This window comes from Lactuca sativa, chromosome 8, assembly GCF_002870075.4.
Source record: "Lactuca sativa cultivar Salinas chromosome 8, Lsat_Salinas_v11, whole genome shotgun sequence".
NCBI lineage: Eukaryota > Viridiplantae > Streptophyta > Magnoliopsida > Asterales > Asteraceae > Lactuca > Lactuca sativa.
Genome location: NC_056630.2, coordinates 194,862,680 through 194,934,768, shown reverse-complemented (window position 1 = coordinate 194,934,768; position 72,089 = coordinate 194,862,680). Strand labels below are relative to the sequence as shown.

The 72,089-nt window shown below is 38.1% G+C and overlaps 5 protein-coding genes across 6 annotated transcripts in view; 4 read left to right on the top strand and 1 right to left on the bottom strand.

Annotated features, from left to right (window-relative positions):
• The first annotated feature begins 13,592 nt into the window (after window positions 1-13,592).
• LOC111900183 (polygalacturonase QRT3) lies at window positions 13,593-15,912 on the top strand. Its single transcript, XM_023896058.3, has 3 exons — window positions 13,593-13,898; window positions 14,148-14,384; window positions 14,749-15,912. Exons 1-3 carry the CDS (start codon window positions 13,686-13,688, stop codon window positions 15,769-15,771), a joined length of 1,473 nt encoding a protein of 490 aa, XP_023751826.1. The 5' UTR covers window positions 13,593-13,685; the 3' UTR covers window positions 15,772-15,912.
• Window positions 15,913-36,404: 20,492 nt separating this feature from the next.
• On the bottom strand, window positions 36,405-41,594 carry LOC111900175 (copper-transporting ATPase RAN1). Its single transcript, XM_023896054.2, has 9 exons — window positions 41,096-41,594; window positions 39,902-40,504; window positions 39,394-39,823; window positions 38,419-38,744; window positions 38,243-38,301; window positions 37,806-38,148; window positions 37,523-37,723; window positions 37,175-37,432; window positions 36,405-37,075 (listed from the first exon to the last, which is right to left on the bottom strand). The coding sequence occupies exons 1-9, from the start codon at window positions 41,435-41,437 to the stop codon at window positions 36,599-36,601; spliced, it is 3,039 nt and encodes a 1,012-aa protein (XP_023751822.1). The 5' UTR covers window positions 41,438-41,594; the 3' UTR covers window positions 36,405-36,598.
• Window positions 41,595-60,759: 19,165 nt separating this feature from the next.
• On the top strand, window positions 60,760-62,524 carry LOC111900174 (thioredoxin O2, mitochondrial). 2 transcript variants are annotated; one of them, XM_023896053.3, is made up of 6 exons: window positions 60,760-61,046; window positions 61,469-61,534; window positions 61,643-61,693; window positions 61,821-61,900; window positions 61,996-62,040; window positions 62,227-62,524. In XM_023896053.3, exons 1-6 carry the CDS (start codon window positions 60,812-60,814, stop codon window positions 62,323-62,325), a joined length of 576 nt encoding a protein of 191 aa, XP_023751821.1. In that variant the 5' UTR covers window positions 60,760-60,811; the 3' UTR covers window positions 62,326-62,524. The 2 variants fall into 2 exon arrangements, with proteins under 2 accessions (XP_023751821.1, XP_023751820.1); XM_023896052.3 differs by having other exon boundaries at window positions 61,466-61,534.
• A 2,343-nt stretch (window positions 62,525-64,867) lies between these two features.
• LOC111900139 (uncharacterized) lies at window positions 64,868-67,152 on the top strand. Its single transcript, XM_023896010.2, has 3 exons — window positions 64,868-65,956; window positions 66,039-66,138; window positions 66,374-67,152. Exons 1-3 carry the CDS (start codon window positions 64,868-64,870, stop codon window positions 67,150-67,152), a joined length of 1,968 nt encoding a protein of 655 aa, XP_023751778.2.
• Window positions 67,153-70,556: 3,404 nt separating this feature from the next.
• LOC111900173 (phenylalanine--tRNA ligase, chloroplastic/mitochondrial) overlaps window positions 70,557-72,089 on the top strand; it is a 3,928-nt gene continuing 2,395 nt past the window's right edge. The window contains exons 1-3 of the mRNA XM_023896051.3: window positions 70,557-70,873; window positions 71,333-71,523; window positions 71,804-72,010. Of these exons, the coding sequence (XP_023751819.1) occupies window positions 70,678-70,873; window positions 71,333-71,523; window positions 71,804-72,010 (594 nt within the window). The 5' untranslated portion in view covers window positions 70,557-70,677. The remainder of the gene's footprint in view (window positions 70,874-71,332; window positions 71,524-71,803; window positions 72,011-72,089) is intronic.

The window sequence follows — 72,089 nt, the reverse complement described above, 5'->3', positions numbered from 1 at the left end:
TTGTGTCCCCTATTTAAACATCTTAATCCCCGTTGGTCCTTCTTTTGACCATCCTCCATTCCTCTAATCCCCCTTAGAAGACTTGATTGTACACATTCGTCTACAGTTTATGATTCCGAATATTTTAGGACACTCTGATATTTCGATGATGATTTGTATTTGACACTTATGATTTTATTGGAATGGTTTTTATGAAAAATGGATTTATGTGAATTTTAAAATAAAAAATTTGGGTTGAAAATTTGGATATTACACGGCTAGATCAAATTTTTTTAGGGTGTTAATCCTGAAGAAAAGCGTATGTCTTGGGTTAATTGGAAACTTATTTTAGCCAATAAAGTTAATGGTGGTCTCGGAATGGATAGTTTAATGCTTTTAATGAAGCTTTTTTGTTAAAATGGAGATGGAGATTTGTTTCTAATCCTAATGCTTTATGGGATAGTATTATAAATTCGATTCAAGGTCAACATGCAGGTTTTAATGCTAATTATCATTTGGCTACAAAGGAGTTTGGTCGTCTATAGTGGTTTCCATCATAAAATTCACTACTAGAAAAACAGCCTTTTACGACGCTCATTGCGCGTCATAAAACGCTCAGACGACGCGCAAATGCGCGTCAAGGAAGGCCCTGTCATAACGAGAGACGACGCGCTTTTGCGCGTTGTCTAGAGACGACGCGCATTTATGACACGCAATGCGTATCATTAAAGCCGCTGTCAAGAAAGGTCATGTCATAAATGAAGATGACACACATTTTTGCGTATCGTAATTTTTATTTTTATTTAAAAAAATTTATTTATAGATTTGCTTATTTAAAAATTAAATTTGCATTTCATGTCAAATAATAGAAAAATGAAATACCATATACAAAAAATACAATCCATTTCACAAAAGTTAATGTCATACAAATAATCATTTCAATACTAGACAAATATAATACATCAAATGTGTTGTTATTTTACACAAACACATACACATGATCTATACAACTATTTTCATATAAGGTAATAATAGACTATAACTATTGAAAATCTATACAACTAGTGTTGTTATTTTACACAAACACAGACACATAATATTAAAAACGTTAGAAAAACAGCAGGAAATAAAGTAAGTTAGAGAGGAAACGAGTTCTTGAGGTATTTCACCAAATCTTGAAAAGACTTGGTTGATAAGGTGATCTTCCTGAAGTTGGATAGCATACCAGAGAAGACATAAATCTGATAGCAAATTAGCACGCACCCATCTTAGTAACAAAGTTAAAGGGAATATAGGTTGCCATTCGGACAACCTGTCATTGTGAATAATAAATAAATAAAATAATTAATAACTTTAAATAGAAAAGATAAAATTTACCTGTCCAATTCCAGTACTTCCATCTTCAAGATACAAAGTTATATTGTACCTAAATTTGAGATTAAAACAAAAAAGATTTCTATTGATTACGATAATCTAAGAAACCAAAGAGGTTATTTCTTTTTTTTACCGAATCATCTTAATGAGCTAAACACTTGATCCAGATAGCTATATACATGGCTCTTTCTTTTTGACTAAATTTGAAATGAATGACTTACATGGTTAAGCCAAAAAAATATGGCTTAATGTATTAAGACACTAATCCCTTACCTACTTGTCATTCTTTGTTTTTCCTCCCAACTCATTTCACGTTAAAATTGATGATTTTTGTTAAATAAATGAAAATTTTGAAATTTGTTTTTTGGAATGTAATGGTAAAATGGTAAATGTTTATTCAATGTAGAAAACAAGCAATATTTATGTATACACCATTTTATTCAGGCATACATCATTACTCACTCAGTCACTTTACATACAAGACTTAATGGGGGAAAAAGAAAAAGAAACAACCCCTGTGTAGATAAATACGACATACCTTCTTGCCAACTCTTAGTGTTATCTGATGGAGGCCATAGAATTTGGTGATCAAGGTGTTATCGTGCGCATACACATGTTTGTAATAGCTAGGAAGCATCTTGAGTAAAACCTACAGAAAATCACATTGTCATATAAACAGTATTTACTTTTTGTTCAGAAATAAAATTCTAAATATTAATCAATTACATTTAGCCATATTGAAAGTTGGTAGTTATTTCTTGCATTTAGCCATATTGGAAAAATGAGCAATTAAAGGCCTAAGTGAGGTAGCATATCTGGCAAATTTCTATCTGCTTCATCAACTCCTGATTCTTATTCTGAAGATCATCAACCATTGAAGCCTTTCCCAAGGCAACCTGCACAGTTCTCTCAGCGTCAAGTAGAGCAGCCTCTTATGATTTAGTCAATCGATATAATGCTTTATTGTCATCTTGCAACTTAGCAATCTGAAACCCAAAAAAGGGTAACACTATAAATGTTTACATTTTTATGCAGTGCAATGCAATGCAGACTGTACTTGTATTTTTGCTTTAAGGATGCATTCGAACTACTGATGACAAAAGACTAAAGAGAAGAGTCGTGAGCAGCAAACCTCTTGTTGAGCAAGCTTTAGCTCAGCTTCTAGTGATTGAATAACAGGTTAATCAATTTAATTAACCGAGTAATTAAGAAATTTTTAAACAATTCCCATCTCAATATTATGATGATTCTATATCAACACATAGTTGTATATATGCTGGTTATTTATGAAGTTTATTAAATTCACATGGAAAAGTTTGAAGGTGCATATGTATTGTTATTTAAACACTTAAAGTTTTTATTATGTAGAATATATCATTGTTGAGGTTTAAATTGTTTTGATGAGACTTAATTTATATAAGTTAGTAATAATTTTTCCTTTTTTCCAACTACCCTCATAAACTGTACCATCGGACCATGTGTATTTACCCTTACCATGAGGAATCATTCCCTTGACATTACCATAGTACATATCTCCTTTTAGAAGGATCTCCAAACTCATGGTGATCTTTTATCAGTTTCTTATGAGCTCCTTGTATTAATAACACCTGTTACAATGAAATTCATGCTTATAGGGCATCTTAAATCAAAACAATTTATCAAACCCAAGTAGGAGTTGTCTTACAATACTGAAAAGAATATTGGAAACAAGCAACCAGACCCCTTAATTGTAAAACCATCCTTGTTTTTTATTCATGTACTTACATCTTATACCATCTGTTAATCTTTGATTGTTCCTGTTTTGCACATACAATGAAGACAACAGCGGTTGCTAGTAATCCCAGGTCTTTTGGTTTTCTCACTGTCCAGATTACTCTTTAACAACACATATAACAGGGTTTAATTTTGCATTTATGGAAACGGGATGGAAGGGGCACACACAATAAATGATATCTTCAATATCCAGACTTGATTTGTACGGTAAAAAATGTTTTCAAATATGATAGATAGTTAAGAAATAACGTACGTGATAGTGAGCAAACCGTCGGGCGGTGGCCGGCTTGGAAGTAGGGAAGTAGTGTAGCAGCAGATGAACAGATAGGCAAACGAGCAAAACCAGGGACCGCCGTTTTAGGTTTCGTGGTGTTTAAGAACATTTTGAGAATCGATAGTAGTGATTTATCTCCATTCTCCAGCACAACTCACACAAATTGAGAAGGCGTTAGATTTTTACCATTAACGATGAATCGAAGAAGGAGTACCAAAAGTTACATACCACGAATCAAAGAGAACGAAACATGAATCGAAGAGACCGAAACCAGAGGATGAGGAAGATCCCAACAACTGATTCTGAGATATTCTGAGCCAAAATGAAGATCCAAGAAACTGATTTCTGCTTCGATCGATTAAGAATCAATGAGTACTTCGTCTTCCACTGATAGAGTATTTAAGGGTTTTATGGTGATTCAGTTGAATAGACGGCTGTGAATGTAAAGGAGAAGGAAGTCGGAAGAAAATTAATCTATCGTGGGTTTAGAAACTTAAGTGAGGGTGATGTTGGTTGAGTCACTGATGATGTTTGAGGGAGGCGGCATAAAGAATCATTCTTAGGGCATTAAGGGAAAAGAGGGAAACAAAATGCGGGGCAAAAAGGAAGGCGGGAAGAAAAAGGAAGGCGGCCATTTATAATTTTTAGAATTTTCATCTCCCGCTCGTTGCTACTAAAGGAGGCACGCATTCACCTTAAAAAATTATAAAACGACACCTAATTCTAGGTCACGCGAAAATGCGTCACCTAAATCCTTTAAATTTTATTAGAGATGACGTTTTTTCAACGATACCCACTTTTACGTATCTTAAATCAGTGTGTGTCATAAATTGCGTGTCCTTAAAGCCCTGTTTTCTAGTAGTGATTACACTCTAAACATATTATTCCTCTTTCCACCTTAGCGAAATCTATTGGAGATGGGAGAAATACCATGTTTTAGAAGGACGTGTGGGTTAAAAGTGTTCCTCTCATTGAGTTATTTGCTAGATTGACTGCTTTGGATGTCGATTCTAATCGTGTTGTTGCTAATAGGCGTCGGGGTAATAATTGGCATTGGTGTTGGAGATATGATATGAGAGGAGGCGCTCAAAGTGCCCAGTTTCGGCCATGGTTGAGCTACTTGCTAATATTCAATTTTAAGACTCTAAAGATTCTTGGGTGTGGAATTTGACTAATAATGTTAATGTTGATTTTTTGGTGAAAGATACGTGTGAGGTAATTGATGGCATGGTGTTACCTCATGGCATGGTTGAAACTAGATGGAATAGATTGGTGTCGATCAAAGTGAATACTTTTAGGTGGATAGTTATTCTTAATAGCCTTCCTACTAAAGATAACTTAATCTCTAGAGGTATTGATGCTCCTAGCTCTCTTTGTTCTATTTGCATGGATCAAGTGGAGAATGCTAATCATCTTTTTCTTGAGTGTATGCTTGCAAAAGCTTTGATTCAGAAACTCGGTCGATGGTGTGATATTGACTTGTCTAAGTTAAATTCAGGGGATGAGATGTCTTTACTCTTGGAGGCTATGCATTTAAGTATGAATAGGAAGGATATCTTGGAAGCTATTATCTACACGAACTGGTGGTCTATATGGAACTTCAAAAATAAGTGTGTTTGACCAATCGAGACCTAGACAAGATAGGTTATTCAGAGATATTGTTGTTTTTTCCTTTAATTTGTGGTGCATTGGAAGCATAAATTTTCTATTTTGTGGAATTTATGGCTTTAAACCCCATTTTGCACTTTATGATATAATAGTTTCGTTTCGCCTTTAGCCTCTTGCTAGGGTTTTTTTGGCTTTTTATAAAAATTCAGTCGTTCAAATAAAAAATTTAAGCAGGAGATAATATTTCCTCTTAACATTCTCTCAAATTTGAAATGATTTTGAGAGATAAAATAGATTTTGAAATAAGAATTAATATTACTTTATTTTCTTTTCATTTCAATTTGATAACATATAAAATGTTTATTTTCTTTCAGATTTTCAAACACAAGAACCTTCTTTTCATTTTCTTCTTTTTTTTCTTTTTTTTTCTTTCTCATTTTTTTCTTCTCTAAAACTCGGAAACTAAGTGTAAAGGGTCGGCCTCATGTTTTCGGTGGGAATGCGGTTCCCTCAAAGCCGGACTAGGGCATGTGTGGGGAGTACGACCCCAACAGGATCATGCCGTTAGGGGTCCAATTTTTTTTGCATACATTATATTAAAGATACATCCGAGACTAATCAGACTATGATGGATAGTGAGGAATTAGTAAAAGATAGTAATAGATCATTGATAAATTTTTGTTTCGATGATTTTTATAATAATTATCGACTTATTGTATTATTAATGACTTTTGCTTATATAAAAATATATTTAGATGATCATTTTTACTTTTCACGCATGACGTTTAAAATCAATGAATAGGCCCTAAGTTTCCGATAGCCACTCCTGGCTTTCCTGGTTCGATACCTTCCACTGTAACTTAACTTGATTGATTTTTAAATAAATTCTTTAAAATTTTATCTAGGTGTAATAGAAGATATATTACCTATTTTTATCTTCGTTGACAAATTTTACTAACTTTCTAATGACTAATTAACCCTTAAAAAAACAAAAATAAGCAACTGTATAATATCTAATATTGATAGATGGTGGTTCCGTGTTCGAAGGGGGAGTAAGGAACAAATGAAGGGAACTGCAGTCCCTGGCCGTTTCGCTTGATGTTTCCTTTATTTTAAACGATTTATTTTCCAAAGTCGTCGCAAAGTATACGTAACTCTTTGTATTAATTTTATATATACAAATTAATGGTGACAGATTCGAAGAACTTAACCTTTGTCTTGCACCGTCTTATAAACATTATTACAGCAAAAATTTTAAAATCCAAATTATATAAGAGGAGTTATTTAAAGAAAAAAAACTATCGTTTTGAACGAAATAAATAGTTTACATTAAAATAATAAATGTTTGTTAGACGTTCCAAACTAAAAAAGCCTTGATAATGTTTACTTAGTCAAATTATAAGTTTCATGATATGAGTTTAATGGTTGAAAAGTAGAATTTCGATTGAAAGTGTAAGCAGGCCCGGCCCTGATATTTCGGAGACCTCGTGCAAAAACTAAAGTGAGGCCCCATAAAAAATTTCTTGTAAATATTATTAACTACATTTGTTACCACTGATTCAAAATATAAAGTTGCTGAACATCCACAAACAACTTCATCAAACTTGTGAGTGTGTTGAAATGTGAACCCCATCTTGTATCTTCCACTCGAACACGTGTAATCTATTGATTTAACCCTCTTCCGATATCAAGTTCACCAATACAAAAGCCTTTTTACACCATTTCTCTTGCTTGACCTATAGTAAGTCTTTTCTTTTACACTAGGCACAAATAACATTAACCACCAACGAATTTTGCTTAAAAAATTCACTAACACCATCATGCTTCTTTGCTATAGCCACAATGTAAAGCTCTCTATTTTCCGAGTTAATCGACTCGTCATGACCACAAAATGGTAAAGCGGTTTTCAATAAAAGTCTAACAACAATAATAGAAACACGTAATCGGGTTTTATATTTATGGTCCCCCGCTTCGGTTTGCCTCCTCAAGACTACATCAATAGTTTGTTTTTCTCTCAATAAAAATTCACACCTTTCTTTTGCTTTGTTGTGAAAACTAACAACACCACCCACATGAGTTTGAAGTGCATCTTTTTTATTCCAAGTATCAAAACCTTAGGAAACAAATGCATATCTCCCTCCTCTTTGATTCATGAGATCTCCACACACATAACAATACAGACAATATGCTCTATTCTTTTTTTCACACTATATTTCAACCAATCAAAATCATCAAACCATGAAGGAACGAATCTTCTTAATATATCATCTGTTTTCTTCTTTGGAAACATATTTACCCTTATTTGACAAGGTCCTTGAAGTAAATACGCTCTTCTTACATCATCCCCTTACATTTGATTTGTAACATGTAATCTTTGGCCTATTCGTCGGTTCCTTTGGAAGATCATTCAAATCAACATATGATTGGGTTCATTATAGCATGGTACTTGTGGAGTTTCATTAGAACCTGAACGGATTGGTGTTTGTGGAGTTGCATTGGAATTAGAAACTAAAGGGATTTAGTGATTAGAGATTAATCGGTGTTTGGGAACATCCTCCACCAATTTCATTAGGATTAGGTTTCGGTCTTTTGGTAAAAAAAAAAACCACCAAGGGTAACCTACAATTCAATATCAAGCTAAATAACTACTAATTTCACGAAATAATACAATAATTTCAATAAAAACATAGAAATTACACCAAATCAAACAATAACTTCTATAAAAACATAGCAATTAGACCAAATCGAGATAAAAACATAGCAATTTCGAAAAACCTAAACAAATTGGTAAATTTTCAAAGTATCAATAATACTTACTTGCTTCATTCTTAGGCTAGGGCTTCGATTTTTGCTTGGAATCAAATTGAGGAATGCAATTGAGATTCGATTTTTGCTACTCAAACCAACAGAAGATGAGAAGGATTGAAGGATTCAACGATGGAAGCATCAAGAAGTTGTGTAACGCCCGCAGGTTCGAGCTAGTCAATTTAGAGACGATAAGCGTCAAAAATGACTTTTTATAGATCATTATTTAGAATAAATAATTTTAATTAAGTTTTAGTATATGTCACAATGTTTCCCTACATATAAAGAGCGTAGAAAGCCGAGTTATAACGAAGAAGTTATGACATGTCGAAGTTTCGCGACAAAACCGGCACGACACTGGGAATCATAAAAAATGAGCTTATGATAAATTACTTTTTAGCCTTAGGGGTCTAAATGAAAGCTGTAGAGTATGTCTCCACCTACATGTGGATATAAAGAACGTCAAAAATGGAGCTTGTATGCAAAAGTTATGACCTTCCGAAGATGCAGTTGTCTAAGAGCATGACACGTGTCAAAAACCCTAGTTTGACTAGACTCACGACGTGAGCATGATTTCTCATGATGTGAGGAGTCAAAATGCCACTTTTAAGGCTAGAATGCAGATGGAAAGTCTATGTTTAAGGCTCACGACGTGAGGAGTCAAACGGACACTATTCAAGCCTATAACACAGATGGCAAAGCTACAAAGTGATACAACAATGGCTCACGCCATGAGCAATGAATTCTCATGACGTGAGAGACTAAAAATCAGGCTATAAATATCAAGTTCGACCTCAGCCATTCCCACACCTTCTACTTTCATTCTCTCTCGTTTATTGAGGTCGTTACCGCGTCCCAAGCACGACGATCACGAACCGTTGATTGTTTCTAGTTAGATTCTATCAAGCACGATACTAAAGTGAGTGCATATTTATTTTCATCTTACACATATATATAAAGTATTTAATATAAATTACGTGCTCTGTGTGCATATTATCTATGTTCTTGATATCTATGTTGAATGAATAAAAATATACATGTTTTATTTGTCTTAAATTGTGTATGTATTTTATACCTATAATTATGATGGGTAAAAGATGGGTAGATTAAAGATGAGATAAATGATGAGCGATGATATATGAGTGGTAAAATATGGTGAGAAGCGATGAGCCAAGCGATGACCCAAGCGATTAGCAGAGTATGGATGACAACCACAGACTATTCTAGACAGTCTAGTGGAACACTAGCAGGATTGCAACCTGTAGGTGTTCTAAACGATATGTCCGCCCAGTGTACTCTAAAAACCCATTAACATGTATTGCGAGTGGACTCTTGAAAATAATACTGTCAATAAATGAGATAAATCCTGGTAACTATGGATTTAGCGCCTGTTGGATGAACCCTAACAACTATGGATTTAGTGTTTGTTGTATAAACCCTGATGACGAAGGACTTCGTGCCTATTCCTTATGAAGAATCCTTAGGAATGAGTGATAGATGATTCTTAAGGTAGATCCTTAAGAAATAAACAAGATAATGGGGATGTGTAATTGAGTTAATTGTTTGATGATAAAACATAATAACTTTATTATTGTGGGTTGAAAACCTTATGTACTCACCAGGTTTTCCAACCTGACGCACTCAGTTTATTTGTATCACAGGTGTCGATATGAAGCTACATTACACTGAGAGATTAAAAGATATGTAGATCACTAGTGTAAATGAAAGCAAGGTCTGTTTAGTCTTATGTTTTTGTATTGACAATGACATCCCAAAGTTTTAATATCAATCAAATACATTTCTTCGGAAATGTTTTGATAATATATTTATCATGTTTTCTGGAAACAAATTCCGCAATATATTTCTTTAAAAATATACTTTGATTTTCAAATAAAGCATAAACAAATCAGTCTTTTCTGGCCATGAAAATGTGGATGCCACAAGCTGGTAGCAGTGAAGTCGACATGATGCGATGAGCGAACACAGGAGGTCCTCGTGACCTCGTTTTTTTTTTTCTTTTTTGTTCCCCCCCCCCTCCCCCCAGGCTAAAATTAATAGGATTAAAATTGAAAGCATTAAGCTACTAATTATTTTGGCTTGGTTGATCCAATAGAGTGACTTTTTTTTGTGGTTGTCGGTTTTTTTTACGTAATGACACAATAGGTAAAAAAATCGAAAGAATATCTACTACGTGTGGGAAAGCAGGTGTTGTCGGTGCCATACATATGGACTCGTTTTTGCTCGTGAGTGTAACCGAGCTTAGAAAAACAAGCTTGGGCTTGTTTAATAAATAAGTTAAATATTAAGTTCAAGCTCTCCTAAGCTCGTTTAAACTTGATCTCTTATCGAGATTTTAACGATTCAATCTCGAATAGCTCTCAAATAGCTTGATTCATTTGCATCTCTATCCATAACTCATTCATATACGCTCACCATTCACAATACTACTCCACATTTTAGCCATCTAAATTGTTTAAAATAAATGCTAAAGAAACAATTGAATATGAGAACGAAGGAAGCCAAACAACAAATTTACTAAATAACACATCCAACCTTAAGAGCATTTCATCTTTAAAATCCCAAATCAAATATGATATGAACTTGAGAAATTCAAAATCAAAAATAATTTTATAAAACTCGTATTAGAAAGGGAGATGAATTCGAGAAACTAAAACCCACACACAAATCCTTATCAAAAATGGAAATCCACAAGATTTAAACCACATGTTGAAGAGGTCGGGTTTCAAATATTTTTCTTTGCAATAATGGTTTTTTATTTGGGATAACTTGAGTTGTTTCATCGTTCAAACCATAAGTTCCTTTGGGATAACTTGGTCTAAAGTGGTGGTGGTGGTGCTTTTTCGATTGTAAGTAACGGTGTCGCCGATAGGAAAATGAGGTTGCAGAAATTTAGAGATAACTTAGGTTGTTCCATTGTTTGATCATCATGCATGGGCCACATCGATGGCAGGATATCATGTGGGAGCGATGTAATAATTAGGGGTGATGCTAGATAGATAGTTGCGGAGGTATGGTAGGATGGATGGGAGAAAGGGTCTTCACTAAACAAGATGATGTCCATAAGTGGGAGTTGTCGGGTCACCGAAGGAAGAAGGCGAACAAGTTTGATGGATACATTGATCAAGAAGATAGACCAAATATATAATGTTTGGGGCTAGGGATTTATTAGGTTAATATTTTTTTGGAATATTGATTAATTGATATAAGCAATATACATAAGTAATAAAATTATAAAATTTAAGTGAAACAATTGTTCCAACACATTTATCAAACTAAAATTTACAGTTGTTAGTTTTTGGGACCAAATACACAATGAAACCCTTAAATAAAGACTATCTTTACAGGTTGAAATTTTTTCGAATGTCACTAAAAAAGAATTACAAACCATCGGGGTCATTTTTACAGTTTTATCAAGAATAAATTTATTATACAAATTGAAAATATATAATATTGTTATGAGAAATCAAATATACTTTTTATTTTTTATTTATACTAATATTTTTATTCATTAAATCAAAACAAGTGACAAAAAGAAAAGAAAGATTATTAAAAAAAATTAATGAATTCAAGATATTATTATTTTATATGAATAGAAAAATAGAACGAAACAAAAGATATGTTTAATTTCTGTTATATTATATATAAAGATACATTAAATTTTTTTCAAGGTTCTAAAAAATTCGATATATTTTCGTCATTGCGTGTCATGGCTTTAAAACTTGTATGTGATGTTACTCATTAAAAAAATATCGTTTTAAATCATATATGTATATAAAAATGAATAATAGTAAAAAATATATACAAAATTATTAATTTTATATAAAAATGTCACCTTAAATTACGTCTTAAAAACAACGCAATTCGTCATGACTCGTAAAAGTTTGAGGTTGATATTACGACCAAACTACCCTAACGTTATTTAGAAGCTTTAATTTCTATAAATAACGAAGTAATCACCAACCTCATGAACCAACCAAACCCATTTTGGAAATCCTGAAATTGAAAATTGTATTAATTTTCTGTTTGCAAGAAAGAGCAACTTTGACACAATCCCAAATACGTTAGTAATATCAAGTAGGAAGTTGGTCACTGACCAAAACCTTTAGCACTTTATAGAAAACACATCTTTCAATAGGATCAAACAACCCCAACCTCCTCGATAAATTAAAAACATATCATAAATACTCTAAATTAAATCATTCTATTTTGTGTATCTATTTTTTAATTTGGCAAACATATTTGCTAAACTAATAAATAGATAAATAAATTGATATGTCTTTGTATATATTTAGGGGTGTTGTTTATCAGTTTTATACGATTTTAAATTTTTAATGTTTGAATAAAAAAATCAAAATATCTATTGATTTAAAATAAAAATCAATTTACTATCTTATTACTTTTTGAAAAATTCTTATTTAAATTAAATACATTTACCCATTTACCTTTATATTAACTAAAAGTAAAACATATACTCGTAAGATGAGCTTGGCCTTTTTTTCTTCTTTGTAGACCCCAAATTACCATCTCCTTTGCATAGGGCATGCTTTGGATGTGACATTTTAGTTTTTAGTGTTCGATAAAATCCGTCTAAAAAGATAAATACGTTTGTTGTTATAAGTTTTATGTGTTTAGTTTAAACGAAACATTTCAAATCTAAAAGTTATCTACTGTTTAACAAAACGTTGCCCCGTTAATAATTATCAACTGCCCGTTAGTTTTACCAAACGCGTATATTCATGAAAGGGCATTGATTGTGGCATGCAGGTTTTAAGTTTTAAATTTTTTTAATAAATTATATTTTTTATTATCTTATTTTGTTATATTTATTCCAGTTCTTATTTAATAAATTACAGATTTTTACATTATGAAGTTAAGAACCATATGGATTTTAATAAGGCTTTACAAAGAAAAAAATAAATTACATTTAATCGGTACAAGTTTAAGGGCTATAAAAATATTTTTAAATGTTATTTATATAGAAAATTTATCAAAAATATTATTATAAATCCCAAAAAAAATGTAGTTAAAAATAAAGAAATATATAAATAAATAATATATAACGATGTCTATTTCGTTCATTTTTATATTTATAAACAAATTTTGTCATGCATTAAAAATAACTTACCAGTTATTGCATTTCGATATTGCATAAAGTAACTGAAATATTTTTGATTAATTCAGTTTTAATATCGGAAAAGCTAATAAATATTTGTAAAAGAAAACATATATATATATATATATATATATATATATATATATATATATATATATATATATATATATATATATATATATATATATATATATATATATATATATATATATATATATATATATATATATGTTTTTTTAAATAATCAAACCCCAGACACCCTCTTAGTACACTCTTTACATATCTACGCATTCATAAGTGCAAATATGTTTAATTTTTCTATAATAATTATGATGCATGAATTTATATAATATTTCACGATTCTATAAGTAAACACTTTTTTACATGCTTACAAGTATAAATATATTTATGTCTCATTAAGCCATGAAAAAAACCCAACAAAATGTATACTTCCGTAGTATAGTTGAAAATTATGTACAAAATTCTTATTAAATTATAGACAGATAAAAAAAACTAGAGAGAGTATAGAATAAGACCTTAATTTCGTCACAAAATATGTTTGAATGTCGTTTTGTATGAATCCATTTTGTATAAATTTGAAAAGCAAAACACCATTTTTCTTCAAAATCTTGGTTAGCCCTTCCACTTCCCATGTCCTCTCTCTATATTTATATTAATATACATGTACATATATAACTAAGATCTTAGAGAGAGAGAAAACAAGAAACAACAACTACAATGGGTGTGTTTTCGTGTGATACCACGATGTTAGTACTAGGATTCTCTACTTTCATCATGGTTAACCATGTCTATATGGGACATTCGTTTCCACTGGATCGCAACTTTCAATCACGAAAATTGCAAGAATTTAAGTCGTATTTCTTCCAACGAGAACATCATGTTTCTCTTGCTTCTTCGTCTTCATCTCCTTCTCCCTCTCCATCTTCGCCTGTAAGTATATATATTCAAACGGATTGTTCTTTTTTAACTATATAGTTTGAAGAGAATGAAAATAACTGATAACTAAATACTAGAGTTTGCAAGTAGGATCGACACATGTTTAGTAATATTCAAAATTCAGCTGGTTGGGTTGAGTAGAAGTCTAGAATATTTATGCTTATGAATACATTTTGGTATTTAATCTGTAATCCGTCGCTAAAAGATAAACATAAAATAATGTTAAAAGCTACTCTCACACAGGCAACAACCGGGTCAGGAGTCTTTCCGGTGATTGCATATGGTGCGGATCCGACTGGGAAAACCGACAGCACAGACGCAATCCTTAGAGCTATTTCCGACGCCGTTTCCGGCGATGGTGTTGGGTTTTTAATGAATGGAATAAACAACGTCGGTGGAGTTCAAATAAGTCTAGAAGGTGGGATTTACAAGATCAGCCGGCCGATCAAATTCCCGGTCGCCGGCCGAGGGAACATTCTGGTATAATTTTTAACTTCAAATCTATTTAAACATTTTTATATATATCTACGTAACAAAAGATATATATAATTTACATAACACGTACCTAATCGCATCTATAAAACCTTCTTAGTTTTTTGTCGGGTGATTGGTATGTAAATGAGGTATGTAGTTGATGTTTGGCATACCCACTACCTAAGAAAAATGTAAAAGATTATAAATATTATTTTTAAGTTTTACTCTTACTAGATAAAAGATTAGGTATAATTCGTTCAAATTCAGACTAAAACCTCTTATTCAATCCTTCATGACTCCACATTTATAAGCCTCTCTCATTAGAAGTGTTTTAAATTATTATTGATTAATCATGATCTATTTTAAACAGATACATGGTGGGACCCTAAAAGCATCTGATAATTTCACAACCGATGATTACATGATCGATTTATCATCTCCATCATCATCATCATCAAATTCTCAATACAATTACGAATTCATAACACTTCGAGATTTGATGTTAGATTGTAATTTCAAAGGAAACGGTATCCGAACAATCAACAACCTTCGAACAAGTATCGATAATTGTTACATCGCCCATTTTACCACAACCGGTATCCTAGTACAAGGTGGACACGAAACCTACATTCGAAACTGTTTCCTAGGTCAACATATTACAGCTGGCGGCGACCCTGGTGAACGTAACTTCACTGGAACCGGAATTGACCTACGAGGAAACGACAACGCCGTCACAGATGTTGTCATTTTTTCAGCCGCAGTCGGAATCAGTATTTCCGGACAAGCCAACATGATAACGGGGGTACATTGTTACAATAAGGCCAACGGTTTTGGTGGGACCGGAATATATTTAAAGGTCCCTGGAATCACACAAACTAGAATCGTGAATTCCTACTTTGATTACACTGGAATTGTAGCCGAAGATCCAGTACAACTTCATGTTTCCGATTGTTTCTTTTTGGGTGACGCGTTTATTGTTTTGAAATCGGTTCGTGGAGTTGTGGATGGAATAAACATTGTAAACAATATGTTTTCGGGATCTGATAAAGGGATTGATATCGTTCAGTTAGATCAAACGAATCGAGAGTTTACAGAAATTGGTCATGTAGTTGTTGACAAGAATAATGTGAAGGGGATGAGCTTAAAGGCAACTATCGCGAATGGTGTAACAAGGGTCAATGGAACCTCGTGGAGTATTGATTTTAACAAGATTCTTGTTTTTCCTAGACGTATAAAATTTGTTCAACATACGTTAATGACTGATGCGGGTGACTCGTTTCCAAATACTGTTTTACGAAATATATCGGAAAATCAGGTCTTGATTCAATCAGATGCGACAGTTGAAGGAAGTGCATCGGTGACCGTTGATCAAGGTCTATGGATGTCAGGCTAATTTATATGTATTTAGCTGAATTCTTTTTCAATTTGTTCTATATGATATTGAGTTCAAGATCTGACTTGAAAATGTAACTTTCTGTATGGGATTAATATAAAAGTATACGGATTAATATAGTTATTTGCTTATGTGTTTTCAGTTGTGATTGCAAAAATGAAAATACTTTTACAAAAATTGTCATTTCTGTTGGTCGCACATATTTTTTGGCCCAAGACGATAACGTCGTGAATTATGGAAGTAAAATAGTAAATAGATATGTTTTGGGTCTAAATTTGGGCTGTGAAATGTAAAAGTGGGCCAAGTATATGACGTAAGTCCATATACATATATATATATATATATATATATATATATATATATATATATATATATATATATATATATATATATATATATACTAGCCGTAGACCCGCGCAAAGCGGCGGCGAAAAATAGTTTCTCGTTCGGCAATAAGTTCTATACGGAAACATGTTAGATTTCAAGTAACACAAAACATATGCATATTGTTATCGATCGGTTTTACGGCAACAAATAAATGTAACCCTCGCAATACAAAAGAAAATAAATATTTTGTTGTGTAGTGTACATTTATAGTCCTTCATTTTAGAAATCATGACACATCCATACGAAGTGACTTGCTTATACCTTTATTGGTATTGATAAAGTTAATAAAAGGGAGAATCAAAGTTAATCTTAACAACCCGGTTCGCGACTGGACTCGACGAGTCCAGACATGGACTCGGCGAGTCAACGCTGTTCAGCAGAAACCCTAACCGTTCGGTTTTGGATCGTATATAACGCCTCTTAGGCCGTCATTGTCCGTCTTTTGGTCGATTGAGAAGAACCCTAATCGTTGTGGACGTCTAGAGCAGGAGAGAAAGCTATTGGAACTTTGAGGAACTTGTTAGGCAAGAAGAAGAAGAATTTGGCCAAAGGAATATCAAGGAGGATCGAGTCCTGAGGTTTGGGGGACACAGAGAGTGCGTTTTCAGGTAATACTCGAACCATTTCTGTTATTTTGATGTGTATACGAATCTAGGGTTTATGAAACCCACTTAGTGATTAGATGGGTTATTATGTTATTACCCAGACGTTTATACCCCAGTAATAAGATGTTTAGAAGTCCAGAAAGTCCCATGATTGTGTATCTCGGGACCATACGTAATTTAGGAAGCAGTTGCTCGTCTGCATGGCATGGACTCGCCGAGTTGTTCTTCAGACTCGGCGAGTAGCTTGAAGATTAACTGGGACTCGTCGAGTTGTTCTTCAGACTCGGCGAGTTGAGTCGGGGTGGCCCCGCGATTCTTCCAGGAGGAACTCGTCGAGTAAAAAGGGGATACTCGACGTGTAGAAAGGGTGTCTTAAGGAATCGGTGAGTTAAGGGCGAGTGGACTCAGAGTCGTTGAACTCGGCGAGTCTTGGGGTGACTCGGCGAGTTAGGTCGCGGGTTGAGTGAAGTTCTGAGTAGGGGGACTCGGCGAGTCATAGGGTTGACTCGGCGAGTAGGGTCAGTCAGGGGTTGACTTTGACCTTGTCTTTGACCAAGGAATTACCAGTGGTTCCAGGGGTATTTTGGTAATTGTTGTTATTGTTTGAGTTTAGTGCATTGGTGACTATCCAGAGGTGGAGATCGTATCAGTGATCGGAGCAGCTTGAGCTATCTGTTCAGTCGGCAGTTTCGAGGTGAGTTATCCTCACTATATCGCTAGGGTTTATGGCACCAAGGCCGACCCTTTTATCGGATGGAAATCCGGGTAGTTGTTATTACATGTTATGGGCCGGAAGGCGTTGCTATGTGGACCGGAAGGTCATGGCCTGGAAAGGCATATGTATGCATTTAGTATGTTGACTGATTCATGGGGTAATGTTATGCTAGTGACCGGCTAGACCGGTATCTTGTTAGAGTAACGCTATGATATGTGATCTGTTGATCGATTGTTGTCTATGAACTGCTATATGATTATTTGTTATGTTATATATGCATTTTATTCTTATGGGCCGGAAGGCAATATGTTATGGGCCGGAAGGCGATATGTTATGGGCCGGAAGGCGATATGTTATGGGCCGGAAGGCGTATATGTGGTTGGTATTCTGGGGGTATCTCACTAAGCTTTCGAGCTTACAGTTGTGGTTTTATGTTTCAGGTTCTCAAGAGTCTGTGGCAAGGCAATGGTGTGATCGTACCGTTCCTCGCGTTGGTGTTTTATGATATGAACCTGGGAAATTACTCTGTTAAATAATGTATTGAAAACCTTTTTGTAACAATGTTAATAAGATGAGTGATTTTGAAAAGTTTTAATTGTTTTGAAATTTCGGACGTTACAAGTTGGTATCAGAGCCTTGGTTTGAGTGAATTGGGGAAACATTTGTGTGACCCCAGTCTCAAATCGAGGAGGATTTTAAAAAGAGAAATTAAAATGGTTTTCAAATTTGGTAAAAGGAGGACGCGGAGGTACGATCAGCCGGAGCCAGTAAGTAACCCCAAGATACCATACATGATATTTGTTTATTTGAGCTTGATAGAACAGCATGCTAGAGTTAGGCTAGGGATCTTCCGGAATTCATGATAATGTTGCCTAATATGTGATGCATGTAGCCTAGGGTCCCCTATGGGATGTTCTCAGTGTTCCTCTAGTGGTGAGGGTTGATAGTTGTTATGCATGTTCTCTAGGGTATTGTGGTAGTACTTCATACAAATATGGGTAGGTGTGGAAGGTAGTATGGGCCCGTACTACTGAAAGCACAGGACCCATACGCGTATCAGGGAAACCATGATCTCTAGGGTAGGGTTGCGAGAGTTGGATCCCAGGATTGTAAGAAGTGTCTGGGATTTGGTATGGTGTTTTCGGTATGGAGATTTCGAGGCATGATGATAGTGGATCCGGATCAGGATCGGGAGCTGGAGAGCGAGTTCCGGGTGAATCGGTGCCATCGGAGGTTATCGATCGGACGAGCACGAGCGAGCGGGATGCGAGGATTCGCGAGATCCTGCGTGATGAGGTTGCTGCATTGTTACGGGCTGAGTCGCCAGAATTGTTTGGGTCGATTAGGACCGCCATGATTGAGTATTTCGATGAGCGATATGCGGCTCTCGCAGAGACGGTTGCCGCGGCGGCTACGGCGGCTGTAGCAGCGGCAAGGGGAGGAGCTAGTCGGGATTTCCAGTATCGGGACTTCTACTGTACGGAGCCTCCCACATTCGATAGGGTTCAGGACCCGATTGTTGCTATGAGATGGTTATCAGACGTGGCGGGGTATTTCTCCACGAGTTTATGCCCTGCTGATCAGAGGGTGAGGTGTGCTCTGAACCTATTGAGGCTCGGGGCGAAGGATTGGTGGAGATTGACCACGGGGTCATATTTCGACGCACTGAGGACTGCGGTTTCAGAGGATCGGTTCAGAGAGATGTTCAGTACTCGCTATGTTCCGCGAGATGAAAAGGAGAGATTTTCTCGGGAGTTCCTTGAGCTGAAGCAGGATTCGGAGTCAGTGACTAAGATCACCAGGATGTTTATTGAGAGGGCGATGTTTTGCCCTGAGTTCGCTTCGGAGCAGGCTCAGATGTCCTGATATCTGAGTATGCTCAAGAGGGATATCAGACAGTTCGTGTCTGCGCAGAGGTGTGAGACCTTGTTGGAGTTGCAGGAGGCCGCCATGTGGCATGAGTTAGAGGTTGAGTTGCAGTTGCGTAAGCTGAGGCAGGCCCCGATGCAGTCGCAGTCGGCGCCGAAACGGTCCAGGACCGTAGATGTTAGAATGGGGGATCGGAGCGGCCACACTTGTGGGAAGTGTGGGAGGGGTTACACCAGAGTTTGTTGGTCCGGTGGTGCATGCCGCAGGTGCGGAAAGGAGGGGCACGGTGCACGAGATTGTCGGCAGTCAGTTCCAATTCGGGATTTGAGGATTTGTTATCGGTGTCGGCAGGTTGGACATTTTGTAACGACCCCAAAAAAAATTCTTTTTTTTTGTTTGATATTACTTTAGAAAATATTAATAAATAAAAACATTGTCTAAATAAAAGAAACATTGTTTGTTCACACCATAACACATTGCAACCATGTTCTCAAAAACCAAACCGTACTTCCCATCAAATATCAGAGTACAATCCCAGTAAATCTCATAAATGCGGAAACCGAAGAGTGTGTGTATGACGTGCCGCTACCGCGCCGGCTCCTTCCCCTTCGATGCAGAGGTACCTGAAAACAAAACTGTAAACGTAAGCACAAAGCTTAGTGAGATCCCCCAACGTACCGCATACCATACAATCACATAACATATATATATACTGCCAGGCTATTCTGGGGTGCCTGACTACCCGGTACGGCCATTCTGGGGTGCCGACCTACCCGTGTCAAGCCATTCTGGGGTGCTGACCTACCCATACGGCCATTCTGGGGTGCCGTCTTACCCGTGTCAAGCCATTCTGGGGTGCTGACTACCCATCGGTCCTAACAACCGATCCTCGGGGACTATTTCACCCCTACTACTACGATCACATATAACAGAACAGGCCAGCATGCATACATATCGTCACATACTGTCAGACGCATCTGGGGTGCCTGACTACCCTTCGGTCCGAACAACCAAACTCTACTACTATCACATACAGCATATCATGCTAGCATATATCATGTCAGGTACTAGCGAACTTAGATGATATCACAAAGACAATCATCTATCATACAACTCCTACTGGTGGGTCGGCATTGTGGCCTTAGACCCACCGCTACTGGAAGGTAACTCACCTCAAAGTAGCTGCTGAACTGATCGGGAACTAACTGACTGCTGCTGCTCCGGGAGTCCTCCGGCTGCAATTTCCACGACATACTCAATCAAACACTGCTAACTGTCCTTTAGGTAAAATGACCATTTTACCCCTGGATTAACTCTAAGCCAAGGCTGGAGTCAACTTTCAGTTGACCCGACTCGCCGAGTGGATCACCACTCGCCGAGTCCTTAGCAAACCAATGTCCTGGGTCCCTGGTTCTACTCGTCGAGTCGGGCTATGACTCGACGAGTCCGTCTTCTAACTGCCATTCAACACCTTCATCCTACTCGCCGAGTTGTATGAACAACTCGTCGAGTTCATCTTCATCCGAAGAACACTTTATGCTAAGGCTCGCCGAGTTGTATGAACAACTCGCCGAGTCTGTTCTTGAACTATGAAGATTGCCTTGGACTCGCCGAGTCAGGGCATTGACTCGCCGAGTCCTAACATGGGTGAGTTCAGCTCCCAACTCACCGAGTCACCCCCTGTGACTCAAGGCTCAACTCGACACATGAAGAAGGGACCAATTCGGTGACTCGCGACCAGACTCGCCGAGTCACCTATGCGACTCGCCGAGTCGTCGCCATGCACTCCTTAAATATACCGATTTGCTCGGTTCCAGACCATGCCATTCATAGATCTGGACTTCTAGGACACGAATCACACGTAAAGTTTCCAACTTTACGTGTGGATATTCACCAATATGGATTATAAGGCTCAAAATGTCTCAAAATGGTAGATCTAGGGCTAACAAGCCTTATGGGACCAAAAAGCTAACAGATTTGAGCTCCTGGAGCTCAATCTTACATAGATCCAAAGGCCAAACGCCTTATTACAACATATAATGAACATGCAAACTTGGGAAATTGACCAAGAAGGACCCAAATGAAGTTTTAAGCATAGAATCAAGGGGAAAACAGGTTATACCTCAAGGAAATGTTGAAATGACACAAGGATGGCTGATCTCCTTCTCCTCTTCTTGATCTACTCCTCTTACACTTCAAAAACCATCAAGAACACACCAAGAACACCTCAAACTCTCAAGAAAACAAGGGAAAACGATGTAGGGGGAGTTCTGGGGGTGAATGGGGACGAGTTGGGGCGGAATGAGAGTTTAAATAGGGTGCAAACCCTTGAAACTTAGGGTTTCATCCCGCAGCGGTGACTCGCCGAGTCCAGGATATGGACTCGTCGAGTCGCCTACTTAAAACGCGTCCTGAGTCCCGTCCCTACTCGGCGAGTCGGACCCTATGACTCGCCGAGTCTAAGGCTAAATTAGGGCAATGCTCAAATAAAATTCACATACCGGAAACCAGGTGCTACAAATCTCCCCCACTTATTTTAGACTTCGTCCTCGAAGTCTGCTGCCTGATCCTGAAACAGCTCGGGGTAGTGCTCCATCATCTCGTCTACCGGCTCCCAAGTCCACTCTGAACCCTTGCGGTGCTGCCATTGCACCTTCACTAGCTCCACCCTCTTGTTCCTTAAATCCTTCGACTTCCTGTCGAGGATTGCGACTGGGCGCTCGATGTAGTTCAGGCTGTCATCAACCTGAATATCCTCCAAAGGTACTACTGCAGAATCGTCCACTAGGCACTTCCGCAACTGCGAAACATGGAAAGTGCTGTGGATCTGGCTAAGCTCGGCTGGCAGATCCAGCCTATATGCTACCTTGCCCACCCGGGCTAAAACCCTGAACGGTCCGATGAATCGCGGGCCCAACTTGCCCCGCTTCCTGAATCGGATGACGCCTTTCCACGGTGACACCTTCAGGAGGACCATATCCCCGACCTGGAACTCTAAATCGGATCGACGCTTGTCGGCATAACTTTTCTGTCGACTCTGAGCAGTCTGAAGCCTGCTTCGGACCTGCTGTATCCTCTCAGTCGTCTTGAGCACCACTTCGGTGCTTCCCATAACTCTCTGGCCAACCTCACCCCAGCATATCGGGGTCCTACACCTCCGTCCGTACAACATCTCGAAGGGAGGGCGGTCGATACTCGCGTGATAGCTATTGTTGTAGGAGAACTCAGCCAAAGGAAGATAGGTATCCCAGCTACCACCGAAATCCAGAACACACGCCCGCAACATGTCCTCCAAAGTCTGGATGGTCCGCTCACTCTGTCCATCTGTCTGCGGGTGAAAGGCGGTGCTGAAATGCAGACGAGTGCCCAACTCGTCATGGAATCTCTTCCAAAACCTGGAAGTAAAACGCACATCCCTGTCCGAGATCACCGATACTGGCACCCCATGCCGTGCCACAATCTCCCTGATATAGATGTCGGCCAATTTCTCGGCCGATATGCTCTCCGGAATCGGAATAAAGTGAGCACTCTTGGTCAATCTATCCACGATGACCCAAATCGAATCCACTCCACGCGCGGTCCTGGGAAGCTTCGTGATAAAATCCATCGTGATATCTTCCCACTTCCACAGTGGAATGTCCAACGGCTGCATCTTGCCATGCGGCCTCTGATGTTCGGCCTTGACCTTCCTGCAGGTCAAGCACCGCTCGACGTACCATGCCACATCCCGCTTCATGCAGGGCCACCAATAGTCTAGACGAAGATCCCTATACATCTTCGTCGCCCCGGGATGAATAGAGAATCGGGACTTGTGCGCCTCCTCCATCAAAATCTGGCGCACGCCCCCGCGATACGGCACCCACACCCTATGGTGTAGTGTCAATAACCCTCGGCTATCATAATCGAAGGAGGAAATCTGACCTACTACGCGCTCGTTCTTCCGATGCTCCTCCTTGATAGCCTCCTGTTGAGCTTCCCGAATCTGCTCCAACAGGGGAGTCACCACAGTCATCCTCAAACAGGCGTCCCTGATCGGTGCCGTCTTGCGGCTAAGCGCATCGGCCACCACATTGGCCTTTCCCGGGTGGTAAAGGATCTCGCAATCATAATCCTTTACCACATCCAACCACCGACGCTGCCTCATGTTCAGATTCGGCTGATCCATGAGGTACCTCAAGCTCTTGTGGTCCGTGTAGATGGTACACCGAACCCCATAGAGGTAATGTCGCCAAATTTTGAGGGCAAATACCACCGCCCCCAACTCCAAATCGTGCGTCGGGTAGTTCGCCTCGTGAGGCTTGAGCTGCCTCGAGGCGTAAGCAATGACATGCCCCCTTTGCATCAGTACCGCGCCCAACCCAGAAATGGACGCATCGCAATAAACCACGAAATCCTCTACGCCCTCTGGCAGGGCTAAGATCGGCGCCTCACACAATCTCTGTCTCAGCGTCTCAAATGCAGCCTGCTGCTCGGGTCCCCACCGAAAGACCACGGCTTTCTTCGTCAACCGCGTCAGGGGCACGGCTATCTTGGAGAAATCCTGGATAAATCTCCGATAGTAGCCTGCCAATCCTAGGAAGCTCCGAATCTCAGATGGGGACTTCGGAACCTCCCATCTCATCACGGCCTCGACCTTGGCCGGATCGACCAGAATCCCGTTCTGGTTGACGAGGTGCCCCAGAAATTGCACCTCGCGCAACCAAAACTCACACTTGGAGAACTTGGCATACAAGCTCTCCCTCCTCAGGGTCTCTAACACCTCTCTCAAATGCTCCTCATGTTCCTCCCGGGTCTTGGAATAAACCAAGATATCATCGATAAAGACTATCACAGACCGGTCCAGCATCGGTCTGCATACACGGTTCATGAGGTCCATGAACGCGGCAGGAGCATTGGTGAGCCCAAACGGCATCACCACAAACTCGTAATGGCCATAGCGCGTCCGAAACGCGGTCTTCTACATATCCTCCTCCCTGACCCTCATCTGATGATAACCCGAACGCAAATCAATCTTGGAGAACCAAGATGCGCCCTGAAGTTGGTCAAAGAGGTCATCAATCCTCGGAAGCGGGTAACGGTTCTTTACCGTTACCTTGTTCAGCTCCCGATAATCTATACACATCCGATGCGACCCATCCTTCTTCTTCACAAACAGAATCGGGGCTCCCCAGGGCGAACTGCTCGGCCGAATAAATCCCTTGTCCAGCAGCTCCTGCAGCTGCGTAGACAACTCCTGCATCTCGGGAGGAGCCAACCGATACGGTGCTTTGGCTATCGGAGCCGCACCGGGAACGAGGTCAATCCTGAACTCCACCTGTCGCTCCGGAGGTATCCCAGGTAGTTCCTCTGGAAAAACATCAGCAAAATCTCGAACCACCGGGACCTCGCTCACGGTCGCCTTACCCGCCTCCCGGGTGTCCATCACGTACGCGACATAACCCGCGCATCCCTGCTGAAGGTAGCGCCTAGCCCTCGCTGCTGAACATACAGTGGGTCCACACTGCGGCCGCTCTCCATGAATCACTAACTCTCCCCCGCTTGGGGTCTTGACTCGCACTAGCTGCTGTGCGCAATCTATCACTGCCCCATTAGGGCTCAACCAATCCATACCAATAATCACCTTGTTCCCACGCAATGGAATGGGAACCAAGTCTACCAGGTAACACTCCTCAAACAGTCGCAGGACACAATCTCGAAACACCACCGATGCTCGCACCGATCGATCATCGGCAATCTCTACCTCTAACGGGCAATCTAACTCGCCTGAAGTCTCATGAAATCTCTTGCTAAGAGCAAGAGAAACGAACGATCGGGATGCACCCGAGTCGAACAATACCTGAACCGGGATGCCGTTCACATGGAACGATCCTAATACACATGCATACACACAGAGCACATATCAATATCATAACAACGAAAAATAAAAGATAGAAGGAAGGAATCATACCCGTCACCACATCGGGCGCGGCGCGTGCCTCCTCGGCAGTCAACTGAAATGCCCGACTCCTCACCACTGGAGCCTCTGCCTTGCCCTGACGGCCATCCGTGATCCGCAGGGTCGCTGGAGCTGGCGCCTTCACTGGCACTGAAGCTGTCAACATGGGGCAATTGGCCTTCTTGTGGCCCCTCTGGTTGCAGTGGAAACACAGCAACTCCGATGTCTGAATAACGGTCGCAGGAGCAGTGCAATCCCTGCTGATATGCCCAAACTTGCCGCACTTGTAGCAGCCTGACGATCCCATCCTGCACGCCCCCTCGTGCGGCCTGCCGCACCTCCTGCAGCGGCTCGGTCCCGACTGGCCTTTCGGCCTCCCATCTGATCCCTTGGGCTTCTTCCCCGAAGCCCCTGATGCCTGACCATCCTCAAGTTTCCGTTTCCGGATGTGCTCCAAATCTATCTCTCTCTCCCTAGCCCTGGCAATCATGGAGTCCAGGGTAGGGCAAGCCGAAAAGCTAACATGCTCCCGAATGTCAGCTCGTAGCATATCGTGGTAACGAGTCCTCCTCATATCCTCGTCACCTGCATACTGGGGCACCAATAAAGCCCTCTCCCGAAACTTGGCGGTGATCTCCGCCACGGTCTCTGTCGTCTGCCTCATGTCTAAGAACTCCCTGGCCAGCTGCTGAAGCTCGACCGCTGGCGCAAACTCTGCCCTGAACCTAGCCACAAAGTCCGACCAGGTCATTGCCTCGACAGCCGAGGCTCCCATCGAGTCACCCACTGACTCCCACCAATCTCGGGCCCGGTCCCGAAAACACCCTGCTGCGTACCTCACCTTCGACCCCTCGGGGCAGAAGCTGATCAACTGGGCGGACTCGATATCCGCAATCCACCGCCTGGCGACAATGGGGTCCTTCACCCCATGGAAATCCGGCGCACCACTGCTCCTGAAGTCCTTGAAGGACAGTGTGCGAGATCCTGACTGGCTAGAGGCCAAGTCGCTCCTGAATGCCCGTAGGCGATCCTCCATCATCTCCACGATCCCTTCCTTGATCGACCCAAAGATGATGGGGGTCGACTCAAGGATGCCCCTAGTGATCTCCGACGTGATGAACTCACGTAGCCTCTCCTCAATCGGCTCGGTGCCAGATCCCGAACCTGACCCCTCTCCTGACCCGCCATCTGTCGGTCTCGATCGAAGTACCACCATTCTGCAAAACATCAATAATAATCATTAGTGGTACTGCTACTTTCTGAGGGATCTCAACTACTTACAGGTTCCTTGGTCTCGTCTTGGCCTTCCTCGGCTCGGGTACGGATCCTCTGCTTTCAGTAGTACGGGCCCATACTACCTTCCACATCTATCCGTACCTTCTCCGAGGAATTCCTCGACTCCACCAACTCCCCTCTACTACTGCTACTCTCCGATATTCTCACCCTAGGCTTGCCCTAGGGAGAACTCAAGTTCAACACAACTGGTCCTCAGCTGCTGTGGGTCTCCTCATAATGCCAGTTAGCCACCACCTAAACACCATCACATGTAATGAGGATTAGATAATCCTTCAAGTAAAAAGATCCGTCCCTACAACGGTTGGACTCAAACAAGAGCTGCGCAATAGGGCCAGTTCCAACACTTTGGGATCATTCAACCCTGATTACATGTGGTGTGACGTGTTTACCTAGTGGCTCACTCCCATTACTCAGAATCCCACCAAGCACGAAGCAAGCAGCATTCGGATAAGGAAAAACAGACTCAAGCCAAAACTGTTCTTAGAACAAGAAACGACACTTAACATAGGATGCTAAGCTCATACTATCAGGCATAACCTAAACAGGCTACCCTACTGCTGTCTACTCAATTCTAACATGCAATATTCAATAAGCTGGAACAAATAAACAGGCACATAAGGCATCACTCCTAGATCCTTAGTCTATTCTAGCATGCAATATTCATAAAGCTGATAAACATAACATAAACTTGTATGGGTACTATGGGGAATACTTACTTGAGCTCGGCCGGTCGCGCACGTCACACACTTTACTCTTTCTCGTGACTCTTTTCCGGGTTTTTAAAGAATAATTTCTTTTGGAAAAATCTTTCAATCCCTCGATTTGAGTCCGAACACTCCCGAAGGCGTGTCCGAATCCCTCAAACCAGGGCTCTGATACCAACTTGTAACGACCCCAAAAAAAAATTCTTTTTTTTTGTTTGATATTACTTTAGAAAATATTAATAAATAAAAACATTGTCTAAATAAAAGAAACATTGTTTGTTCACACCATAACACATTGCAACCATGTTCTCAAAAACCAAACCGTACTTCCCATCAAATATCAGAGTACAATCCCAGTAAATCTCATAAATGCGGAAACCGAAGAGTGTGTGTATGACGTGCCGCTACCGCGCCGGCTCCTTCCCCTTCGATGCAGAGGTACCTGAAAACAAAACTGTAAACGTAAGCACAAAGCTTAGTGAGATCCCCCAACGTACCGCATACCATACAATCACATAACATATATATATACTGCCAGGCTATTCTGGGGTGCCTGACTACCCGGTACGGCCATTCTGGGGTGCCGACCTACCCGTGTCAAGCCATTCTGGGGTGCTGACCTACCCATACGGCCATTCTGGGGTGCCGTCTTACCCGTGTCAAGCCATTCTGGGGTGCTGACTACCCATCGGTCCTAACAACCGATCCTCGGGGACTATTTCACCCCTACTACTACGATCACATATAACAGAACAGGCCAGCATGCATACATATCGTCACATACTGTCAGACGCATCTGGGGTGCCTGACTACCCTTCGGTCCGAACAACCAAACTCTACTACTATCACATACAGCATATCATGCTAGCATATATCATGTCAGGTACTAGCGAACTTAGATGATATCACAAAGACAATCATCTATCATACAACTCCTACTGGTGGGTCGGCATTGTGGCCTTAGACCCACCGCTACTGGAAGGTAACTCACCTCAAAGTAGCTGCTGAACTGATCGGGAACTAACTGACTGCTGCTGCTCCGGGAGTCCTCCGGCTGCAATTTCCACGACATACTCAATCAAACACTGCTAACTGTCCTTTAGGTAAAATGACCATTTTACCCCTGGATTAACTCTAAGCCAAGGCTGGAGTCAACTTTCAGTTGACCCGACTCGCCGAGTGGATCACCACTCGCCGAGTCCCTAGCAAACCAATGTCCTGGGTCCCTGGTTCTACTCGTCGAGTCGGGCTATGACTCGACGAGTCCGTCTTCTAACTGCCATTCAACACCTTCATCCTACTCGCCGAGTTGTATGAACAACTCGTCGAGTTCATCTTCATCCGAAGAACACTTTATGCTAAGGCTCGCCGAGTTGTATGAACAACTCGCCGAGTCTGTTCTTGAACTATGAAGATTGCCTTGGACTCGCCGAGTCAGGGCATTGACTCGCCGAGTCCTAACATGGGTGAGTTCAGCTCCCAACTCACCGAGTCACCCCCTGTGACTCAAGGCTCAACTCGACACATGAAGAAGGGACCAATTCGGTGACTCGCGACCAGACTCGCCGAGTCACCTATGCGACTCGCCGAGTCGTCGCCATGCACTCCTTAAATATACCGATTTGCTCGGTTCCAGACCATGCCATTCATAGATCTGGACTTCTAGGACACGAATCACACGTAAAGTTTCCAACTTTACGTGTGGATATTCACCAATATGGATTATAAGGCTCAAAATGTCTCAAAATGGTAGATCTAGGGCTAACAAGCCTTATGGGACCAAAAAGCTAACAGATTTGAGCTCCTGGAGCTCAATCTTACATAGATCCAAAGGCCAAACGCCTTATTACAACATATAATGAACATGCAAACTTGGGAAATTGACCAAGAAGGACCCAAATGAAGTTTTAAGCATAGAATCAAGGGGAAAACGGGTTATACCTCAAGGAAATGTTGAAATGACACAAGGATGGCTGATCTCCTTCTCATCTTCTTGATCTACTCCTCTTACACTTCAAAAACCTTCAAGAACACACCAAGAACACCTCAAACTCTCAAGAAAACAAGGGAAAACGATGTAGGGGGAGTTCTGGGGGTGAATGGGGACGAGTTGGGGCGGAATGAGAGTTTAAATAGGGTGCAAACCCTTGAAACTTAGGGTTTCATCCCGCAGCGGTGACTCGCCGAGTCCAGGATATGGACTCGTCGAGTCGCCTACTTAAAACGCGTCCTGAGTCCCGTCCCTACTCGGCGAGTCGGACCCTATGACTCGCCGAGTCTAAGGCTAAATTAGGGCAATGCTCAAATAAAATTCACATACCGGAAACCAGGTGCTACACATTTAAGGGTCAACTGTCCACAGCTTTCTGCAGGACCGGTGCAGGCTCTAGCACCGGCCACATTGAGGAGTTCAGGAGGAGGACAGGATGGAGCAGAGCCCCAAGGGCTCAGGGTCGTGCTTATCGGCTTGTGGCAGAGGGAGACGGAGCAGTGCCGGAGGCAGCTGCGGGTATGATGCTTTCTTGATGTCTTGATTAGCTTGCGTTGATTGTGGCATATTGTTTGTGCTGGTATCTGGTGTGGATTTCGATGCGGTATTCGTTGTTTCGCGGGTTTGGCATGGTTATGGATTGGTGTTTCAAGTTTTCGCTTTGGCATTCGTTGTTCCCTGATGGTTTAGTATGGTTATAGTTTGGTGTTTTGGTGCCGGTAGCCTTGTGCGGTTTTCGATGCGGTATTCATCCTTTGGCAGGTTGTGGGTTTGGTTACGGGTTATTGTTTGGGAATTCCGTTGGTTATTGTTCGTGAGGGTTGATAGTAGAGATGCGGCACTAGGTTGAATGTCGGGTAGCATCTGCAGTCGTGGAGGGGATAATTGAAAGACCGGATTCTTTTGAGCGGATTGATCAGGGAGGAGATGTGTTTTGCTGAGGGTTGCTTATGCTTGTGGGAAGCAGTCAGTGTGTAAATGTTCTCTTTGTGCAGGATTGTTCTGAAAGGTCGTTAATGGCGATCGGTGGCTGTGAGTCAGTGTTTTAAGTGGGGGAGAGTTGGAGAATTCCCCGGGAGATCGATGAGTATGTGAGGGTGCTTAGCTGTTGGGATTCAGCAGTGTTTGTCAGCGCAGAGTATAGGCCGACGAGAGTGAGTGTCGGGTATGCGGGGCGGGATACAAACCTAGGGCATTTGATTGTGGAGGCATGAGAGAAGGCCGGAATCAAGCTTGAGTAAGTAACCGTGGTTATGCGATCAGAGTATTGGTATGTTTGAGGTACGTGATGGGTTGTACTGCATTAATCCCACGGGATTATGTTGTGCATGTTTCTAGAGCTGGAACCGGAAGGTTCCCAGAGTTAGAACCTGAGGGTTCGCAGAGTTTGGGTGTACGGACCCGCAGAGATATAGCCTTGAATGGCTAGTATGTGTTATGAGAGTCGGTCCAGTCATGCTGGAGACTCTGTTGGTATTGTTGGATCAGTTTGAGATTGCGGATCGTGTATGTTGCAGTGTGAATGCATTGGAAGGTCTGGCCCCGGGTTAGTAATCTTGTTTAGCTGAGGCAGCGATTTTGATGAGTGGAGAGAGCGCATGGGATTGAGAGCCCCTGCAATGAGAACCAGAGTATGTGAATAGCGGTTACGCAAAAAGGGTGGTGTCGCTTGGGGCAAGCACCGTAGCACCGGTCGGAGTGGCATTATGGCCAATAGGGTCCCTTGGAAGGAAAAGAGAAAGGTGTGTAACTCCGAAGGGGAGTGCAAGTTCACGAGAATGAAAGCTGCAGAGCAGAGTCATGGTTAGAGTATTTCGAGTATGCCTTCGAGCATCGTGTTTGTGGCAGCGAAGAAGGAACCCATCCGGTTTGGGATGTCTGTTGAGGCTCAGAAAGGATGCAGGGAGAGGGAGAATCTTAAATTCTCAGTGTGATTCTGATCAGAGTGTAGGGTGGATGTAGTGGTTCATCTTGGGAGATGTTCGAGGATATCATCAGTGTATCGGGTCTTTCAACCTGCGGGTGTTGGGACTAGTTCAGTATGTGTATGTGATGGCAAGAGGAGAACTTGTGAGAGTTGCTCTGAGAGTGAGAATGGATCTCTCAGTCGGTCCGAATGGACAAAGTGGGCTTTGGATCGGGGATCCGGTGGTTCATGGTTTTCCGACCCTTATGGGTCGAATGATCGTTGAGATTTAGAGCAGAGTTGCATTTTGGGTAATTTTCGATTTCAGAGTGATGTGCAGTACAGAGATCGTGCTTCAGTCGACAGAGCAGATTCGACAGAGCCGACAGGAAAATTATGCAGACAGACGCCGGTCCAAGCTTGAGTTTCAGGTCGGTGACTTCGTATTCCTGTAGGCCTCTCCTTGGAGAGGAGTGATTCGATTCAGGAAGAGGGGGCAAGTTGGGGCCCCGGTATACTGGACCTTTTCATGTGATTGCGGGGGTAGGCCGGGTGGCCTATCGTTTGAAGTTGTCTACGGATTTGAGACGAATCCACGATATTTTCATGTGTCGCAATTGAGGAAGTATATAGCCGATGAGTCGGCAGTGGTTCCATTAGAAGACATTCAGGTGGATGCGAGCCTGAATTATGCCGAGAAGCCAGTGGTCATCAGAGATCGGAAGATCAAGGTTCTGAGGAACAAGGAGGTACCTCTGGTACTGGTTCAGTGGCAACATCGGAAGGGATCGGAAATGACTTGGGAGCCGGAACGTGAGATGCGGGAGCAGCATCCGGAACTATTTTCAGAGTGAGACTTCGAGGGCGAAGTCTAGTTCTAGTGGGGGAGAGTTGTAACAGCCCGGAATTTCAAATATTGATATAATTATGTTTTTGGGGGTGATTTAAGAGGGGACTCGGCGAGTTGGAGCCTAGACTCGCCGATTAGGATCGCAGACTTGGTCGCGGGTTCGCGACTGGACTCGACGAGTCCAGACATGGACTCGGCGAGTCGACGCTGTTCAGCAGAAACCCTAACCGTTCGGTTTTGGATCGTATATAACACCTCTTAGGCCGTCATTGTCCGTCTTTTGGTCGATTGAGAAGAACCCTAATCGTTGTGGACGTCTAGAGCAGGAGAGAAAGCTATTGGAACTTGGAGGAACTTGTTAGGCAAGAAGAAGAAGAATTTGGCCAAAGGAATATCAAGGAGGATCGAGTCCTGAGGTTTGGGGGACACAGAGAGTGCGTTTTCAGGTAATACTCGAACCATTTCTGTTATTTTGATGTGTATACGAATCTAGGGTTTATGAAACCCACTTAGTGATTAGATGGGTTATTATGTTATTACCCAGACGTTTATACCCCAGTAATAAGATGTTTAGAAGTCCAGAAAGTCCCATGGTTGTGTATCTCGGGACCATACGTAATTTAGGAAGCAGTTGCTCGTCTGCATGGCATGGACTCACCGAGTTGTTCTTCAGACTCGGCGAGTAGCTTGAAGATTAACTGGGACTCGTCGAGTTGTTCTTCAGACTCGGCGAGTTGAGTCGGGGTGGCCCCGCGATTCTTCCAGGAGGAACTCGTCGAGTAAAAAGGGGATACTCGACGTGTAGAAAGGGTGTCTTAAGGAATCGGTGAGTTAAGGGCGAGTGGACTCAGAGTCGTTGAACTCGGCGAGTCTTGGGGTGACTCGGCGAGTTAGGTCGCGGGTTGAGTGAAGTTCTGAGTAGGGGGACTCGGCGAGTCATAGGGTTGACTCGGCGAGTAGGGTCAGTCAGGGGTTGACTTTGACCTTGTCTTTGACCAAGGAATTACCAGTGGTTCCAGGGGTATTTTGGTAATTGTTGTTACTGTTTGAGTTCAGTGCATTGGTGACTGTCCAGAGGTGGAGATCGTATCAGTGATCGGAGCAGCTTGAGCTATCTGTTCAGTCGGCAGTTTCGAGGTGAGTTATCCTCACTATATCGCTAGGGTTTATGGCACCAAGGCCGACCCTTTTATCGGATGGAAATCCGGGTAGTTGTTATTACATGTTATGGGCCGGAAGGCGTTGCTATGTGGACCGGAAGGTCATGGCCTGGAAAGGCGTATGTATGCATTTAGTATGTTGACTGATTCATGGGGTAATGTTATGCTAGTGACCGGCTAGACCGGTATCTTGTTAGAGTAACGCTATGATATGTGATCTGTTGATCGATTGTTGTCTATTAACTGCTATATGATTATTTGTTATGTTATATATGCATTTTATTCTTATGGGCCGGAAGGCAATATGTTATGGGCCGGAAGGCAATATGTTATGGGCCGGAAGGCGTATATGTGGTTGGTATTCTGGGGGTATCTCACTAAGCTTTCGAGCTTACAGTTGTGGTTTTATGTTTCAGGTTCTCAAGAGTCTGTGGCAAGGCAATGGTGTGATCGTACCGTTCCTCGCGTTGGTGTTTTATGATATGAACCTGGGAAATTACTCTGTTAAATAATGTATTGAAAACCTTTTTGTAACAATGTTAATAAGATGAGTGATTTTGAAAAGTTTTAATTTGAAATTTCGGACGTTACATCATACATAGATATTTTTTCTTAATATTAAACAAAATATTTGATTTTACAACTGATTGGTCAATTTCGATTAGATGGCATAAATAATAAATAAAGCTTAAAAAATTTCAAATAAAAGGGCATATATAATGGATTATTTGTTTTATTTTAATTGGATAAGAGATTGGGTCAAATTTTTGGAAGAGATAAGATTTCAAAGGTAATCAGATTAAAATTTAATATTATTTTATTCATTATAAGTTGTACTTTACGCTTAGAGAGTTGAACGTCTTAAAAAAATAATATTATTTTATTGGATCTATTTATAGAAATAGTAGGATTTCTTTTATAAGCTAGTAAAGATATATATATATATATATATATATATATATATATATATATATATATATATATATATATATATATATATATATTATTCAAGATTAATATGTAAATGGCTATTAGGTAGTCTTTTAATTGAAAATTAAGACGCAACCTCTTATTTTTCAGATTTAAAGTGATTAATATGTAAATGGCTATTAGGTAGTCTTTTAATTGAAAATTAAGACGCAACCTCTTATTTTTCAGATTTAAAGTGTTTGGTAGCGGCTGAAGAACTAAAAGTGTACCAAAAGTGCATAACAAACCACATGTACCAAAACTGTAATTTAGCATTAAAAACTAGAAGAATTAAAAGTGTAATTCATTCATTTTCTAAACTAAGTATAGGGACCCAAAAACTGTAATTAATGCATAAAAAGTATATGGACCATAATTGTAATTCAATATTTTTCTAAATTATACACTATAGAATGGAGGCAAAAACTATAACTAATGAAAATTAAAAACTATAGGGACCAAAACTGTAAATAATGCATAAAAACTATAGGGACCAAAAGTGTAATTCAATCATTCCTTAATCAAAAACTATCTGGAGCAAATTAAAAACTATCAAAGATCAAAACTGTAATTATTAACATATTGCATTTCCTACAAATTAAGGATATATATATATATATATATATATATATATATATATATATATATATATATATATATATATATATATATATATATATATATATATATATATATATATATATATATGGTGTTTTAGATTTTATTAACATATTACAACATTACGGTCAGGGCAAAACTATTTAGCCTGATTTTATAGTCCATGGAGACTAAAAGCCCAATTTGGTCCATCAAATGAAATATGTGGGTCCAGTCAAATGCAACATTGAGTAAGCATAGCCCTATTTGTTTATTTGAATGAGTGATTATAGATTATAAGTTACAAACCCCCGCTTATTAGAATTATAAGAAATATAAATACATATTGATTGAAGTTTCCAGGCATTGGAATTATAAGGAAATTTGAAGAAGTGACATGGTTTGTATTAAGTAAAATAAATCTTTTTATTTGAATTTAAAATATTTTATGGGCAATATTTAATTGTGTATACATTGTGTATAAATCATTTTATGTTGGGTTTATCGAGTTTTATTTACGTGTCGTATCGTGTTAATTTTCGTATCAAAATTTAAACACAACAAAATATAACATTGACTTTTTTTATACAAGACGACACAAACACGAATTCAAATTTCCATTTTGTTTCAATACTGTTTCGTTATTGTATTTCCGTGGTGTCGTGTGAACTTTAGATACGCCTAGACTCATATCTAATGAAATCGTAATATTTAATTCTTGTTATCTTATTATATATTACTATAAAAAAAATGTGTGTTACCCTTGTGGAAAATTTTTGGTTCCGTCCCTGATTATAGTGTTGCTTATCAGGATTGATCGGTTAATTTTGAATGTTTTTGAAGGAAAAATAAAAATAAACCAACCATGTCGCTAATAAATGAGAAAAACTTAAAAAAGATAAGAGGGAACATGTCCTAGGTGGAAGCGTATTTGAGCTACATTATTTTTATAAACAAAACACTTGCATATATTTGAAGATTAATAGGTAAATCAGTTGAATTTTAGGCTCTAAATTTTAAGAAGCCATGTGCAATCACATACATTGTACACCCTCAAGACCAACCATGTCACTAATAAACATTTTTTTAGTGTTTTCATATAATAAAATATAAATAAATATTAGCTTAAAATAAATAGTTTTTTATAAGTTGTTTCATTATAACTTATTTGAATTTTATTATAGGTGGAAACCAGTTTACTCATTATAACCAGTTTCGTTATTCTTTTTTTCATCGGCAGTGGTTCGTAACTTCGTATACCAATTTACCCCTTTACCTTTGTCCGGTCATTTGTTGTGTATCATAGTGTTTCGGTACCATATAAGTTCATCCCAACATTTTTTCTTAAATTTTGTTTTGATACCACATAAGCTTATAAGCACTATAAGCAATCCCAAACACGCCAAATAGTTTCATTTCATACGAATAATGAATGTATCTACAATTCTACCCAAAATAACTACATATTCACATTTTCTTTACCAACATTTTCTCAACATGTAACAAATAAAATACATTGTCCATGTCAATATACATTGTTATTATGGGGAAAAAATATAACTGTGTTGTTATTATAGCTAAAAGATAAAGCACATTCCTATTATTAGGAGAGAAAAGTAAATGCATTGCTACTATAGGTAACAACCACAATTTTCCGAAAGAACTTTCATTTTCATCACGAATACAACTGGTTTCAGTAGAATTAAACGAAAGACATACCCCTAATTCTATCGATTGAATCTTCTTGATCAAACTCGATGAACAACAAGCCTCTATTTACATTGAGGGATGGAATATACATTCTTAAGAAAAAATAAAAATAAAAAACCAATAAATGCCATTACTTACTCCAATGTGATCTCAAGTATCGTAGTAAGCCTCGGTTTTCTATACAGTCGAAGAAGCAACGAAGAGCACACAACACAAATCGAAGAGAGCGCCATGCAAGCACCGGCGACCCATGGCGGCAATTGGACTTTGAACCACGGAAACAGGATTCCGGCGGATACTGGAATGGCGACAACATTGTATGCCATGGCAAAAACGTAATTTACACGGATACGAGCGAAGGTTTTTCTTGAAAGATCGATGGCGGTGATCACGTCTTCTAAATTGTTTTTCATCAGAACGTAGTCAGCGGCTTCAATTGCGATATCGGTTCCGGCACCGATTGCCATTCCGACGTCGGCGGCTACTAAGGCGGGGGAATCGTTGATTCCGTCACCCACCATTGCAACGATGCTACCGTCTCTTTGAAACGAACGGATGACTTCAGCTTTTCCGGCTGGCATCACCTCTGCCCTTACATCTAGAATTCCAGCCTAGAAATTGAAATGAAGTTTATTGAATTTTATGAAATTCTAGGAAGGAATTGGAATCTTATTGAATTGAATTCGGGAGTGAAAAAAGAGAAAACAGACCTCTTGTGCAACAGCTCTAGCAGTACGCCAATTATCTCCAGTAACCATGATAGAGCGAACACCCATTTTGAAAAGCGCCTCCACCACAATCGCGGCTTCTCTCTTTAATGGATCTGCAACTCCCACAACACCGATAAGTTCGGAATCACAAGCCACCAGTATTCCTGTCTTTGCATTCTCTTCTAAATCCACCATAAAATCTTCAACTTCGAGGGGAATCATAACCCCTTTCTCTTTCAGCAAAGCTCTGTTTCCTACCTGTCCAAACCAATTCAAATAAGAAAAGAAAATTTTAAGATTAAAACAACAGTATGGTTTAGTTTAGTCATTAGTGTCTTGAAATGTTACCAAAATCTGCTTCTGATTGATGCAACACTGAAGGCCTCTTCCAGGAATTGCACAGAAATCAGAGGTATCGAGAAGCCATCCTGTCATTTTTTCATTTTTGGTCCCTCTTGGAGAATCGTTTGGAACAGAAGGATTCTCAAAGAAATGGAAATGGCGAGCGTAATCGCATATCGCTTTTGATAATGGATGTTCGCTGTTAACCTGAGACGAATGGATTTATAATTAGTAAATGATTGTCTCTTTTTTATAATAACTGAACAAGAATGGATTTATATTTTTATACCTCGGCAGAAGCGACCAATGTCAAGAAGTCTCCACGATCCATTTGTGTGAATACTTTAACAGTGGTAACTGCAGCTTTATTCTGAGTTAAAGTACCGGTTTTATCAAATATTACATATCGAATATTTTGAGCCCTTTCTAATGCATCTCCTCCTTTGATAAGAACACCGTTATTAGCTCCAACCCCGGTTGCAACCATCACAGCAGTTGGTGTGGCTAGACCAAGTGCACAAGGACATGCAACAACAACAGCCGAAATAGAAAACATAAGTGCAAATTCAAAGTGGGACCCATTTGGAGGCAACCATGTTTCTGGGTAAACTCCAAAAATTCCACTAAAGTACCTGCGTTTAGTAAAGATATAATATCATAACAATATTATCTTTATCTTTATGTTTTGTCTTGTCATGCATAATAAGAAAATCGGACCTTACTTACCAAACGAAGAATGTCATCATTGACAAAGTAACAACTGTAGGGACAAAAATGCTTGCAATCTGAAACAATCAACATGCCATTGAATGAGTAATGGATTAAGACAAAAAGATACTTGCATATATAACTTACTAGACTAATTCGTTTCTCCATAAATTATGGTTGAAATGTGTACTTACAAAGTCAGCAAACTTCTGGATAGGAGCTTTGGACATTTGTGCTGTTTCAACGAGAGAAATAATCTGGCTTAAAACTGTATCAGAGCCTATTTTGGTAGCTTGAACATGGAGGGAGCCATGTAAGTTTATTGTCCCTCCAATCACTAAAGAATTTATCTCTTTTAAACAAGGTGTTGATTCACCTGTAACCATACTCTCATTCACATAACTTGAACCTGAGACAACATGGCCATCAACTGGAATCTTTGACCCTGGAACAATTTTTAATATATCTCCTAATTGAATCAGTAATGAATCTATCTCCCTTTCTCCCATAACATTTCCATCTGCCACAAACTCAAACTTATTAATCTCAAAACACCATTCATAACTAGACAAGCTTTGTAGGACTATACTCGATGATGAGGATGAAGAGGGCATTCGTGTCTTTTTGCATGGATGAGGGATCAAGAGTATGTCAATGGATAAAAAAAAAATGCACTTTTGTCCCAACCAAAAACGCGAATAAAGGGGATGAGGAGGGCATTCATGTCTTTTGCACAGATAGCTTGAAAGTGAGTCCTTGTCCCACCTTTTTGGACAGGATAAAAGGAAATCGGCTTTTTAATAGTAAGTTACATTTTTGGTCCCCGAGTATGCTGATTTTTACAATTTTGATCCCAAAAAGCTCCTTATATGAGGTTTTTGTAACGTTTTAGACTCTATTCCAAGTAAAATAGCTATATTGTTGGGATTAAATTTTCAAAAATAAGCTACATTGAGTCACACACAGACCAAGAATAGTTATTTTACTGGAAACACGAGTCAACAACTTACAAGAACCTCAAATAAGGGCCAAAACTGCAAAAGAAAACTTCATGGGACCAAAATTGGAAAAATCAGCTATACTCTGTGACCAAAAAAATGCAGCTTACTCTTTTTCTAAGTGGTAAAAGATGTTGATGGGTTCAATTGCTATAGAAAATAGTTAAGTACCTTTGTCTAAAAGAAGCAGCAAAGCTGTTGAAGGTGCAAGTTCCACCAACTTCTTTATAGCATCTGAAGTTTTCCCTTTTGCAAGAGTTTCCAAGTATTTCCCAAACAACACAAAAGTTATTAACATTGGACTTGTTTCAAAGTAAGTCCGAGACCAAAACCCTGTGATTGCACCATATAGAAGGGCATAAATGGAATAAAAGTATGCAGCTGAGGTTCCCATAGCCACCAAAACATCCATATTTGTTGCACCATTACGTAATGCTCGAAAAGCAGCAATATAAAAACGCTTCCCGGCTTTAAACTGAATGAGGCTAGCCAATATCACACGCAACCAATCACCAATTTGGAATGGTCCAATCGATAAGAGTAATATGTAATTAAGAAAGGGTATATGTGGACATATGAATCCCAATGCAAAGATGGGAATCTGTCATCAAGTGGAATAGTTAGTTAGTAAGTAAGAGAAGGCATAAAAATTAAAGAAACAAAAAAACCATTTGCTTACCCCAAGAGAGAAACTGAAAAGAAAGTTGTGCAACATGTGTGAAGATTCTTCAAGATTTTGAGTAACCATTCTCGCATAAGGATTCTTTACATGTAGTTGAAAATTACCACCACTTTCTTTATGAATCGCATCAACTAAATCTCTAGGAGTAAGTATCTCAGTATCAAAATAAACATCTACTTCACTTGTTATCTTGTTATAATCAAACTGTCTAACTCCTTTCAGGTTGCATAATATTCCATCTAATGTATGTTCATCCAAGTGATTCGATATCCCTGTTATTCCTAACATGATTCCATCTTGTCCACTGCTTTCTGCAAGTGAAGCCTCAAAACCAGCATCTTCAATGGCATTGATGATTTCGTCCTTACTAATTGTAGAAGGATCATATTCTACTTGCCCTAGTGAAGTAGCAAGAGCAACTATAGCTTTTTTAACACCAGGAAGCTTTCTTAAAATGCCTTCAATGGAATTAACACAAGCTGCACATGTCATGCCTCCAATTATGAACTGGCCTACTACAGTTCCATGTGTTGTACCCTGGTCTTGTAAAATCTCGGCCTCAAACCCTGCATCTTCTACTGCATTCTTGATATCATCTTGCTGAAGAAAGTGTGCAAATCATGTTCTCAGTTTGTAAAAACTATGTGTTATCTATGAACTTTTTTCATCGTATTTCTTGATTGATCTATATTATACTCAAATCTAAATTTTAAACAGCTTATGTTACCATTGGCTTTGAAAATGGTACTCCTCAATCCATTTGGGAGTGAAATGGACTGTTTTTCAACTATAAAATTAAGTGCCTAATTTATTCAAGAAAATTCCAATGACTAAACTGAAATTGAATAAATATATATGTGAAAACTATGGTCCCAATCAAAAATTAAAATAATAAAATGTATATCAGTTACGGAAATGACAGAAAGAGGGGGGAAAACGTAAGAACAATAAGAGGACAATCTCTAAGATTGATTTCTGCAAAATGTAAAGTTGGAACAATCATCAATGTTGACCTAAATAATAGAAACATATTGTTTACAAGTTCGGTAAGCTTACGATCACAATTTCACATTATAAATTATAGATTCATAAAACAAAATGGTAACAGCAAGTATCTTCTTTCGTTCAGATATTACTCCATGAATCATGATTCAGAATTTAGTGAAAAGGAATCACAGAAATGAGACTTACATCGACCAAATTGGGATGAAAAACGACGTCAGCTTTGTTCTGTAACAAAGCTACGGAGGCGCTAACGACGCCGTTGAGGCTCATGAGTGCTCCTTCGACTGAATTGGAACACGCTGCACATGTCATCCCTGTGACTCGCACCTGAATTCTCGTAACGCCTACTTTCTCCTTACCTTTCCTACTTTTACCGGCATTATTATCATTATAAGCATCCTCATAAGAATCTAAAAGCCTAACATCCTCGAGGTTAACGCCTATGTCGATCGCCGACGAAGCACGACCGCCGTCGCTATCACGGCCCCCAACCTCCGTCAGCTGGAGGTCTTTGAAGGTCGGCGTCATGATTAAATCACGGGCGATCCGAACAAATTCTATATAAATGTCCTGTATGTATCTCTGTAAATATCGACAGAGAGAAAATCTACGTTATATATATACACAGGCATATGGTGAAAGAGAGAGAGAATGACAGGTGAAACTGATGATATTAAGGACCCAGACACCCAGCCATGGCGCTAAACTCTTTCGTAAATGTTCATTTACACCCCCTTCGTGTTATTTCAATTCACATCTTAGGAACTTAGATTAGCTTAATTCATTTATTAACAATTTCATTTTCTTTTTTCCTGTTGATATCGTAAAAAAAAGTTATAAAAATGCTCCCTGTGACTTTACTATAAGTCATTTTTTTTTATGAATATAATCCCTATGGTTTTCAAAACTTTAATTAATTTATTTTTTTATGAATATAATCCCTATGGTTTTCAAAACTTGAATTAACGATGTCGTTACTGTTCATCCATGAGTGTAAGAATATTTTTGTCTTTTCAACAGCAGGAACTGAATTTGTGACCAAGGAGAAATCATAGAGACTATTTGTTTAATTTTTTCTATATTTTATGTTTATGAGTTTGTTGATTTTCTATCTCTTTGCTTTTTAAAATATAACTTTGAACATTTTTATTTTGAACTTTGAAAATATTATTTTCACTCCTTTATTTACAAAATTTCAGTGTTAACCCCGTATATATAATTTGATTTTCATTAATAATTTCCGTTCGTTAACTAAAACTATTATTACGTGTTTATTTTTATATATATCGATATAATTAAAGTTGGTTAGTGCTTCAATTTTAATTTACAACTTTCTTTTGTTACTTTTTTTAATTACAAGGTTTTTTTATAAAGTTGTCGGCTTAAATTCGAGTTTATATACATTTCGATGTAGTTTTTTTTTCGTTTTTGTGTTTAAGTTTATGTACGTTTCCTACGTATGAGACGAGTCACATTGTAACGCTCAATTTTGGTATAAGCTTAATTCTCTTATTAATTGTATTTTTCATGTGGGACTCGAAGAGTTGGAAGCTCCAACTCGTCGTGTCGAGAGGGATTTTGCCGCGGATATTTATGGACCAACTCGGCGAGTCGGGGTGTCCCAACTCGGCGAGTTGGTGGTTGTGAATAAACCCTAATTTTTAGGGTGTTGCACCCTATTTAAAGACCTTAAGTCCCTTGTTGGCCTTCTTACCAGCCTCCTTATCCAGAAACCCTAATTTTGTGCATTATCCTCCAAGGTTGAGTGTGTGAGCTTGTGGTGAGCTTTGAGAGTTGGTTTTTGGTATTCTTTGGAAAGAGCTTTGAAGTTGGAGGTGCCTAGTTTGAAAGGAGGGCTTTAGATCCAAAAACTCTTTATTTGTTGCAGTCCTTTTTGAGGTATAAAGTCGATACCTTGCTTTGTTATCATCTAGATCTTTTTGTTTGATGTTTTAGCTTGATTTTGGGTTTATGTTTGGGTTGTCCAAGAAGTTGAGGGTTCCAGAGGTTATTATGTTAGATCTGACCCTTTCATGACCTCTATTGGCTTAAAGTTGCAAGCTTTACTTGGTTCTAGGTCCCATTAATGCAATAAGTCCTTTATTAATCCATTTTGAGTCTTAGGGTTCGTTTCTAGCATGCATGGACGTAAAGTTGGAAACTTTACGTGATTTTCTAGCCTTATGATGACATATATGTGTTTTGGGACAATGTTTTGAGAGTTTAAGGGCTTAATGGGTTAAGTCTCACTCTATTGAGGCTAGGGTTCAGGTTTGGGCTCATTATGGTGGTTTCTAAGGGTAAAGTTGGAAACTTGACCCTTCTAGACATCATTTTGGAGGAGATCCGAGATTTGGAGTTACTAGATTCGATGGAAACAACTTAAAGCATCAAGTTTTTGGATTTCTGGCCAACTCGACAAGTTTATTAGTGAACTCGACGAGTTGATAGGATTTTTCCCGATCTGTACAGTTAATGGAGGAACCTGACGAGTTGGGGGATGGCGAGTTGGGTCAATTCAGGCCGTTGACTTTGAGTTTTGACCTTGGACTTTAACCAATTTTGGCCTATAAGGGATTGTGGGGCATTTTGAGTTGAATTTACGGAATTGTTTTTGTTTAGGGGTTAAGTAGAGTTGATATTTGGAGCCGGGACCTAGTCAACTATCGATCAGTATCTGAGGTGAGTCTTCTCACTAAACTCATGGGTTGAAGGCACCAAGGTCAGCCCATTAGTTGATATGATATGTTTAGATTATGTAATGGTTTGCTACTTGATTTATATGCATAATTATGTGAAGAACATGGGGGTAGCCCATGGCATTTGGTAAGACCTTGGGAGGAGCCCATGGCACGGGGATATAAGACAACGGGAGTAGCCCATGACATTCCATATGAAGACCATAGAGGGAGTCTATGGAAATCTTATATGTATGTGTGCATGACATTGTGTGATTATATGTTTTGGTGTTTTGGGAAACTCACTAAGTGTATGCTTACAACTTTGTTGGTTGTTTCAGGTACTTCTAGCTCTAAAGGCAAGACCTTAAAGGTTATAAAAAATACAAAAAACAAGAGGTAGAATCAACTTAGGAGATAATAGTTACACATGCATGTCCATCATGTACAGGAGAACAAAATGTTTATATTTTAATAATTTTAATGCACCAATATATGTGGTACCTTAATCATTCTATTCTAAACATTGGGATTGTTTGGATTTTTTAGGCATTTCTTCTTAGTGTTACAATGCTAATTGTGTATATTGTCCTCACCGAAGAGCATATGTAATCATTGCTACAAGCCACCTATATTTTGTAGAGGCTAATTCATGTCACAACTAGCATTTTTAGCTAGGAAATTATGTTTTCATGTAACCAACAACTATTGTAAGACTGGTAATCGAAGTGGATATTATGCCCTCTGTGTAACGCCCGTAGATCCGGGCTAGTCAATTTAGAAATTTAGCCTTAGCAATCTAAACGAAAGTCGTAGAATACGTTAAACTGAGAGCGTCCATAAAAAGAACGCCCAAATCTGACTTCGTATGAGGTAGTTATGTATTTTTTAAGATTTGGCTTAGCAGTACACGGCCCAAAACTCGATTTTTAGTTCGAGCGGTTTTTGGCTTACGCGACCTAAATGAGAGTTGAAGATCTCATTAATAGGAACTCAACGGTAAAAAGATAGACGAAAACGGAGTCCATATGAAGGAGTTACAAATTCTTCGCGGTCATTTAACAGTCTAAACGCCTCCTACTGTTAAATTTGAGATCGGCCGAGAATTAGCCAACAGAGTCTAAATGAAAGTTGTAGATCTTGACTTTACCTACATGTTGAAAAAAAGAACGTCAAAAACGGAGCTCGTATGCGAGAGTTATGATTTTTCTAAGTTTGAAGGCTGATACACGATAGGGGGTGACGTGGTACCACCAAAATTGGACACGTGGCACCACCAGAAGGCCACCACATGCACCAACTCGGCGAGTAGGTCCCCCTACTCGGCGAGTCCATCAGATATTTCCACTATAAATAGAGGTGTCGGGTCTAGCCTCTTCTTCACACCTCCCAAACCTTCTTTCTCTCTATAAACTCTCTCTCTCTCTAAGCTCCCTAAGCCCCCCCCCCCCCCTAAAGTCTAGGTAAACCCCTAGCACCCGAAGGAAGCCCCGCGGCTCCCAAAGTCCCGAGAAAAGAGTCTTTTGGCTCGGAAACGCTGCTCCAACGAAGCCCGGTTTTGCGAAAAACCCGCTGTAAGTGAGCTATGCCTACCCTATCTTTTGTATAGCTTATGTTTTAATATAGTAACGTTATTAGGAAATTATAATACGTATTTGGGATATTATTATGAGTTATATAAAAGTTTTTCTTAACGCTTATATAATAGTAATAATATCTAGACTATTAATTAGTCGCGGTTAACGTTAGACTAAACTCTAGTGGTAATGATACTAGGTTTTGTCCGAGGGAAATTGTTTTAACAGTAACGAAGTGTTGTCCGAGTACCGAGTCATCACCTTATCAGGTGAGTGCATAGTTACTTTCAACTTACACATAGATATAAAGTATTTTATATAAATTACGTGTTATGTGTGCATATTATCTGAATACTTGTTGTCTATGCTGGATGAACATTTTTATACATGTTTCAATGATTTAAAATGTATATGTATTTTATATCTACGATGGATGACAACCACGGACTATTCTAGACAGTCCTGTAGAACACTAGCAGGCTCGCAACCTGTAAGTGTTGTGAACGATGTGTTCACCCGGTGTACTCTAAACCTTGGTGACCATGAAGACTTGGTACCTAAACCTTGGTGACCATGAAGACTTGGTGCCTAAACTTTGGTGATCATGCAGACTTGATGCCTAAACCCTGGCGACTATGCAGACTTAGTGTCCGTTGTGTAAACCGTGGCAACGATGGATTTCTTGCCGATTCCTTAGGATAATCCTTAGGAGTGAATGAACGAGGAATAGTTGATTCTTAGGGTAGATCCTTAAGAGCAAAGAAGATAATGGGAATAGGTAATTGGGTTGATTGTTTGATTGTTAAACATAATAATTATATTATTGTGGGTTGAAAACCCTATGTACTCACCAGGTTTCCCAACCTGACCCACTCAGTTTATTTATATCACAAGTGTCGATATGAAGTGACATTACACTGAGAGATTAAAGAGATGTAGATCACTAGTGTAAATAAATGTAAGTTCTGTTTATGCTTATGTTTCTGTATTGACGATGACATCCCAAACATTTTAAAATGAATAAAATATGTTTCTTCGAAAATGTTTTGAAAACGTAATTATTGTATTTTTCTGGGAACAAATTCCGCAACATTTTTATGAAAAGAAGTACTCTAATTTTTATAAAGCATAAACAAAAATCGGTCTTTTCTGGCCGTGAAAATAGGGATGTCACAGTTGGTATCAGAGCATTAGTTTAAGCGAACTAGGAATTTGTAGGAAATTTCTAGACTTAAACTTAGAATGCTAAGCGGTGATTGTGAGATGAGTGTCTACTATATTTTAGACACAAGCACTAGTTTATTTTAGGAAAGATGCCTAAAATGTTTTACGTGCTAAATGTTTTATGTTATAGCTATAAAGATGCCTTATATGCTATTATTTGTTCGGATCTATGGTTTGTTGCCGATCGGATCTGGAAATTTTATGTGTTTAGATTTCTAAACATTTGATTACTGTATTAGAACTGGCATATAACTTTTCGGTGTGACAAGGAGATCTATATGTCTATCGTAAATAAAATCTTTCCTATCTTAAAATTCTCGCCTCAGTACACCGAACGTCTGCTTGGGTGTACAAAAAAGTCATGGTGAAGAAAGACTAGGAAATATCCGAGGAAGATGACATCTGAGCCTAAGAATGTGATGGGTCATGCATCGGTCGTTGTGCCTGCACCTGAACCTATCACAATGGCAGAAGTTCAGGAAGTGATGCGAACCATGATAGACTGATAAAATAGAGGAAATGAGATGGCTTACGATAGTGAATGATACCTATAGGAAAGTATCATAAGAGAGGTATCTTGCCTTTAGAATACGTCTGATAAAATAGTAGTACGTCTAGAGAAGTACGGTACATCTGAATGTATACATTTGATTGGCGGGATGATAGAACGATTGGTGTAATTCCTAAAGTTTTCCTATCATCTGGAATTTCCATCACCAACCGAGTTGAAGCAGAATTGATAATTGAAGATACGCATGGAAGAAGTCCTAGTAGAGTCTAGGGAAATTTTTATGATTATTTGGACACACTCGTATGTGTTAAATTGTTTTGTGATTTTAGGACTAGGAAAACTGCGAGACAATACTTGGGACTAGTATGAGTAGGTGTGAAAGGTAGTAAATGCATATACTACCGGAAGCACAGGACTCACGCTTGGATCAGGGAAAGTCACAAGGTTACCAAGAAGCCAATAATTGAGTGCGTTTTATTCAAGCATTTCCTTATCACCGTTTCGGTAATGACTAAGAAGATTGTTGTTATTCTGACCCTAGTGGTCATATCAAATTGAGTTCGAATATGATGAGTATGTTACGTGGTTCAGAGAACCAAGTTCGATGTAACATCTTACTTAAGCCATAAGATTGAAGTAAAAGATAATCGAAGTGATCGGTAGAGGTATCGCGACGGTTGCTTGTAGCTAGAAATACTACCTTTTAAGATGTGATTAGAACATGAAGGAAGGTATAGCCTGTTCTGGAATTTGACTCTAAAAGATTTGAGTCCAAGCATTGCAACATACGATGATAGGTCATTAGAATATGACACATCGTTCCATTGTGGTAATAAAAGAACTTATCTTAAGCTTGTATCTAGTAAGGATCGAGATTGTGACTTGAAGGTCATAATTTGGAGTCTAACCTGAGATAAAGAGCAAATGTAAGGTCAAGTACTGCTTGCAGTCAATAAGTCTAAGAGATAGGTTCGAAGGAATATAGAAGTTATAATTATTACCTAGGATGAAGATATAGCATATGGAGTCATTATACAAGCCATGTTTCGTTGATGATTCCAGGACGTAACTATCCTAAGGAGGAGATAATTGTAACGCCCGTAGATCCGGGCTAGTCAATTTAGAGATAATAGGGGTCGAAAACGACTTTTCGACAAAAGATTATTTAGAATAAATAATCTTAACCAATTTGTAGAATATTTCATAAGGTTTCCGTACATATAAAGAGCGTCGAAATCCGAGTTATAACGAAGAAGTTATGACCCGTCGAAGTTTCGCGACAGAACCGGCACGGCACCGGGAAGCGTAAATAGTGAATTTATGATAGAGTGAGATTTAGCCTTAGCAATCTAAACGAAAGTCGTAGAATACGTTAAACTGAGAGCGTCCATAAAAAGAACGCCCAAATCTGACTTCGTATGAGGTAGTTATGTATTTTTTAAGATTTGGCTTAGCAGTACACGACCCAAAACTCGATTTTTAGTTCGAGCGGTTTTTGGCTTATGCGACCTAAATGAGAGTTGAAGATCTCATTAATAGGAACTCAACGGTAAAAAGATAGACGAAAACAGAGTCCGTATGAAGGAGTTACAAATTCTTCGCGGTCATTTAACAGTCTAAACGCCTCCTACTGTTAAATTTGAGATCGGCCAAGAATTAGCCGATAGAGTCTAAATGAAAGTTGTAGATCTTGATTTTACCTACATGTTGAAAAAAAGAACGTCAAAAACGGAGCTCGTATGCGAGAGTTATAATTTTTCTAAGTTTGAAGGCTGATACACGATAGGGGGTGACGTGGCACCACCAGAATTGGACACGTGGCACCACCAGAAGGCCACCACATGCACCAACTCGGAGAGTAGGTCCCCTTACTCGGCGAGTCCATCAGATATTTCCACTATAAATAGAGGTGTCGGGTCTAGCCTCTTCTTCACACCTCCCAAACCTTCTTTCTCTCTCTAAGCTCCCTAAGCCCCCCCCCCCCCCCAAAGTCTAGGTAAACCCCCTAGCACCCGAAGGAAGCCCCGCGGCTGCCGAAGTCCCGAGAAAAGAGTCTTTCGACTCGGAAACACTGCTCCAATGAAGCCTGGTTTTGCGAAAAACCCGCTGTAAGTGAGCTATGCCTACCCTATCTTTTGTATAACTTATGTTTTAATATAGTAACGTTATTAGGAAATTATAATAAGTATTTGGGATATTATTATGAGTTATATAAGAGCTTTTTTTAATGCTTATATAATAGTAATAATATCTAGACTATTAATTAGTCGCGTTTAACGTTAGACTAAACTCAAGTGGTAATGATACTAGGTTTTGTCCGAGGGAAATTGTTTTAACAGTAACGAAGTGCTGTCCGAGTACAGAGTCATCACCTTATCAGGTGAGTGCATAGTTACTTTCAGCTTACACATAGATATGAAGTATTTTATATAAATTACGTGCTATGTGTGCATATTATCTGAATACTTGCTATCTATGCTGATGAACATTTTTATACATGTTTCAATGATTTAAAATGTATATGTATTTTATATCTATGATGGATGACAACCATGGACTATTCTAGACAGTCTTGTGGAACACTAGCAGGCTCGCAACCTGTAGGTGTTGTGAACGATGTGTTCACCCGGTGTACTCTAAACCTTGGTGACCATGCAGACTTGGTACCTAAACCTTGGTGACCATGAAGACTTGGTGCCTAAACCTTGGTGATCATACAGACTTGATGCCTAAACCTTGGCAAATATGTAGACTTAGTGCCCGTTGTGTAAACCGTGGCAACGATGGATTTCTTGCCGATTCCTTAGGAATGAATGAACGAGGAATAGTTGATTCTTAGGGTAGATCCTTAAGAGCAAATAAGATAATGGGGATGTGTAATTGGGTTGATTGTTTGATTCTTAAACATAATAATTATATTATTGTGGGTTGAAAACCCTATGTACTCACCAGGTTTCCCAACCTGACCCACTTAGTTTATTTATATCACAGGTGTCGATATGAAGTGACATTACACTGAGAGATTAAAGAGATGTAGATCACTAGTGTAAATAAATGTAAGTTATGTTTATGCTTATGTTTCTGTATTGACGATGACATCCCAAACGTTTTAAAAATGAATAAAATATTTTTCTTCGAAAATGTTTTGAAAACGTATTTATTGTATTTTTCTGGGAACAAATTCCGCAACATTTTTATGAAAAGAAGTACTCTGATTTTTATAAAGCATAAACAAAAATCGGTCTTTTCTGGCCGTGAAATTTGAGATGTTACACTATGCTCAATCAGAATCATTCATTTGAATCAAAACTCCTGAGTGAAGTTCAAATGCTAATACAATGCATCTCATATACTTAACTATGGGTCTGAAACCCTAAAAATCCTGGTTCGAGTTTATTACGGACTAGGATCCTCTTATTGGGCCTAACGGGCTAATAAACCTCTTAGTTGATGATTTTGGGCTAATGAAACCCATTTGGGCTCTAGTTGGGGCCACATTCATCAAACCATAGCAATTGGGCCATGTTGGGTCTAAGATAACTCACCTACTTATCATGGGCCATGAACTATTCTAATGAACCATGATGGGCCATGAACCCATATTCTCATGATAATTGGGCCGTAAACCCCACCCTTTCACCACCTTTAGGTCGTGAACCCTCAAGAAGGTCCCAATGGGCCGAGAACCTTTATTATGGGCCTTATAATCTTGAACCAAATCAAGAAAAGGCCCAAACACTTTCATTCCTTTTCCTTTCTCGGTTTTCTGATATTAAAGGAAAAAAAAAGTTTATATGATGCAAGACTTTGACACCTCATCTTTACTTAGTGGTAATCTAGATAAAGAAACTCACATATAACTAAGCATCTACACTCTAAACCATCATGTATTAACCACTTGATCCTCTTGCCTCCTTCTTCTCTATTTACGGCCGAGAATCACAACCTACCACCATTCTCACTTCAATTTGAAACACATACTATAATTCCTCTCATATTCCTCCAAGAACTTCAAGAAAATCATCCCCTTCCCTCTACACAATTCGTGTGTGCTAGTGTGTGAGTTCAAGAGCACTTCATCCAAAAGTCCACTCATCTTGGTAAGCTACTTCCACTCAAGAGGGTTGTCACACCCCGAAAACCGAAGGCGGAAACATTTTCGGGGTTGACTCCACGTTGAGTATCAAATCCAATGCACATAGTAAGTAAAGTAGAACAACCATTACAATACATATAGAAAAGTTTTACATTTGTTTCAAAAGTAAAGTTATACAGTTGTGATACATTGTATATAATAACAAAACGAACTGGTCTTCTGCGCACTTCAACCTGGAACAAAATGATCTCCGGGTACCTGTTTTAACGCTGACCTGAGAACACAAGCGGTTTGAAAATCAACATAACTAGAGAGAAGAAAGAGTTTGAACAAGAGAAAATGGCTGAATTCGAGTTCTATTTATAGGCTGAGGGTCTGGGATTACGCGGGGCGTAATCTCAAATTACGTGGGGCGTACTCAGTACGCTGGGCGTACTCGAGTTACGCGGGGCGTACTTTGACGTCACTGCGTGCGTCGACTGGTGGCACTCGAGTATTGGTCAGACAAGTTGCATCCGACTGAGTACGTTGGGCGTACTCAAATTACGTTGGGCGTAATTTGACTCGTCAACTTCTAAATTGCGTAACTTTCGCATACGAGCTCCGTTTTCGACGTTCTTTATATCCACGCGAAGGTCAGACCATACTCTACAAGTTTCATTTAGACTCCGTCGGCTAATTTTGACTTTTATTTTTATTATTTATTTTTAGAAGGCCGGGACAGAAAAACTTCATTATAAATTCATAACTTCTTCGTCTGACGTCCGTTCTCGCCTAACTTTTCATCGTTTCGCTACTAACAACGAGATCTTCGATTCTCGTTTAGATTTTTCGGCTAAAAGCCGCTCGATCTCAAATCGCGTATTCTGGCTGCATATTGCTACGTCGAAACTTCAGAAAATCATAACTTCCTCATACGAAGTCAGATTTGGGCGTTCTATATATATTTGGAAACCTCGTTTCAACTACTACAACATTATCCAAAGATATCGAGTCTATTTTACACTTAAATTTTGACGCTCATTTTATTCTTAATTTAATTTAAATTATAATAATTAAGAAAACACACATAATCCACATAATTCACAAAATTCACAAATAATACATTTTTATTATTTCAAATTGGGTTACAAAGGTTAAACTAGACTATTACATTGCTAAAAATGGCAAGCCCAGAAACACGGGCGTTACATATATTAAGTAGATAATTATACCTAACACACATACTCGTATAGAATTGAAATAGATTTATACGTAGTGGTTTTACTCGTATAGAATTGAAATAAGATTTATACGTAGAAACTCTTATTTGTATGGAATTACAAACACTTATATCCATAGTATATGAGACTTATAGGTAAACCACTTATTCGGTAAGTAAACCATTATACCTAGTATATATATACTAAGTGTTTGAGAGTCAAAATTATACTTTCAAAACTCTACTTTTGAACTTGAGAAAAAGTGTTATTTTTATATGGAGTCAAAACCTATGAACTCACTAACTTTATGTTGACGTATTATAAATTGCATGTGTTTTCAGGAAGTTGATAACTATGATACGAGAAATGAAATTACACTGCTCGGTGTTTCCGCCGATGGCCGGGGTGTGACAGATTGGTATCAGAGCTATTAACTATAGCGAATTAGTACTTTCTTAGGAAAGAACGACTATAATTTAGGGCTTACTCTGTTAGGTTTAGGTATATCCCTTAACCTACAAATAAAAAGTATTAGTAATTATACTACTGAAGGACTACTTACGGGAGCGGTGACAAAGATAGACATGTCGATTTGGGTTGCTGGATTTCAGAATGGCTATATGCTAAAATGATCCTGCCCTTTCGACTGTCCTGACTGGCCGGTGCCTTATCAGCTAGACCTGAAGTAACAAACAATAATTAATAATACCCATGAATACAACAAACACAAAGATATAGAGTTATGTATAAACTCAGTCCCACGATGAGAACACATGTATAAACCAAAAATATAGAAAACCCAAACCCTCGATAAGAATTCAACGCAAGGTTTTAGGTCAAACTACTTAGTCGAGTTTTATTGTACATGGGACGAACCACAACTAAACGTAGACTGATCACCTATGTTTAATTATAGTCAGGCTGATGCACAACTAAACTTGGATACGGTGGTTGATAGACTAAAACACTTGAAGATTTTAGAAGATTCAAGATAGATCTCAGATCAAGATACCATCAACTTGGAGTACGAGAAGACGATGTTCTGAAAACAACATTTAGGACTCGATATGGTAATTAAGAGTTCCTACTTAAGCCTTTGGATTGACCGCCGCTCATGGACCTCGTGAATAGGGTTTGCAAACCGTACTTGGATAAATTTGTGATAGTAGTTATGAATGATATATTGATATATTCATAAACCAAGGAAGAACATGGTCAAAACTTGCAAATAATCTTGGAACTACTAAAAAAAGAAAAGTTGTGCGCCAAATTCTCCGAATGTGAATTTTGGATTAGAGAAGTACAAATTTTTAGAACATGTAGTTAGTAACAAAGGGATTCATGTCCAACCCTCCAAGATTGAAGTAATTAGGAAGCATCGAAGACGCCAACAGAAGTGCGTCAATTCCTAGGACTTGCTAGCTATTACCGCAAATTCATAGAGGATTTCTCCAGAATAGCCAAGCCGCTTAGAACACTAACCCAGAAGGATATGAAGTTCAACTGGGAAGATAAACAAGAAGCAGCTTTTCAGAAAATAAAGCAAATGTTGTGTAGTGCACCAATCCTATCCCTTCCAGAGGGGACAGAAGATTTCGTTGTATACTGCGACGTATCAAATCAAGGATTGGGATGTGTGTTGATGTAAAGAGGAAAAGTTATCGCCAACGCATCACGACAACTTAAGCTGCATTACACTACCCATGACCTTGAATTGGGAGCTGTAGTTTTTGCACTGGGAAGTTGGAGACACACAATTGGCCAGAGAACATATAGGTGATACCTTATGTGCCGAGCTAGAAATAATCCACGAGACAACTCAAAAGATCGTGCAAATTAAGATTAAAGGCAACACGTGATCGTCAAAAGAGCTATACTGACGTAAGACGTAAGCCTTTAGAATTCCAAGTTGGAGATAAAGTAATATTGAAGGTATCTCCTTGGAAAGGCATGATTGGATTCAGGAAACGAGGCAAGCTAAACCCACGATATATAGAACCTATTGAAATTCTAGCAAGAATTGGTTATGTCGCATATCAACTTAAGTTACATCAAATGTTAAGCAATATCCACAGAATTTTCCCCAAACTAATTAACAATTTCCCATCCACAAGATAAATTTTGGGACGAAATTATTCTAACGGGGGGAGAATGTAACACCAGTCAAAATAGGTCAAAAACAATCACATGTGATTATGCCAATCATGTAATGTGATTTTGTTAAACTAGTAAAGTGACAAACTTTCTATATAATTCATGATAAAGTATGAACTTTCATACATAATTTATGATACAAATCAAAGTATACATCCACACGATTCCAAAAATATAGAGAATGTCTAAATCTGACTTCGCATGAAGAAGTTATGATAAACCGAACACTATATATAAAGAACGTCAAAAACGGAGTTCGTATGCAAAAGTTATGGCATTATGAAGATTTAGCTTTTAAAAACCCTAAACTAGCTAATTCACGACGTGAGTTTTATGACACTCGCGACGTGAGGAGTAATTCTGTCATAAATCGGAATCTAGAAACTGCTAGAGGATAAGATCCAAAATTCACGACGCGAGTTTTATGACACTCACGACGTGAGGAGTCACATGGCCACCTTTCGAAGCTAGGGACGCAAATGACAAGTCTACGGAGTGAATCATGAGACTCACGACGTGATTTTTATGACACTCACGACGTGAGTGTCATAAAATCTTACTATAAATAGATGCTTCGACCCATTCACTTCCTTACACCATTTCCTTTCTCCTCTCTCACTTGCTGAAGCTCTCTTGCATCCCGAGCCCCGACGAACTCGCACGCTGACTGTTTTGCTTAGATATCATAAAAATCACGCTACTAAGGTGAGTTTCACGGCCTCACTTTCTAATATTTCGGGGGAAAACGCATGCTAGTCATTGTATATATGTTATTATTATGTCTATATGATAGTATATAGTTATGATAATCGAGATATGATTGTTCTAAATATAATATTTTGAATATATACAACTATTATTAATTTATCGGTATGTTAATATATTAATGTAGATCTTGAGTTATACTTAGGATTCTATATATATATATATATATATATATATATATATATATATATATATATATATATTGTGTGCGATATAGTTCCGAAGTTATATTCGGAAGTTTTATATGTTAAGTTATATAGTATGTTGCAATTAATAGTTTTATGTCAAGATAAAACTAGATATGCTATATGTTGTTATTATTAGTTTTATGTCAAAATAAAACTAGATATGTTATATGTTGTTATTATTGGTTTTATGTCAAGATAAAACCTGGTTTTACTTCAAGTTATAGTTGTTATACTGGCTAAATGTTATGAAATTAGGAGTAATGTTTAAAAGCATAGTCTAGTAACCTAGGCTTTTAGACATGAAAATGCTTTTGTTGTTAGAACTATAGAACGTCGTCAAAGTCTACCTGAGCTAATGTATTCATCATCTAAGATTGGGGGTCTTAGTGAAAGTCCTCTGACTTGTATTCGTTAATCTCGTGTGGGCGAGGAAGTCGTGTATAATTAGTATACAGGTTGACCACCCTACTTGTGACTGTTAGCTATAGTCAACCAAAAGCGAGTGATGAACTATCCTTTTATTTGCTATTGTTCCGGCGTCGATGAAACGTGTGGAAACTACCGCAAGGTTTGATCCTTGCACTACCGCAAGGTGTAATTCTTGTACTACCGCAAGGTGTGATCCTTGTACTACCGCAAGGTGCAATCCTTGTACTACCGCAAGGTGTGATCCTTGTACTACCGCAAGGTGTAATCCTTGTACTACCGCAATGTGTAATCCTTGTACTACCGCAATGTGTGATCCTTGTACTACCGCAATGTGTGATTCTTGTGATAATAATAGGATGTATATGACTATGTCATACAGTCGCAACTACAGACTCATGGTAGCAACATGTTAGAAACATTATACTTCGTCGCTATACAAGTATTAATGTTAAGTATAAGTTTCCCCTACTTATACCCTAGGTACTACTTGTATATTAAGTAGATAATTATACATAGCACACATACTCGTATAGAATTGAAATAGATTTATACATAGTGGTTTTACTCGTATAGAATTGAAATAAGATTTATACGTAGCAACTCTTGTTTGTATGGAATTACAAACACTTATATCCATAGTATATGAGACTTATAGGTAAACCACTTATTCGGTAAGTAAACCATTATACCTAGTATATATATACTAAATGTTTGAGAGTCAAAATTATACTTACAAAACTATACTTTTGAACTTGAGAAAAAGTGTTATTTTTATATGGAGTCAAAACCTGTGAACTCACCAACTTTATGTTGATGTATTTTAAATTGCATGTGTTTTCAGGAAGTTGATAACTATGATACGAGAAATGACGTTACATTGCCCGGTGTTTCCGCCGACGGCCGGGGTGTGACATATTATATGTGTGATGATGATGATGTTATGTTTCAATTATATACTATGTAATTATACTACAAGGATGAAGTCACACCAGGCCCCCAAACTTTTTCTCCGTCTGGTTCGGGGGGTGACAATTCACGTTATGACTTTAGTTACATTAACCATTGTAAGTTGTTTTTTGTCTTTCCCGTGCAACAACAAAAAGACCGGAGGGTGTGGGTGAGAAACTTCCCTCACTTTTTGTGGGCCACAACACCCTTTCCATCACTTTCTTTTATCTCACCTAAACCCAATAAATGGATGAGAAGCTTCCCTCACTATTTGTTTTTTATTTTTTTAAATAAATTTAATTCATTTTTATAATTTATAATTTTTAAATTAATAACAACCAAAAATTTTAATTAAACATAAAATGCATTTCATTAATTAAAATAAAAATTACAATAAACCTAAGATTTAAAAAAGTAGAAAAAAACATAAACAAAAAATCAAACAAACCAACAACAACTTATGGAAAATACTTTTTCATAATTTTTTCCCTCTTCTTCATCACGTGCTCGAGAACCGGTCCCAAGAGATGGTCGGTGTTTTCCATCAAGAACTTCATAGCCTCCATTTCCTCTTCTTCATCACACGACAACCTCACGCCTAACCTCCTCCCCGCGCCACCCTTCCCGCACCGCCGATGCGGTGTTCATCGGAGTGGGAAGCTTCTCGTGGCTCATCTCGTGCCCGGCTCCGTCCGGCCTAATGTATACAAAGTTATTCATTAAAATGACCATAAAATATCCATCTTTAGGGATCTTTTTATGTTAATGATTTGTATTCTTTACGATTAAATTAAAAACAATACAAAACAAACAAGATTAGTACTAATTCAATGAAACATGAGAGATGTAAAATATATAAAACTACAGATAATTTAACAACTTATTTGGATACAGTCCACAATATATATTAAATCACCAACTTCGTCTGCATCGTTGGATTCTTTATAGAAATTGTTTACAAAAATGTCATTTTTTTCGAAAACAATATCAGCCCAGACTACACACCATATGTTGTATTGTATCACTTGTTCATCCTTATCCTCTTCGCCAACTATAAATACAAAATTCTTTGTTGCTTGCAAGTACTTAGCGAGTTCTTTTATGAACTAACTCCTGGGAAGTGTATTATCATGACTTCACGACCATTAATTCGCTAATTTCTGACTGTTTTTTAATAAAATAAAATTACATTTTCTATGTATAGTAGACCTATTTACATGATATTTAAATGAATAACTCAAAAGTTAACACTTATTCAGTAATACACTTAAAATTTAAATATATTTGTAAGGATATATTTTATATACATTAATTCATATGTTTTATGTTAAAGTTAAAAATATTATATGAATTGACTTATATATATATATATATATATATATATATATATATATATATATATATATATATATATATATATATATATATATATATATATATCAAAACTCATAATAAAAGGGTTATAATAAAAATTTTAATTTTTAATGAAAATATAGTGATACTAATATAAAGCTATAAGTTGTTTGATATTTGTTGATTGAGTTAAATTTGACTGAATAAGATAAAATTTAAAAGAGTTAGGAACTTCTAAATATGATATCAAATAATATGAATCTGAACGAATTAGACCTTGTTATTGGACTTAATCCTGAATCATAAACTTTTAAGAGACATCTTAAAGGAGTCACAAACTTCTAAGGCTATGTTTGGCGTACTAGCTGAAAAGTTAGTTATTAAATAAAAAGCTAGCTGATAGCTGAAAAGCCTAGCTGATAAAAAATGACGTTTGGTAAAAGGGCAAATGTCATATTAGCCCATCAAACTTTTCCTGTTTCTTTTAAAAGGTCACTAAACTATTTTTGTTGCACATTAAGGGAATGAAGTTGAATGTGACCGGTTGAAATGGTCCTTTAACCCCTTATAAGAGGTTTCAATGCTAAGTCTCTGAAATTCGAAGATCCCAACTCCATCTGCCGTCAAATTCCAATCCACCCTTCAACTTACTAGACCTCTATTCTGTTCTTGTCACCATTAGCGCCTACAAGAATCCTATCCATACACATTTTCAAAAAAGAAAGCAGTAAGTACTTGTAAAAATCATCAATCATATAACAATCACATCAATAAAAACACTTCATAAGTCAAGTAACTAGGCATAAAACCAAAACTCTTCACCGATCTGCATTCAAACAAAATCCATATACAGATAAACGAAGTACGAACCAAAATATGGATATGAACCAAAATGTGGATGCCATGAAACGAAATGGAGTTTGATTTGGGCGTAATTTGGGGGTATTGGTGGTGGGTAATGAGAAGAATGGTGATAGGCTGGGACTTGGGGTTAATCGCCGAATGCTCCAGGTGCTGTTCAACATCAGATTCGATTACTTCTCTATTTTTTCGATTTTGATAGTTTGGGGTTTTCATCTTCATCAGATGGTGGCTCCGGAGCAGAGTCCGAACAATGCTAATTTCGACCTGTCCAGTAGCTTCAACAACAAACACCGTATTTGGATCCTTACGTCTACCAAACAAAGAACCCGAAGATGATGGATTACTTACAACTGGAATCAACGATTTCATATCAGAAACCTTCCGAAGTTGAAATCGAACTGAAATCGATTCTCGGTTTCACCTTCTCTAGCAGAAGATACATTGGATTTCTTCGCATATACAATTAATCTCCTAGGGTTTTTGAGCGAGCGAGACTGGTGCGAGGTGTAGTGGCAAGGAGAAATGAGTTAGAGGTGAGAGCCGGACATGTATATTACCTTTGAATCCGGTTGCAGGTAACAAAAGGGTATTTTAAAACATGGAAATGAGAGTTTATTCCCTTAATGTGCAAAAAAATAGTTTAGACCTTTTAAAAGAAACACAAAAAGTTTGATGGGCCAATATGACATTTGCCCTTGGTAAAACTAGTTGAAAAGCTAGCTGAAATATATAAAATTACATAAAAGGACATGTGAGAGTATGTGTTTCTATAATTAATTAATAGGTGTATTTGGAAATTTTTAAAAGAGCTTCTAAAAAGCTAGTCTAAGTAGTTTTTCAAAAAGCTAGCTTATAAGCTACTTTTTGGCTTACCAAACATGACAACATAAAAAAGCTCGAAAAATAAGCTAGCTTATCAGCTAGCTGTGGCGCGCCAAACACAACCTAAATGTTATATAAAAATGTACATATGAACGGATACGACTCGATAAAAAACAAATCCCGTTCTTAGACAAATTTACTATTTATTACTAGAGGTGGCAATCGTGTCGTGTCGTGTCGGGTTCGTGTCGTGTCGAAACACTAAACGGGTTGAAAGTGCTTGACCCTAACCCGAACCATTTAATTAACGTGTCGTGTCAACCCGTTTATTTTCGTGTCGAGTTTGTGTCGGGTCTCGGGTTAGGGATATACCTTGAAATATGTCGTGTCATGTGAGGTTAAAAGATTAAGCATGTTGTAAGAGTAGGAGTTAGGTAGGCAGAGAGGAAAAACTAATAGTTTGGAGGCAGAATAGATGAAGTCATAACAAGTTCAGATGACAAAATTAAAAGAGTGGGAGATGGAGAGGCGGATGAAAAGGTCGCGAGGATGTGAAAGTGGTGAAAGAGACTGGATAGTTTGTGAGAGAATGGAAAAACTGAAATCAAGTCTTGATCTAGACGGCTAAGTCATTTCAACATTACAAAACGACTCAATTCGAAGGTTTTCTTTTACTTATGGTTTTGGTTTTGTATCTTCTAGTTTATTTAAATAATTCAAAAAATTTGCATATAAATAAACATGTCATTTTTGAGTTGAAATTCTCAACCCTAACCTTATCCATTTAATTTTCGTGTCGTGTCGTGTCAACCCGTTTATTTAAACGGGTTGAAATATCTTACCCAAACTCGTTTATTTTGTGTCAAGTTCGTATCGGGTTTCGTGTCGTGTCAATTTTTGCCACCTCTCATTACATGTCACCAATATTTACATAGGAGAAGGTTTTGGCGGTGACCTCTGAGTATAAGGACTAAGATGAGCTCTAGAAAAAAAGTGTAAGGGCCTAAATGTAAATATCCTTTCACGCTAAACCCCGTCCCCAAACCTGGTAGTATTCTACAATCAGAATCAGCTTCGCCCTCCTTAGCAAAATGAGGGGAATCTTCGCTATCCGTCGTATGGTACGTAATGGAGTTTATTGCGGCTCTATCTGCTCTTCCATTGGTGAAATTGCATCAGTTTCCTCTTCAAATCCAGCAACAATTCCATACTCGTACTCGTGTTCCTTCTCTTCTGTGACGAAACCATCATGGTCAATTCCCATCTCCAAATTTCAATCGGGGCAGCAGCCTTCTAATCGGAATCACTGTTCCTCTCCCTCGTCGGGTATGATCTTTACTTTTATGATTTATCTATTAACAGCTCACCATTTTTTGTACATCGGATGTTTTTAGGGATTAATTAATTGGGATTAGGGTTCCTGTCTTGATATGTGCTCTGTTTTGTAATTCGGCATTTCTTTTGTTCTATTTTGACAATTCCCATTAACAAAAGAATCTAAACCAGTGTTCCGAAAGGTCATTATATAATCTGAATCACTAGCTTCTCTTGAGTGGGCATATGAAGGGTGTTTGAATGTGCTTTTTGGAAGTGATTGTGATATTGGATAGTTATAATCCCACAACAAGCCATATTAAATCAGCTGTTATAAAGTTATTATGTGATATTGAATTGCTATAACACTATGCTGATAGTGCCTGTATAGTTGTAATAATCACTTTTTTTACTAAAACTAATGATTATAGCAGGTGGATCTAGAGTGGTAACAGTCGAGTCAGAAGCTGAATTTAACACCTTACTTCGCAAGATTCAAGGTTAGTAAATAACTAAATATACATATACATAATTACATATACACATACTGATTATATGTGTTATATGCATAATGTGTATATACTTATGTATTTTTATAATGTGACCAGATGAATCCTTGCCAGCAGTCTTTTACTTCACTGCTGTCTGGTGTGGGCCATGTAAGACTTTTATTTTTCTATATATATTATGTTTTTTCTAATGTAGGGTTGAGCTCTTGAAAGTACTCTTCAGTTCATTTTGTTTTACACTTGATTTAAAAGTAAATATATATTTCTTGTTTCACAGGTAGGTTTGTATCTCCTCTTATTGGGGAGTTGAGTGAGAAATACACTAATGTCACCACTTATAAGATTGATATCGATCAAGTAAGAGCATCTTCATACTTCTAAGCATTTCTTTCATTTCATATACCACTCGTTTTTTGTTTGTGCAAAAGACGTTAATGCCCTTCTCATTGCAGGAAGGTATGGGGGATGCATTGGCAAAGCTAAATATTTCTGCTGTGGTAAACTACTTATGCTTCCCATTCAACATGTGTCATTTTTAACTAAAATTTTCAATTTCACACATTTAATCCCTTAGTAATGAATATAATCAAAATTGGCCCATGTAGATGTAAATTTGTGAATTTTGGTCCCTGTAAATGTTATACATGCTCACATATAGACATGTGTTTATATTGTAAGTGCAGCCAACTCTCCACTTTTTTCAAGGAGGAAAGAAGGTGTCCGAAATTGTTGGGGCCGATGTGAAGCTCCTTAAAACCACCATGGAGGATCTCTACAAGTGAGCTTGTATGCTCACTAGCCACTTTTTATTGAATACATGTTAAATGTTTAGATTTTTAGTATTATCTTAATTTAAGCATGCAATATGTATGATCCGACTATATATAAAGGGTTTTGGGTTTATGAAAAATACATATAGAGGATTGGAATATGATGTATCTCCTTTGTGGGTGTTTGGTTTATCAAGTGTTTTTAAAGAAATGGAATCTGGTAAATGAGTGGAATTTATATAAACTAGATGAATGTATGAGCGTCACACAAATGAAAATTATGTAGTTAAAAATAGGGAGGAGATTCAAAACCGGAATCGGACCGGAACTGAACCGTTAGAACCGGAATATGTAAAGCTGATCCGGGTTCCAGGTTTAAAATAACGGCTTCGTCTCGGTTCGGGGTAATCCGGGTTTGGGTTTTTCAGGTCCGGGTAAACCGCTTTAAGAATCAGAACCGGTTTTAATGAAAAAGTTTAAGATACGCATATCTCATTCGTTTGAAGTCGGATTAATATACGTTTCTTTCTAGTTTGTAGTTTAGACTTTTTACATGATTTTAGACTATAAATTTGTCACTTTTAGTTTTGGGTAAATTACATGAATAGTCCCTATGGTTTGGGGTAATCTGTATAGTTGGTCCTTATAAAGAATTTTTAACTTGGATTGTTCTTATTGTATATTTTTGTTATGCGTTTGGTTCCTGACCAACTTAAAAAGACTGTTATACCCTTAATTATATTATTTTTTACCTTTTATTATTGATTTTGTTTTTTAATAATATAAAAATTAAAAGAAATAATATTCCTTCTCTTTTCTCAAAATGTGATCTATCTCTTTCTCTAAACACTCTCGTTCTCTATCTCTCACATTCTTTTGGTTCAAAATTAGCCCAACGAATACATACAACATGAAGGAATTGATTTTGAACGTTGCTTTAGGTTTGTATGAGGTTTACTTTCTGATTGACAAAATTGCAAAAATGGTCCCTGTGTTTGGCAAAATTATGTGACTTTGGTCCAAAACGATACTTTGATGCACCACTGGTCCAAAATTGGATTTTCCATTGTTTTTGGTCCCTCCCACTAACTTCCATCCGTATGCTCCGTTACCTGCAATAAAGACGGGGGTATTTTCGTCTTTCCACCTCCATATCATCGATTACCGCCATATTGAATGATATACACAGTTAATGACCCTTCACTCTACCCACTAAACCCACTTTGTTGATCAAAAACCCTAATCGTTCATTGAAATCTTGCATTTGATCATCAACCGCAATCGTAAGTTTGAATCCACGAGTATGCTCCAAATGTGGGAAATCAGGCCAAGAAATCAGTGTTTTGATGCAATCCGAATTTACGGTATCGTACTCTGTTTCTTACATATTTGTTTGAAACAAAAAAATCTTTTACAATCCATATAAAGTAATGTTTTTTTGGTTTGGTTCATGATTTTTACAGAAGGATATCCCACGATGTTCACTATTGAGCTCCATCATGGAGGGAGTTCACAAAATTCTCAGGGATAAGCTACATTGAAGGAAAATTAGACCACGTTGACTTGGTAGACATGGATGAGTTCTTTGTGCATGAGTTGGACGAGATGATGCTGAAGCTTGGTTATGAGGAACCACCAGTCATTTACTACCACTATCAATTGCCAAATGGAGATTTGGAGTTTGGTCTTAGAGCTCTAGGGAATGATATTGATGTACTTAGTCTTGCACAGTACATTGAACTTCATAAGATCATCAAGGTATACACTGAACATAATGAAACTAAGTTACTTACATACTTTATGTCTCCAAGAGTTAAACCTAGGGTCATAATTGAGGAAATAGCAGGTGATGTGCCCACTGCAATTGTTGGTGATCAAGATGTCCCAAATCTTGAATTGTGTTTAGTAAGATATGAGACACCCGAATACAATTCAAATAGGAGATTGAGGTTAGTTGAAGGGAGTCAATCATGTAGTATGAAATTGTGTTTCAACTTGGAACACACTGCAACTGTTGGTGATCAAGATGCACATGTTGAAATTGGTAATGAAGGTGCAAATATTAGTGAGCAAGGTGCAACTGTTGGTGATCAAGATGCACATGTTGAAATTGGTAATGAAGGTGCAAATATTAGTGAGCAAGGTGCAGCTGTTGGTGATCAAGATGCACATGTTGAAATTGGTAGTGATGGTGCAAATATTAGTGATCAAGGTGCACTTGTTGGTGATCAAGATATAGAAGTTCATGATCAAGGTGCAAATCTTGGTGACCAAGAAGTAAATACAAGAGAGTTTGATACCTTTGATGACCAACCATTTCAATTTGAAGATTTTGATCCTTTCTTTGATCAATCTACTTTTAATGATGGTAATGATCAAAGCATGGGAGTTGGTGCAGAACTTGGCACAGGACTAGGTGAAGTTCAATTTGAAAGTGAGGGAGTTTGTGAAGGACTTGGTGAAGGAGGTAGTGAAGGGGGGTAGTGAAGGGAGTGAGGAAGATAGTGACTTTCTTGAAGATGAAGAAAACTATGTAAGTGATATTGAGGGGGACATGAGTGATTTCTATATGAATGTTGATCTAGATGTTGAATATGTTGATAGAGGAAAAGGTGTTGAGACTGAAAATGAAGTTATTGATACAGAAGATGTTGAAGATGTTGAAGTAATTGATAATGATGAATGGGACTCATTAGGTGAAGATAGTGACGATGAAAGAAGTAAAGCAATATTAAAACAGATGGTGAAGGAGAAGAAATGCTCTCTTGGTGAAGTCCATGCAGTAACTTTTCAAGTGGGTCAAAAGTATAAAAGTAAAAAGGAAATTAAGGACAAAGTCAACAAACTTGCCATTGAGACTAGAAGGAATCTTGGCTTCAAGAAAAACGACAAAACAAGGCTTAGGGTTGTGTGTAAAGGTAATGTACCTAATGTAAATGCAAGTGGGGTAGGTAAGGGCAATAAATTAAATTGTTCTTGGTCAATGCAGACTTCACGGTCAAAAGATAGTGATTATTGGTATGTGAAAACTTTACTGGACAAACATACTTGTGTTCAAACTAGAAAACTTAGGGCTTGCACTGCGAAGTATATATCTGCAGAAATCTTAGACATGGTCGAGTCTAACCCTACAGTACCCCTTCGAAGCATTCAAGACCAAGTTCAGAAGAGGCTTCAAGTTGGTGTGTCCATACACAAAGTACAGAGGGCAAAAGCAACAGCTACAAAGCAAGTGAGTGGTGACTACACAAAGCAATACGAGGTGTTAAGAGATTATCTTATGGAACTACAAACAACTAATGTGGGTACAACTGTGAAGCTTGAGGTTGTTAATGAGCCTAACAGTGCTAGAGAAACAAGGCAGTTTAAAAGGGTGTATATTTGCTTAGGGGCATTAAAAAAAGGGTTTAAAGCAGGCTTAAGAGATATTCTGGGACTAGATGGTGCTTTTATGAAAGGACCATTTCCAGGCCAAGTACTCACAGCAGTTGGATTGGATTCAAATAACGACATATACCCACTTGCATATGCCATTGTTGAGACTGAAAATATGAGTAGCTGGAAATGGTTTCTAGAATGCTTGGGAGATGACTTAGAGTTGTACTCAAATTCTAACTTTACTTTCATGAGTGATAGACAAAAGGTACTATTTTCTTCTTTTTGTATTACTAATAGTTTATTTGTATATGATTGTTGCAATGATTATGTGGGATAATCCTTTACAGGGACTCTTACCTGCTATTGCACAACTATACCCACAGGCTGAGCATCGATTCTGTCTAAGACATATTTATGAGAACATGAGGAAAAATGGAAAACAAAAGAGTATAAAGATCACTTATGGCAGTGTGCAATAGCGACCACAGTACCAGAATTTGAACACTAAATGAATGAACTTAACAAGTTTGATAAGGATGCATGCTTTTGAGTGGTTGAAGAAAATCCCCCCTCATCATTGGGCCAGAAGCCACTTTTCAGGTTATATTCCCTGACTTAGGTGAATCTTTACTAGTGCTCATTGTATATGATTTAGTTCATATAATTTTCTTGTTTAATACAGGCAGAGCAGGATCAGATATATTGCTCAACAATTTGTGTGAGGTTTTCAACAGTAAGCTTATTCATGGTAGGAATAAGCCCATCATAAGTTGTCTTGAGTACATCAGGCAGTACCTTATGAAGAGGATCTACAATGTGAAGAAAGTGATGTCCAAAGCTCCAGGTCCACTTACTCCAACAGCATCAAAGTTACTTGAGAGAAATAGGGAAGCTTCAGTCCAATATAGAGCTAGATGGAATGGGACTGCAAAGTATGAAGTTTATGGTCCTTGGCATGACCAACATGTGGTTGACATGACAAATATGTCATGTACATGTAGAAGGTGGGAATTGAATAGGATTCCATGCAGACATGCCATAGCTACAATACATGAAATGGATGATAGTGGCGACAAAGTTGGGGAGCTTTACACTTATGTCAACAAAGTGTATTGGCTTCAAACATGGAATGAAGCTTACTCTTACACTGTGAACCCTATAAAGGGTAGAGCCATGTGGCCAAAAAGTACCTGTCCATTTCAATTAACACCACCACCACATCACAATCAACCTGGGAGACCTAAGACCGAGAGAAAGAGAAGTGCAGATGAAAAATATGATAAACAGATGCAAAATCATGGTGCAGGTGAACCTGAAAAACTTACCAGAAAGTTTGTTAGTGTCAGGTGTGGGAAATGCAACAATAGGGGTCATAACTCAAGGACATGCAAGGGTCAAGGTGGGAATGCAGGAAGCAATGAAGGAGGGAATGCAGGAAGCAGTCAAGGAGGGAATGCATGATGTAGTCAAGGAGGGAATGGAGGTAGCAATCAATGCAGGAATTAGTGTATTTTGTTTAAAAACTTATCTTTTGGTTTAGCACAACTTTTGTGCATTTGGATGTAATGGTTTAAAACTAGTTTGTTGTAATGGTTTTATTTTGGTCTTTTAGCCCTTTTGGTCATGAAACTAATGTCAACCTTTTGTCATTGTTGAAGAATGATGTTTATGGTTTATACCAACTTTGTTGTCATGTTTATGGAACACATTTATGGTTATAACAAAATTTTTCTGAAACAACAAATAAACATTAACATTAGGTGATAACTGCAATACATTGTCATTACATCCTTGAAAAGGGTACAAATTTCTGAAGTTGTCCAAAATAACCCTAAACTGATATTACATTATCAAATACCAAAAACTACCACATTCCCTTGTTACAATTTCATAAGACAAAAAACACCCAAAATTACATGCAACTACAGGGGTCCCTAATTCCTTATTACTAAATGAAAAGCACCCAAACCACCACAAATAGTAACCAACTTGCAAACAAACACATCTTCAATCTTGCCACTTCATAGTTTGCATTGTTGATATTCCCCAATAATCCGGGTATTATCAACATAGATCTTGCACACATTAGAGGATCAATCCATCCTAAGAATCTGCATTTGGAACCCTTCATGTAAAAAAACAAAACCCTAAACATGAGGGTGATTTTCCAAAATGAGGGTAAAATAGCAAAATCGAACACTTACCTTTTGAGGGCAGGAAAGAAACCTCCGACCAAGGTTTGCTGATGTCCAGGAGGTGCGAACCACCGCGTCCCTACCACAGAAACACATCACCATTTTAATTTTTGATCTCTAAGAAATTGTGAACACAGAGTAGGAAGAGTATGAAGCTCGTGAAGTTGAAGATGGAAGAGTGATGTAGCTCTGCTTTTATTTTGAATAAGGTTGCAAAAAAGGTCCCTGTAAGTGGAAAGATGAAAATATCCCCATCTTTATTGCAGGTAACAGAGCATATGGACGGAAGTTAGTGGGAGGGACCAAAAACAATGGAAAAATCCAATTTTGGACCAGTGGTGCATCAAAGTATCGTTTTGGACCAAAGACGTATAATTTTGCCAAACACAGGGACCATTTTTGCAATTTTGTCTTTCTGATTTCTTTTGGTAGTCTAAATCTTGTGGTGGATAAGAAGGTCTGATCGGGCAATTTCCTCCATCGATTTCATCAAGAACCACCAACGATCTTTAGGGCTTAATCGATTTCATCAACTTTGGATCTGCCTCCATCGATTTCACAAGCAACCACTTGTTTGATTTTCGAATAACGTGAATCAAAACCACCGACGACCTAAGATCACTCACTGGTCGTTTTTTTTAATTCATGAAATGTGTCTGGGTCTGTGAAGATGTACACAAAATATAAACCATACCATATGTGTTTCTAGTTGTTTTTCTATCTTAGAAAATATTATTTTCAAAACTAATAATTTCCTAATTAAATACAAGTGTTGATAATATTTATTAGTAATCAAATTCTAATAAATAATCAATAAGTGATAACCATTTATAAGGTGTGATCATATAGGATCATATGTTATTAGCAAATATCATTCTAAAATGATTCTTGAGAATATAGATATTTCAGTCTTCACTTGCACAAGACTTATCGTAGATTGATATAGATAGTGGTGAACGTCCATCAACATTTCCCTGCCCCCAATAACATACAACGGAAATGCCATTCATTAATATCTAATTCCCAAAACCTCAAAGTTACAATTGATGTATAAGGTATGTTTATCAGTTATCCTTTTTGTTATAGACATCATGTTGAACATGAGATTTGGATCACAAACAATTTCATTTGGTGTTTAACTTTTGGTAACACGCGTTAAATGTCTAACTCTCAATACATAAGAGGAACAAATCTCATATTAACTACATACGTCTCTTGCATAGTTCATACCTCACTTGATAATGACATTTATAACTGCCTGGTCAAAGAACAACATTTGACAATATCAAAATATAACAATCCCCACACTCAAGTCCCAATATGCATTAAAAGATATAATAAGGTGGTGACGAGGCGATCCTTTAAACTTTAATTGAGTTTAATGGAATGTAAAGTTTAATGAGTAATATAGTGTAGTTGGTTGAATGTCAATGTGACAATGTATTGAACTCTTAAGAGTTCAATTCATTATAGGAATGCTGGTGTGACAATGCATTGAATAAATATTTTTTTAAAAGTGGGTTATAGATGTTCCACACCTCTAATAAATTATTTATGATAGGGCTGTTCAAAACCGAATATCTGAAATTTCGGATACAGATTTAGATATCAAATTAGATATCCAAAAATTTATCTTCTTTGTTTAGATCTACTTAAAATTATTCATAAATCTAGAATAAATTTAAAATGAAGCTGTATAGAAACATAGAACAAATATTTCAATGCATCATATAAAACATAAAAAATAGTTATTAGGAAACAACGTTATTGATGAATAGCATTTACTCTTACCGATACTAAAATCCACCTAGCTACCACCATCAAGCAAAATGTAAATTAATATAAAGATTGAACATAAAAACCACCACTGTCAACTCCCATGAATTTGTAGCCCATGTAAACGAAAATCTAGATTACTCTAAATTAATATTGAACTAAAAAACTTACAGATCATAAGACTAGTGGGTATGAGCCGTTAAAAGGTGTCGGAAGTCCTATGTGGCATGCTTAACGCCGTTAAGAACAAATGAACATAACCTGAGTCTCATGTTATATTTAAGGTATGTTGGTGTCATAATATATTGAAACGGCTACCACTATTGGTTGTACATAATCTCTCTCTCTCTCTCTCTCTCTCTCTCTCTCTCTCATAACACCATATTATAACATGCAAACATCGTCTCCACTTCATGTTATGACATTTTCTTGACACTATATTATAACATGTGAACATCGCCCCCACTTCATGTTATAACATGTTGGAATGTGAGATGACAATGCTTGGTGTTATAACATCAAATCCTCATAGAACCCATCTCTTGCAGCCTAAACGAAAAGCATAAAATGTCAAAAGTGAAGATAGTGTTCATGAGAAAATATGTTTTTGCTGCTATAAAATTGATACGGAACCCTAATCCTCTTAAACAAACATAAATATACTAAATTAATAATTTAATTTTTGGGTTTTCGATACCTGAAATATCTGAAATATTAGAAAATGCTCTCCAAATTTGAATCCGAAAAATCGAATATTCGAATTTTAGGATAATTTCAATCGGATTTTGGATATCGATATTTTTAAACACCATTTTTTTTAATATCACTTTGTCGAACACTTATTTATATAAGGTTTTGACAATGTGTAAACTAATCCATTTAATAAAAAAAAATAGTATCGGTGATCAGTAAACTAAACCATTTTTGATGTGTCTGTGGGTGAACCCCTGGAAACGCCATCGAGGCCTCTACTAAATCAGCATCCGTAAATCCATTACAATCCACTGTGTGCACCATGGCTGCTCTCACCTTTGCTCACCACATCCTTTTTTCCAAACCCTCTGTCTTCCTTCATTCAACCAAAAATGGTTTCAACACCTTATTTTCCGTCTCCGTCCCCGCACCTTTCCTTCGCCGATACAAATCCTCACAGACAATAGCAGCAGCTTCTTCACTCCTTGAACTTGGTGGAGTTAAAATTTCGAAAGAAGGTATTCTAATCTAACCCCTCCTCATTCAATATTTAGGTACTCTTTATTTTTTTTCCTGCTTTCTAGGGCATATCATGTGCTGTGTAATTCACCATATCTCAGCTGAATGAATGCTTTCGTTTTGATTTGTTAAATTTCACATACACGTTGATTCAGGCGGATTGTGTTGTTTTGATTGTGGAAAACTGAAGATTTCTTGTTTTAGGAGGTGTTTGGATTTGAGATTTCAAAGTTTCATGTGATATTTGATAAACTGATAATCAGTTGAAATACAATCTAGATAGTTATTGGATATGTTTTTTACGCATAAAATCGTATTGGTAACTTTACAAATGTACCTTCATTTCTTTTTTCTTCCATCTCCTTCTCATATAGCACTGATTATTTGGTGGATGCTATATTATCAAGTCATAGATTTGGAGTTACAAATCTATTTATGCTTTTCATTGTGTGATACAGATGTGGTTAAAGATGAACCAACAAATAATGTCCCTGATTTGATATTCACTAAACTTGGATTGCAACTTCATAGAAGAGATCATCATCCTCTTGGAATCTTGAAGAATGCAATATACGAGTATTTTGACACCAACTATAACAATCAGTTTCATAAGTTTGATGATCTCTGCCCCATTGTTACTACAAAAGAGGTAACAACTTTTTATGTGCATCTCCGGTTTTGATTATTTTGATTGTCTTTGTGTCATAGAAAGTGCATCTATGTTCCTATTTATAGTTCTGACTCTTTATTTTGTTACAAAATACTCATGACTATGTTATGAATGCCTATTTAGAACTTTAACTACAAGAACATTGCCAGCTCTTGCATTTATCCCATATTTTTAATCATATCCATACCTATTTTCCCATAAATTTCTGCATACTTTTTAGCATAATGTAATATCATTGATGAAATCTTTATTAATGCAGAACTTTGATGATGTGTTGGTGCCTTCTGATCATGTTAGTAGGAGTTACAATGATACATATTACATTGATACAGAAACAGTGTTGAGGTGTCACACAAGTGCACATCAGGCTGATTTACTGAGAAAAGGGTATGCCAATTTTCTTGTTACTGGTGATGTTTATCGTAGAGACTCCATTGATTCAACTCATTACCCTGTATTCCATCAGGTATTTCGTTTTTCTATAAAGCAACTATATAATTAGTAAACAGTATGTTTGGATATGCTTTAAACATGAACTCACAATA

Coding starts and splice junctions, on each gene's coding strand:
- LOC111900183 (XM_023896058.3), top strand. CDS start 13,686: ATGGGTGTGTTTTCGTGTGATACCACGATGTTAGTACTAGGATTCTCT. Junction 13,899..14,147: donor CTCCCTCTCCATCTTCGCCT/GTAAGTATATAT, acceptor ACTCTCACACAG/GCAACAACCGGGTCAGGAGT. Junction 14,385..14,748: donor CCGGCCGAGGGAACATTCTG/GTATAATTTTTA, acceptor TATTTTAAACAG/ATACATGGTGGGACCCTAAA.
- LOC111900175 (XM_023896054.2), bottom strand. CDS start 41,437: ATGACGCCGACCTTCAAAGACCTCCAGCTGACGGAGGTTGGGGGCCGT. Junction 38,745..39,393: donor GCTGCTTCTTTTAGACAAAG/GTACTTAACTAT, acceptor AGTTTGTGGCAG/ATGGAAATGTTATGGGAGAA. Junction 38,149..38,242: donor ATGATGACATTCTTCGTTTG/GTAAGTAAGGTC, acceptor TACTAAACGCAG/GTACTTTAGTGGAATTTTTG.
- LOC111900174 (XM_023896052.3), top strand. CDS start 60,812: ATGAGGGGAATCTTCGCTATCCGTCGTATGGTACGTAATGGAGTTTAT. Junction 61,047..61,465: donor CTGTTCCTCTCCCTCGTCGG/GTATGATCTTTA, acceptor TAATGATTATAG/CAGGTGGATCTAGAGTGGTA. Junction 61,901..61,995: donor ATAAGATTGATATCGATCAA/GTAAGAGCATCT, acceptor TTCTCATTGCAG/GAAGGTATGGGGGATGCATT.
- LOC111900139 (XM_023896010.2), top strand. CDS start 64,868: ATGAGTGATTTCTATATGAATGTTGATCTAGATGTTGAATATGTTGAT. Junction 65,957..66,038: donor TCATGAGTGATAGACAAAAG/GTACTATTTTCT, acceptor AATCCTTTACAG/GGACTCTTACCTGCTATTGC. Junction 66,139..66,373: donor GAAAAATGGAAAACAAAAGA/GTATAAAGATCA, acceptor TGTTTAATACAG/GCAGAGCAGGATCAGATATA.